At 41.4% G+C, this 51,833-nt stretch overlaps 2 protein-coding genes across 5 annotated transcripts; both read right to left on the minus strand.

Annotated features, from left to right (window-relative positions):
* Positions 1 to 2,163: 2,163 nt before the first annotated feature.
* LOC104592579 (PLATZ transcription factor family protein) lies at positions 2,164 to 3,526 on the minus strand. The gene is made up of 4 exons (XM_010252028.3): positions 3,395 to 3,526; positions 3,039 to 3,284; positions 2,772 to 2,912; positions 2,164 to 2,673 (listed from the first exon to the last, which is right to left on the minus strand). Exons 1-4 carry the CDS (start codon positions 3,395 to 3,397, stop codon positions 2,329 to 2,331), a joined length of 735 nt encoding a protein of 244 aa, XP_010250330.1. The 5' UTR covers positions 3,398 to 3,526; the 3' UTR covers positions 2,164 to 2,328.
* A 22,861-nt stretch (positions 3,527 to 26,387) lies between these two features.
* Positions 26,388 to 49,500, minus strand: LOC148789667 (S-adenosyl-L-methionine-dependent methyltransferases superfamily protein). Of its 4 annotated transcripts, XR_016079594.1 has the most exons (10): positions 49,256 to 49,499; positions 38,524 to 38,624; positions 38,289 to 38,429; positions 34,863 to 34,944; positions 34,369 to 34,562; positions 30,387 to 30,498; positions 28,728 to 28,841; positions 27,499 to 27,633; positions 27,014 to 27,102; positions 26,388 to 26,830 (listed from the first exon to the last, which is right to left on the minus strand). XR_016079594.1 is itself a non-coding variant. In XM_088893478.1 (9 exons), the coding sequence occupies exons 1-8, from the start codon at positions 49,406 to 49,408 to the stop codon at positions 27,505 to 27,507; spliced, it is 1,026 nt and encodes a 341-aa protein (XP_088749604.1). In that variant the 5' UTR covers positions 49,409 to 49,500; the 3' UTR covers positions 26,790 to 26,830; positions 27,499 to 27,504. The 4 variants fall into 4 exon arrangements, 3 of the variants coding, with proteins under 3 accessions (XP_088749604.1, XP_088749602.1, XP_088749603.1); XM_088893478.1 differs by lacking the exon at positions 27,014 to 27,102 and having other exon boundaries at positions 26,790 to 26,830; positions 49,256 to 49,500; XM_088893476.1 differs by lacking the exon at positions 26,388 to 26,830 and having other exon boundaries at positions 26,864 to 27,102.
* Positions 49,501 to 51,833: the final 2,333 nt, after the last annotated feature.

The following is a 51,833-nucleotide window of genomic DNA, read 5'->3' on the forward strand; positions in this document are numbered from 1 at the left end:
CTATTACCATCCCAAACAAGGGCAATGTGTGTTTGTGTTTTGGTTGGACCCTTGCAGCCTGGGCTATAGTCTTGAGGAGTGAACAATGGTGTGTTTGAAATGGACTTCAATAGAAGATTAAGATTGATTTTTTCTCTGATTTTTGCAATGAACTCTATAAGTGCTTCAGCATGGTCTGAGGTACCCTATGGCCACTAATAAGTCCTATATAAATACAGAAAAAAAAAGAAAAAAAAAACTCAGTAGGTTTGTGTATCCTTCCCTTTTATTAGTATCAATTTGAATAATTTATAGATTATTTGTTTCCTTACATGTATAGCCACTAAAAGATTAAAAATAAACAAACATAAAATCCTGAAATCTATATATTCTTCTTTGAATCATTTTTCTATAGCTTTTACAGCATCTTTCTTTTGCTAACAAGAAAGGAATTATATTGACAAAAGTTAAAAAAGAAGCTTTATATAGCTAAAGAAAAGGAAAGAGTCTCAAGAAAACACCCATACAGCGATGATAGTAACCAAGGCTATTAGTTCCTAAATTAATCCACCAGTGATGATAGCAACCTGCTGAAACCTACCATTTAGTTTTCACTGAGTAGGGTTGTATAACTTAAATTTGATTTAGATATCCTGTCCAAACCAACAACTCAGTCCCCTTTTCCTTCACAAAAGGGCCTTGCAAACCGGCCAGATATTTTCAGGAAAAAACCAATATGATTCTCATAATCAACCAGTTCAATCCGGGTCAAACATCAGAGTGTATATTAATTTTTTTTTATAAAACCAAAATGGGTCTAAACCCCTTCTAAAAATCATTTTAATTGCATAGTTCATATTAAATCTTTTAAAAATGGATAAATTTTGGATAGTGAACCACTTAGAAGAACTAGCTAAGCTCACTACAAACACATTGGTTGTAGAGGTAAAGAACAAGATCTCAACCCTTTAAAAAGAATTAAAGCACAAAAGCTCGACCCTTTGACAGAAAACAATAGATAAAGGAAACAAAAAAGAATCTTATAGTAATTGTATATCTCTAGGACTGATAAGCGTAGGAAGAGTTTTGACTGGTCAAATATGCAAATTCGACACCTCTCTGTCTGTCTCTAGCCTCTTGGAGGAGAGCGACGAAATTGTCTGTTGCAGTCAAAGTCAAAGGAGTCCCTACCCTTTCAGAAAATTACTTTTTAGGACTTGATCATGAGGTGGGTGACAAAGATTTTGGATTTTTTAATAATTAATTAAGAACATTAGCTCCTTAATTTAATTCAAAACAGTCATAAACTAATATCATAATATAGGAACACGAGTGCACCTTTCGAGCATCCAGCTGACTGTAACAGACCATGAAAAAATTCACCAATTTCTCAGGAGTTTTTGTAATGAGAAATCGAGTAATTTATAATCCAATTTTTAGCAGGAATAGAGAACAATTTCTCTGGTATGTGCTAAATATATCAAATCCATTTTGGTTAAGATGGATTCATTTTTTTTTCATGCATATACAGACAGAATGAAAGGCCAAAACTTCAAAAAAAAAAAAGAAGTAATTCTCATCGAATAATAAACTGATTAACTCATGTAAATGGAAGTTAGCTACTTGAAAGTCTAGGTGGGTTATCACTTATCAGGTCTTATGTATACTTCTCTATTTTTCTCTCTACCCAACCGAAAAGTAGTAAGATATGAATAATCAAGTCCCAAGCAAATCTATTAAAACCATCCCTTCATCTGAAGGGTACCCTCATTAAATCAAAGATGTCCATCTTGTTTTTTTTTTTTTTTTTTTTTGATGAAAAATAGAAACTTGGATGATTAAGCAGTTCATGCATACAGGAGATGGGGCCATGCTTATATATATTCATGCATGGCCATTACGTCCATAACCCCCCATACGTATCCAAAACCTTATATATTCTACATATTTTCACTGTATATATTTATATTTGTAATCTTTCCAAACTGAGCCTGAGAAAGTAAGATGGCCATTAACGTGAGAAATTGAGGTATCTAGGGTTTTACAGAGAACATGAAGTGCCTCCAACTTGAACGAATATTAATTAAATATTCAGAAAGCCTTCGGAAAATGTACAAACGTTAAAACTCGGAATTGGGAATCACGTGATGCCATTAAGACAAACCCCCCCCCCCCCGACCGATATTTAATTACTTTATAACTTAATTAATTACATTAAATAAAAACTTAGAGAGAGAAAGAAAAGAGAGAGAGAGAGAGGCAATAGAAGTCGGTTAAAGAAATAAAGAAAAAGAACTAGAGAGAAGTAGTCTGTTCTGTCTAAGTTAAGTTTTCTTTGGTAAATTGGTGCTAACACAGTGGGGACCTATGAGGGATGCCTTTTCTTCTACTAATGCTTGTGGCCATGTCTTCGTCTGAAACCTTGCTAGCTGACCTTGCGCACACGTACAACCCACTTCTCTTCTTGCGAATAAAGTCGGTGCACGCGACGCTCATATTCTCAGACCCAGATGACCCCGACGATGATGTGCTCATTGGCTCGTCGCTGTCTACGATTGTGGAACGCGGTGTCTCGTTGGTTGCCTCCTCGTCTCCTGCGTCCTGAGGAACCAGGAAATCCGAACTCAGTTGTAACGAGTTGCATGTCCTCAAGTATGGAGAGAGATTCTTCTTATGCTTCAGTACGAAATCCACCTGATGATATATATCAATGAATCAAGTATATATATGAATATATTGATTGGGATTAATTCTTCTGAAAAAATCAAAAGCTTCGACATGATGAGTCTTACCTTGCAACCCAGAGAACAATGGATATAAGGTTCTTGCAGGCTCCGATCGCAGGAGGTGCAGTAATTGCCAGAGCCCTTGAACTGCCTGCTCTGGGGTCTCTTCTTGATGAACACCACTTTGGCGCTGTTTATGGTATAGGCCTGAGAGAGAAGAATTAACAGAGAATTATATTCAAACCAAGAAGTAGTATTGTATTAGTAATTGATAAGAACGCGGTAACTGAGGGGAAGAAAAAGAAGAAGATGCAATTTCCTTCAACTGATCACCTGAACATTAGAGCAGTCAATGAGCTTCTCAAGGTCCTCCAGCCGAACTACGTCGTGATATACGTATCGACGAACCTGAACGAGTCTGTGGTATCTGTGGGAGGGCAAACAATGGGGGCAAATACTGGTGCAACAATCCAAACACAATATGTTCTTCTCGTTCTTCTTCGCAGTCTCGTGCGTCGAACACCCCACGAAGAATTTCTGTGTGTAGAGGGCTTCCAACCATGCGGGTTTCTGAATTCCCTGCAAAAAGCATCAAAACGAATCAAATCGGTAGAAAGAATCAAAGAAACAAGGTGGGTTGAATTCATTATAAGAAGCAGTTGAGCAGGAGTAGTACTGAGGAAACCCACCATGATCACATCAACCACAACGACCCACCGACGACTGACGATGTCAATGATGATGATGATGGCTCTTCCCCCTTAGTTATGAACTAAGGTCATCACCAAAGTAAGAGAGGGATTAAGGTATGGAGATAAGAGAGTATTTATGGAGGACGGTCACAAGAGAAGAAAGGGTATTTATATATATTTATTCCTTGGTGAGAGAGATGCACAGCATTTTGTCAAGAGGACTGGAGTGAACAATAAAGAAAGAGAGTAAGATATGAGGAGAACGTGGGCGCGCTGTTTCTGTGTCCCCCATTCCTTACTCTTTAAACTATTTATCTCTTCTTGGCTCAAGAGCTCTAACCCTAAACTAATCTACTATTGACTCAGCTACCCAAGAAAAAAAGCTTCTTGATTCTTCTTTCATGGTTACTATGTGGTGGAGCAAAGTGACCCAATGCAAGGAAGATCAGGACCTTCTGATCCCTATCAATGGGCCAGCCTATGCTGCTTGTCCCATTGCATATAGGATTCATGGCTGGCTGTGGGATGATCTAAACCATCCAAGATAGTTGATGTATTATCAAGTTGATGATTGATATCTTATACAATTATCTCAACCATCTGATTCATACATTTGAGTTCTATAAGAAAATGGGGAAAGGGTTCAAGGAAAAAAGTCCACAGACTTGCCTGCTCTGATACTTCTGATTGCATTACTGTATAGTACCCTCTTTTCTTGTTTTATTTAAAGGAAAATATCTGGGGTGGAACCGGCTCATAGTATGCAGTTATGCACAGTGGGCCCAGACCACCGGATGCATGCCATTAATCAATCAGCAATTGCAAAGGAAAAACAAATTAAATCAAAACATGTACGAGGAAGCCAGGTTTTGGGGTGTCAACCATGGCTAACATTCAACCACTCCTCTGTCTGCATGCAACTGCAACCATGCTTCATGATTCAGTTTTGTTGCTTAACAATCTGGTTTTGTTTTTCCTTCATTTTCCTTGTAAAAAGGATAACAGTAATGATTCAGTTTTGTTGAAAAACATCACAAACAATCAAAAACTCCTCGGAATTAATGCTACAGTTAATTAATTAAGCTCGTAATACTAGTTTTGTGTAGACTGAGGAACCTCTGGGTTCTCACCAGAGTTTATTTAATGATAAAGATTATTTTTTTGGACAAATTTCTTAAATTAGCAAATCGATTAATTCTACCCTTAGTGTTTATATATTGTCTTAAAATATCCTTAAAATTTCTGATAATTATCTAATCCTTTTCTGTTATTAACGACTGTTAACGGAAATATGAAAAAGACTATCTACCCTCTACTCTTCTTTAAATTTTCAAAAGTATGCCTATCTTTGTCTACTGCATCTCGACATCCCTAGTACCCAATTATCCATCTTCTTCATCGTAGTTGATGGAAATTCTAGTGCCTAATTACCCACTAAAACTTCACAGAAAAAAACCTCCAACTTGATAGGATTTTAGACCAGACAAGACCAGAGTAAGCAAAACCTCCAACTCTGTCTTCCTTTGTTTTGCTAAGAGTCGTCGATATCTTTTTCATTGACCATCCATGACTTCAAACAACTCTTTTGCTCCGTCGTCTAGGGTTAGTTTGAAGACTGTTGGAAAAGCTGTAAATGATCTGCTGAAATGGATCAATGCAAAGAAACAATAAAGCTGTAGATGCTCCGTCATCTAGTGTGCCATGCCCCCATCTCCTCTCTTTCTCAGACACCTATGTTTGTGTTTCGTTAGTCATCGTCGACGCTTGGCTTGACCTGATTCGAATTTTCAATTATAAGAAAATTTTCTGAAGGAGTTCTCTCTCTTTCTCTCCAATTAAAAGCTTGCGCTCTCTCTGCTCCCCTGTCACACCATTTTCAGTACTTCCAGCGCCCCTATGGCCATTACTACCATTGCCACCACTGTACGATGAAACTGCGATGACGGAAACATAGTCACCGGTGGCAGCTGCAGCGACCAAGGATACATCAGAATCCTCTCCCACAAAGACAGAGAGCAACCTTGGGGGAGAAGGGATTTTCCGAGAGGAGATGGAGTGGACTTATACAATTTATCAGAAAGGATATTTTAAGAATTTCTAGAAAATATATTAATGACGGAGTGTGATGAAAAATTAATAATAAGGAAAGTTTTAGATAATTGTCACAAAAATTAAGAGTATTTTAAGATAATATACAAACAATAAAGATAGAATTAGTCAATTCCTAAACGATAGGTATACTTTAAGAAATATGTCAAAAATACCTTTTTGATTAAGAAAAGTGATTCAAGCACACTTCACTGCTGAGAATTTGAAAAGACAAAAGGTACCCATAAATTTTTGACAGACAATTAATTTACTATCAATTAGATGTGCCCAAATCACCACTCCTCTAGAATCAAAATCCAGGTTTTCTACTTTTTATTTCTTTATCATCTCACTTTCCACAGCTTTTACATTCTTGGATACTTAAGCTGGAAGCAAGTTCATGATTCTTGTGGGAATTAATTTCTTTGTAAAATTCAGAATGCAGAAATTCTGCCAAGAATCAAATGAGAATCTCTGTAAGGCATTTGGGTTGAATTCTGAGTGGGGATTTCATAGTCAATTCGACATGCAATATTCCTTCCCGAATCGCATCCTGTAATTCGATTAATCCTGTGACTATAGGTGGTAATTAAAATTTGGTAGACTGGTCAGAACCTAAACAATTGAAAATTATAAAGGATTTTATAAGGCTGGATATAGACTATAGGGTCAATTTTTTAAATCCAACCAGGTTTTGGAGTTTTATCCAAACGGCCCCTTATGCTTGAAAGAAAAAGTTCAGGATTTTTTTGTGGAATGTTTTAAAACAAAATTAGAAAATGCCATGTAATTAGGCAACTACTAATGCCACTCTTTTATTTAATTATTTTCTGTTGTAAACACTCCTCTCATAAATTTATTATTTTTTAGGGTCATTTACTAAATTGCACATATATAGTTTCATGAATTTACAAAAATATGCCTATAGTATTTATTTTACTATAACACCCCTATAGTTTGCAATCAATTTACTTAATCCACCTTCTGTTTTGTTAAATGGAAGTAAAAAATTATGGTTTTGACCCAAACATCCACTAGAACAAATTTAATTAAAAAAAAATAAAATAGAAATATCATTCTAACCCATGGTAAAATGTGAGCACTTACCTGAGAGTCTGAATCACCTACCAACAAAACACGTTCCAACCCTCTACCAACCTGATCTCGCACCATACATCCCATACATAACAGGTTCCACTTTAATGATGGGTCCCAGTCTCATGGTAAGATGTAGGATGCTAGATCAAGCCAGTAAAGGGTTGGAACATGTTCTTTTGGTAGAAGATCCCAACTCCTTAACTTGAATTATGAAGGTGTATGCACTCAAGATCTTTAACTATTTTTTGTTGTAGAGGGAGGGTCTTCATTTTAATATATATATATATATATAGATGTTTTAGTAAATGACCCTGTTTTTTTAATTAGAATCTAAATGCCAGGTATACGCGCAGGATGTGCATGCACCAAATACGATATAAAGAGAGAGAGGTTGTTTAATATTACCACCATCACTCCCCACATTTCTATAATTGTATTCACCAAACAAGGGAGTGTCCTCGTGATGCACAAACACCAGCCTCGGTGTTTATGGCTTTATGCTATATGCTGCCTGCGTGTTTCTAGCATTCCTTTCCGTTTTTCAGAGTTTTCTTATATACAGAATCCCTAAACCATGTATTAATTTCTCTCCTAATTAATGTTATACTTGAATACATTTTTTAACATTTAAATATAATTAAATATCAAATAAAAAATAAAATGGTCTAGAAAAAAGGGCATTTCTAATCTATATTTTGAGAATAAGTATAAAAAATCATGAAGCAAATATAAAATAATAAATTGTAATTTAGAAAAGTAAACTTCCTTTTTCTTCTTGAAATGACCCAAAATATAGAAATAAGATTTATTAACTGTAGTGAAGTTAATCATCCAATTGCAATTTACAATTGTTTCTCTCTGTTGAAAGTTGAAACAACCAGGGGGACCGGCTTGGCTGTTCTCTGGTTTTTATTGTCATTGGTTCAATAAACATCCTGTATAACAATGTCCTTGAAACTGATCCCACTAATTTTCTGCTTCAGTTTTAAGACATTGATCCAAGGCTTGTGTGAAATTGGGTAGAGACCATCCTACATGATCTACCTACGGCTGGTACCCACTACGTACCCAGATTGAGTTTGAGACAACAAAAACAACAAGAACCCAGCCTCTCTCTCTCTCTTTCTCTCTCTCTCACACACACATACAAACAGATGGGGCTTAGCCTACGTATTCAGGCCTAGTTGAAATTGGTCTCATGAACTGTTAAATAGTTAGAAGACAACCATATCGTTCACCTAATAATCAGGTAAATGGTTAAGTCTTCCATTATATAAGACCATGTGGAGCCTAGATGTAGCAATTTATTTCAAAACTCAGACCATCAAGATCTTTCCGTATACCCTAAATATTAAAGAATCATCACCGCTTAAAGCCTTCATCACCTCCAGCACTGGTCTGGTCTGGTCTGAGTCATATATGTATCAGAATCCGATGAATGAAGTCCTGATCTCATATTTGTTTGGATGTCGAGCTCTCTTGGCAATAAAAGGGTTCACTTGGGCTGGTGTAGATGGGGTGGGGGGTGGGGGGTGGGGTGGGGGGGGGTGTTGGGGACCATGGTGTTCATTATGTGATAGGTGGGTCCCAATCTACTCCAACCAGCTCGAATTCCTCTGTAAGTCAAGTCAATCCAATTTCACAACTCCAGCCAAAATGAAAAGATCCAAATGAAAAAGGTTCTAGGCTTGCTACATGGATATGGGTTTTGACCCATCAAATACAGCATCTTCCTTTTATCCTAGTCTAGCCCAATGAAATCTTGGGGTTCTGGTTTAAGTGTTTAACCAACCACCACCAACCGAACTCCTTTCACAACTCCAACCAGCTCCAAATCTTGGGGTTCTGGTTTAAGTGGGTCCCAATCTACTCCAACCAGCTCGAATTCCTCTGTAAGTCAAGTCAATCCAATTTCACAACTCCAGCCAAAATGAAAAGATCCAAATGAAAAAGGTTTCTAGGCTTGCTATATATATGGGTTTTGACCCATCAAATACAGCATCTTCCTTTTATCCTAGTCTAGCCCAATGAAATCTTGGGGTTCTGGTTTAAGTGTTTAACCAACCACCACCAACCGAACTCCTTTCGGTGACCGTTGGATCATTCCCTGGAGCCCAACATCACGGATCACACATATGTCAACATGTACTACAAAAATAAGTACAAACCATCTGTGGCCTGGAGGGAGATGAGAGGGAGGTGGACAGGTCACGTGACATGTGCTGGGGTTGTACTTGGAGATGCAATATAATTATAGTGAACCTCACGTGCAAGGATAGAAGGGTCTGGGATTCCAATTAATGTCCAAAGTTGGGTCATCTTGGACTGATCAAAAATATTCTTTTTGGCCAACCCCAACTGTCCCAAGCCCAAAATGTTCTTCTTTTTGCCTTTGTTTATGTTCCACTTTTCTCTTCTTTTTATTTATTTATTTTCTGTAATGGTCAAAGGTCAAAGGGTCAGTAGTGCACGAGGGGGGCCCAGAAAAGGCAAAGCAGAGAGGATCAGAGTGCACGAGGGGATCCACAGAGATGCACTTTTGCCCTCTGTCAAAGTTTTGGGCTAAGCCTCACATGGCCCATTCTATTTATTGCCCTTTTTAAGGGCTGAGATCACATGGCAATGGCATCCTTTTATGTTTGGCTTGGCTTTGTTACCCATTTGGAGCACCCAAAGGAATGAAGATGAAGGTACTTCCACTGCTTTTTGATTCCATTAAGTCACTCATTTCTTTCTATAATGTTTGGGACTACAGCTCTACAGTGTTGTCAAATTTGTGTGGATTTGGATTTGTTCTGTAAGTGTGAGATTTTAGTTATATGGATCCAAATTCGGATCCTATTAGATCACATTCAACTTGCCTTTTTCTTGAACTTACAGCTCTAAACACAGTTTGAATTTCACTTTTGGATCAAATGCAGTTACATCTTCTGTGGGTTGAGTATAGATGTGTTCTATGCTTGAGATCTGGTGGGAACTTGCATGGTGATTTGGATGGTAATGGGTCTATTTGTGATCCATATCCAGCTTAATCAGATGGGATCCAGATCCTCCCAGCTGACTGTGGAAGCTGCTTCTGCACTTCCGAAAGGGGAGAGATGTGCAGTTGCACTGTGAGTCTGTGAGGCTCAAGCCTTGACCTTGCAAGGCAAGGCATACACCTTGAAGCGAATGCCATGCCAAGGCATTTGTAAGCCTCATTTTCATGCAGCCTACTAAGACTATGGCTTGATATATGTGTAAAAACAGGGTTTCCTTTTGTACTAAAACATTACATAAGATATGAAAGATTTTTAGGGTCCGTTTGATTCATTGTCAAAATCAAAATGGTTTTTTCCATAATCTGTTTACTTCAAAGAGGAATTGAACTGGAAATTGGAATCAATTGGAATGGGATTTCATTCGCGAGAGGGAGGGAATGACCATTCCCTCAAATGGGAAAATACCTTTCCAATAGAAATGGGAATAGAATTTCGATTCCGCCCAACCAAACAGTTCGAACCAAAATGGTCCTTTCTAATTCCAATTCTGGACCCTAAAGACCCTAAATGGGCCGTTAATCTCTTAATCAAGACAAATAAATAAATATATAGATGTGTGTGTATGAGAGAGAGACAGAGGTTCTCACATTTCTTCTCTTTGTGCAATTGAAGATTTTGTACAACTCCTAATTGACTTCTCCATTTTTCTCCCTAATGTTTCAATAAAATATAATGGGGTTTCTCACGCAAGGACTTGGTTTTTTCATTTATGCTTTCTAGTTAATCTATAACTTTTTCCTTAAAAGTACCTTATCTCAATCCTATTTTATTTTCTTCACTCATCTACCTATTATTCCTGAATATTGATTTGAAATCATCTTGCAATTGCAAGCCCCTCAACTGGCCTAGTTTCTAAGGCCGTGTTTGGTTTAAAGAAAAACGTAAGGATGAGGACATAATTTTTCTTTCAAACCAAACACAGCCTAAATTTCTAGTATCTATATTTGCCAGACAATTCTTCCTGTTTCTGTTTTAACCCGTTACATGATGTTAATTTTTAATTCAATTGAAAATCAAAAGGTATTCAAGAAATGATTTCATCCAGTAACCGGGAAATTATATGATGTGGAAAAGATATGGTATGGAAAGAGTTTGATCAATTAAAACCCAGATAAATAACACCCAGTAATCATATACATTAAAAGGTTTAAATGATAACTGATGATGCGCAATCCGGTCGATCCTAGCTGCCGGTTACCTTGCCTTTGATGAAATTGGAGGTGTCAGAAACAGGGAAGAAAATGGAGACTTCCGGGGAGGAACCCAGTTGGAACACTCCAAAGCTCAAGTTAGTGCTCTTGAGAAGGCAAGGGAAATGAGGGACTTCAAGACCAGAAAGCACAAGAATCACATACCTCCTTCTTTGGGAGATGGGGGCCTTTTATAATCACCCTGTACACTCACTCCCATACCTCTGTCAGATCGGGCATCATCACCTCCGCCAGATCGGGTGTCTGCCAGACGCCAGTTCGGGTGTCATAACCTCTGTCAGTTGCCAATTCGGGTGTCATAACCTCTGCCAATTGCCAGTTCGGGTGTCATAACTGCCACTGTCGGATGCCAATTCGGGTGTCATAACCGCCACTATCCTTGTCAGGGCCGTCTCTGCCATGTCTGAGATGGCGGTGGCAGGTGGCCATTGGAGGGCGGTTGTCATGTGTTGGATCCCTAATCAGTCAGGCGCGCCGCCTCCGTGTACGAGCTTCCTGGGCGTCAGGTACGGTTGTTCAATCAGGCGACTTGGAGCTGAAGTGGTGTGCGAGGTGAAGTCTTGAGTTCGGATAGAAGTGTGGCCCGAACTGCCCCGGGGTGGATCAGCTCGGGTTTTTGCCCTTTGCACTCCTTGTAAGGCTCAGGACCTCTAAGGGAGAGCTCGGGTTCTTCCTTGGGGAGCTTGGGTCGTAGGTTCCTTTTTGGGGGAGCTCGGGACTCCTTTCCTCGGAGCCCGGGTTGTGGGCCCGTTGCCGTGCCGAGCTGGCGCTTCTGCCAAGTCACTCTCGGTTGCTTCCACGTGTCACATGGCCAAGGGGTCGGGCCAAATCTCCCTCCATCAATTGCCCCCCACTCCCCATGCTCGGGGTCCTGACCCGGCGTGGGGAGTTCACGGGATGATGGGTGGATTTGCCTCGTGACGCTTTGGCCTTGGTTTGGAGCTTCTCCGGTCTGACCTGCTTGTGTTTTTGGCCCGATCAGAGCCGGCTTGGTTCGACCAGGGGTCAATCCCGAGTTGCGCGCAGCTCACGCGCAGATGCCAAATGATTTTAAATTTTCAAACGTCGAAAATGCACGCTAAACTGACTTCTCCTCGGGGGGCGCGCAGCCGGTTTTGCGGGGAGCCGTTGGATGGTTTTGATCTTGGCCGTTGATGTGTGAGTACAGTGGCTATAAATAGTGGGGGGGCCCTGGTCACTTTCCTTCGCCATTCTTCAGCATCCGTTTCTTGAGCTCGCGTCATTCTTCATAGTCCGGTAGCTTTTCCCGGTGAGTCCTTAGCCTTCTTTTTGATTCAATGTCTAGATCGGATAGCTTAGATAGCCTTCTGGGGGGTCAGATGCTGGTTCTACAAACCGAGCTACTGCCCCTGATAGCCTTAGTGAGTCCGAGGCGGGCCCGAAGTAGAGCTCGAGGAAGAGCTCGAGTTCGAGCCCGTAGGTCGAGTTACCACGGGTAGCTTGGCATCCACCTCCCGTCGAGGTCGGGTGCCAGATAAGTTCGGGCCTTCCACTATGACGCCCAAGAGGCTTTGGTCCCTTGTCGCTCAGTGCAACCTGCCTGGGGAGTATACTTACATTTTACTCTCGGGCGACTTCCCTTGGGAGCACGGTCCGGACGAGATCGTGATATTCCGGGAGCAGCTTGTTGACGGGCTGCACCTTCCTTTCCACCCTCTCATTGTCGAGGTCATGAATCACTTCGGCATTACTGTTGGTCAGCTCCACCCGAACTCCATTCGTAACCTTGCTGGGACCATCTCCCTTTTTTGCGAACACTACCTTCCCCTGGACCTGGAAATCTTTTCCGCCATTCTTATTCTCAAGAAACAAGCGGGTCCCCTGCCCGGGCGTAGGCGGGCCTACTACTTGTCACATCGTCCGAGGTTCAAGCTCTTGCACGATCTTCCAAATAAGGTCCCGGCATGGAAGTGGGACTACTTCGTGGTTCGAAGTGCCATGGGATGGTCGTTTCCTACCGAGTGGGGATTGGCTGTTCCTGACCCCGGTGCCACGTTAGATGAAGAAATAGTGAAGGGCCTCCAGGACTGGGCCCGGCTTGGACTCAAATGCGAAGTCTACCTGACAGAGGCCAAGCTTATTCAGGCCGATTTGAGTTCGGATAGGTTTCTTGCTCAGAGGCTTGCTTTTGCTTTGTTTTTATTCCCGTCTTTTAACGCCGAGCTCCTTTTTCTAGGTGTTATGGAGGCAGAGAAGACTCGAGGTGCGAACTTGTTTGATGGTATGAGGAGGAGGAAGCAAGCTGCTAAGCGGGTCCGTGTCGATCCTTCCCGGGTTGCGAAGCCCGAGGCACCGAGAATGGAACCTCCTGGGGAGCCTGAGGTGGCCCCTCCATTTCAGGAAGCGGCAGGGGTCCCCTATGCGAAACAACTTATACCCGAGCTGTGACTTCAGGCTCGGGAAGTCAGGATGAGGTTGGGAGCGTGCTGACGCCGAGCTACGCTCTCCGAAAAAGTAAGAAGGCTACTTGCCCTAAGGAGGTTGCGACGTGGGCCGATCTTCCTACGAATCTCATAGGCGCTCGTGCTGCATCTCACGCCATGGTGGTAAGTCGGAGTAGTGTTTTTTTTTTTTTTTTTTTTTTACCAAGCTGATTTGTTCTCGTCTGGCAGGTGAACTCCTCCACACTTTGGCAATCCAGATGGAGAGGGGCTTGAAGCGAGCACAAGCTACCGAAGCGGCTTCCCGTGCTACGCGAGTCGAGCTAATGAGGTCTCGAAGGTGTTAGACAGTTTATGTATGCCCTTAGCTTCAATCCGATTTGATGTACTTTTGTTATTTAGTGGAAATAAATAAAGTGCATGTTTGATTCATGTTGTTTGGTTTAATTCTGTGTAAAACCCTAAAACTGGACATTTATAGAGATTCATGTTAGTTTTAAATGTTCACAGCCGTTGGATAAGTCTGGGGAGATTTATCCTGCCAAGGCTGATGCTGGTGTGCCACCAAGTGTTGGGATGGCCTGTCTCAGCCACCAGGGTAAGACCCGAGGCACATGCAGTATGGGATTACTTGAATCCTTGAACCGGACCAGATTTCCAGTCTTGCCCTAGACCTTGGAGATAGATGGGCAAAACTGGAAAGTTACACCTGACCCCTAGACTCGATTATGACACTTCACTAGGTGCTGGATCAGGCTGCCTTTGATATGCCAATCAGTGAGATCCTTAGCGGGGATCAAAACTTGGGTATGTTGGGGCAGTTTGAGAATTCATCTGAGTGGGTGATCATAGTGACAGAATCAGTCACTTGGTCGGACAAAGGGTAATGATCGGGAATGCACTCTCTCTGATGGAAACCAAACTGCCGGCAGTTGATTTCAATCATTGGAATTTTGTTTTGCAAAATTAACATACTTATATTTATATGTACGGTTTCAAAATGTTTGCAAATGGTTTTAATTCCCGGGATCCATGTGAGAGGGGAGTGCGGCACTGTTCCTTGCAGCCGAGGGAGAGGTCCTCTCTTGTCGGGCAGTGCTTGATCATTAAAGGCTGAGAGGTTAAGTGTAAGACCATTTAGGATAATACCTGATGGGCTAATCTTGCACCTGCCCACAGTCCCTGGGTTTTTATAAGATGGCTTGGCCCAGGGACCACTTAATGTAAGTGTTGGGCCCATAGGGTCCATGTGATAGACTCAAGAGGTTCATTGAGTTTTTCAGTGAATTCGGCTGGGTCTTGTATTAAAGGCTGGGCTGAACCCATGTGGCTGGTGTGTAGATCAATGCTTGGGTCCCACGCCATACAAAGAAGCCCAACTGGGCAGCATATTGGAAAGTAATTAGACACTGAACACTTAATGGGCCAAAAGCCCATTTCGAGGTGGGCTGATATGATCACCCATCCATGGGGCGAATTTGAGATTGAAGTTAGTAAAAGGATTGGGCCTTTAGCCTTATCCACTCTTAGAGACCAAATTCAAATTAGATTTGAATCTAGTAACCTCCTGATAAGATCAGGAGTAACCTAACTCTATCTGTAGATAGGATTAAGATAATCCCCTATCCAAATACTGATTTGGATTGGGATGACTCCTGATTTAGGAGGTTTCTTAATCAAGAAGAAAGGAGGAGAAAAACTACCCAATAGAGAGAGAAACACAACAGATTTCGAACCAAGAAAAATCGCAAGAAAGGTTCCTGCGAATTGAGATCAGATCTCATACTCTCCAGAAAAGAGAAAAGCAGTTCAGCCCTTTTCGTTTTTGGAGATCTCCTCCTGCCGCCGCCACCTGCCAATGCAAGATTAGATCTTTGCAGAAAATAAAGTCAAGAAATCTGTTCTTGACATCAGTCTTGCAAGAAAGACTGAAAAAGATTCAGTGTTTAGTACTTCCAGAGGATTCTTGTGAAGGATCCAGTGTGTAGGACGCACCCTGCTGGTTCTGTTCCATCGACAGCTGTGTCATCTTCAGCAGGAACGGATCTTGGAGCATTCTTTGGGCGTGAACACCAACTTTGGGAGATAGTGCTTCTCCGGATCAGGTATATTCCTCCCATTTGTCTTTTGGTACAGATCTGGTTTGATTATGGTTCAAGCAGGATCCTTGAATGTTATATTCTAAATTTAGGGAATATGATTCCCAGTTGGGATAAGGTAGGAAAATTTTTGAAATTCGCCCACCCATTCCGCAACCTTCATGGCGTCCATTGAATGGATCCTACCATTCTTTCAGAAAGGACAAAGAGGTCTTAGGAATGGTGGTGAGATACATGGCGGACCTGAAGTTGGACCTGGAGCATCAGGTCGAGTACCTTCAGGATGATATCAAGGAGAGGACTCGGATCTTCTCTCAGGCCGTCGAGGAGGCGAAGGTGAAAGCCGTCGAGGATTACATCGCTTTGTCACGCTTTGATGACATGATGGTGGGCTCGTACAAAAGGGGTTTCAAGTTGAGCTGATGGATGATAAGGAACACGTACCCCGAGCTCGACATTAGTGCCATAACCACTTCGCGCATTACTCCGGAAATGGCTGCTACAGCTGATGATGATGCGGATTCCGAAGACGAAGCGGGACCTTCAAGTATTGTCGAAGTCCCTTCTGAAGGCGAGGAAGATGTACCTTCGAGCTTGTGAGCTCATTTGTGTTTTTTTGTTTTTTGTTTTCTAGATGAAGTGTAAACAAGATTATTTTGCAATGAATAGTTCCCCTTTTTCGGCTAAGTGTTGGGCAGTTATTTTCTTTTTTCGCTGAACTGACTATGTTGTCGAACTACTAGACTTAGGCCCCGAGGTGAGTTAACATAGTAAGGCTATACGCCCGACCTGTCCTTCGCCCGGGTTAGTTAAGCTGAATTGGGCCCTGGGCTATGCACCTCGGGATCCATACTCATGCAGCTTGCTTCGTTGATGAGGTGTCGAGGTCATCTTTAGCTCGGCATTCTGGCTCTTGCGGTGCCAAGGTCCTTGTTAGCTCGGCATTCTGGCCCTTATGGTGCCGAGGTCCTTGTTAGCTCGGCACTCTGGCCCTTAGGGTGTCGAGGTCCTTGTTAGCTCGGCATTCTGGCCCTTAGACTCTGGTAGTGGCTCATGGCCTACTTAGTTTGATAATTTATAGGTAAAATCGTCTTAAGTTGACGATGTTCCATGCCTGGGGTATCTGTTTACCCTCCAGGGTCTCGAGCTCGTATGCTCCCTCGAGTACTCTCTTTATTCGATAGGGTCCTTCCCAGTTCGGCCTGAGTTTGCCAACGCCGGGCTTAGGTACCATGACCTTGCGGAGAACCAGGTCGCCGACGCGGAAGTTTCATTTCTTAACTCTGGCGTTGTAGTACCGAGCTACCCTTTGCTGGTACGTCGCAGTCCTGATGTACGCGAGGTCCCTCACCTTGTCAAGTAGGTCGAGGTTGGTACGTAGCTCGTCGTTATTAGTATTGTCGCTGTATGCTTCCAACCGAAGTGAGGGGATTTCGATTTCGGCTAGGATGACTGCCTCCATGCCATAGGTGAGGTTGAAGGGAGTTTCTCCGGTGGCGGTCTTTTCTATAGTTCGGTATGCCCATAGGACATTGGGCAGCTCGTCTACCCATAACCCCTTAGCTCGGTCTATCTTGGCTTTCAATCCGCGGAGGATAGCTCTGTTCGTGACTTCTGCCTGACCATTTGCTTGTGGGTGCGCAACCGACGTGAAGTTTTGCCGGATCCCCATGTCTTGGCACCACTCTTGGAATTTGATGTCCTCGAATTGCTTGCCATTGTCGGAGATCAGCACCCGAGGTAGCCCGAAGCGGCACACTATGTTCTTCCAAAAGAAGTTATGGATGTTTCGAGCTGTGATGGTTACGAGAGTTTCAGCTTCAACCCACTTGGTGAAGTAGTCTACTGCCACTACTAGGAACTTCCTTCCTCCTGTTGCTGGCAGGAATGGCCCGAGTAGGTCGATACCCCATTGTGCGAAAGGCCACGGGCTAGTGAGGTACTTGAGGTCGGTGGCGGGCTGGTGGTGAATATTGGCGTGCTTTTGGCACTTCTCGCACTTCCTGACTAGCTCGATGACGTATGCTTTCATTGTTGGCCAATAGTACCCCTATCGTAGTGCTTTCTGGGGGACGGCCCTGCCCCCCAGGTGTCCGCCACATAGGCCTCCATGAATGTCATGGAGTACGAGCTCGGCTTCGGGAGGTTGCAAGTAGCGCAGGTAGGGGAGCGTGTAGGATCTTCAGTACAGCCGTCCGTCTATCATGACGTACTTGGCTGCCTGGCACTCTGCCCTCCTGGCGGCATTGCGGTCTGCGGGGAGGGTTCCATGTAGAAGGAAGCTCGCGAGTGGATCAATCCAGCTCGGTTCTGCTTGGGCGACAGGAGCAACCTCCTCTGCCCCTCGGAGAATGCTAGGCCGAGGTAAATCCTCTATGTACACAGTTCTCATGGTGTTGTCACTGGTGCTGGCTAGCCGGGACAAGGCGTCGGCCTCAACGTTCTCTGACCTCGGGATTTGCTTGATGAAGTGTGACTGGAAGCTAAGCAGAGCCTCTTTTACCTTTGCTAAGTAAGCGATCATAGTTGGCTCGTAAGCCTCGTATTCCCATGTAACTTGGTTTACCACGAGCTGGGAATCGCTATAGATAACTATGTGTTTTGCCTTTACCTCTTGCGCCAGGGCTAGCCTGGCTATCAACGCCTCGTATTCTGCCTCATTGTTGGATACCGCAAACTCGAAGCGTAGCGCGTACTCCAGTTTCGTGCCACTCGGACCGTGGAAAACTACACCGGCTCCGCTGCCTTGCTGATTTGAGGAGTTATCTACATGAAGGATTCAGGGCTCTTCATTCCAGTTCGCGCTCGGCCTAACCAGGAGAGATACCGAACTGGGTGCGACCTCACGGGGCTCAGACTCAACCGGCCTGGGAGCACCGAGCTCACCCGAACTGGGAGCCTTGTGCTCAATCGGGCTGAGGACCTCGGAGCTGAATGTGCATTCTACAACAAAATCAGCCAAGGCTTGAGCTTTGATAGCGATTCGTGGCTTGTACTGGAGGTCGTACTCACTGAGTTCGATGGCCAACTTCGTCAATCGACTAGAGACCTCGGGCCTGAGTAATACTTGCCTCGAGGGTTTGTCGGTGAGGACGATGATGGTATGGGCTTGGAAATACGGACGGAGTTTGCGGGCCGCAATGACCAGTGCATAGGCTAGCTTTTCTATCTCTGGATATCTTGTTTCTGCTCCCTGCAATATTTTACTAACATAGTAGATGGGTTGTTAGACCCGATTTTCTTCCTTTATCAGTACCGAACTGACCACTTCGTCGCTTGCCGAGAGGTACAGTTCTAAAACATCGCCCTCTTCGGGTCGGGTCAACACTGGGATTCTGGCGAGGTATTTCTTGAGCTCGCCAAATGCGAGCTGGCAACGGTCTACTAACTTAGACATGAAACGACTCAGAGCGGCTATTCTGCCATTTAGCCTCTGAATCTCTTTCACTTTTCGGGGTGGTTTCATATCTAGGATGGCTTTTATCTTGTCCAGATTGGCCTCAATACCGCGTCGGTTGACGATATACCATAGGAACTTATTCGAGGTGACACCGGAGACACACTTATTTGGGTTTAGTTTCATGTTAAATTGACGCAAAATTTGAAAGATAGAATGCAGATCTTGTATCAATTCATGCGAAAACTGTGTCTTGACGACCATGTCGTCTACATAACATTCTATCTCTGTGCCAATTAAGGGTTGAAACAGCTTGTTCACAAGCCTTTGAAAGGTTGCCCCAGCATTTTTCAGTCCGAAGGGCATAACCTTGTAGTAGTATAGGCCGAACTCGGTTTTGAAGGCGGTTTTTTCCTCGTCGGATGGGTCCATCCTGATTTGGTTGTAGCCCGAGTAGGCATCCAGGAAGCTTAGCAACTCGTGTCTCGATGTCGCGTCCACTAGGCGGTCAATCCTGGGGAGGGGGAAGCAATCTTTTGGGCAAGCTCGGTTCGGGTCGGTGTAGTCGACGCACATGCGCCACTTGCCGTTTGCCTTTTTTACCAGAACTAGGTTGACCACCCAGCTCGAGTAATGAACTTTCCTTATGAAGTCTGCTGCGAGGAGCTTCTTGACCTCCTCATCGATCGCCCTCCAGCGCTCTGGGGCTATGTTGCGTTTCTTCTGTCTAATGGGCCTAACTACAGGGTCAGTATTCATCTTGTGAGTTATAAGGTTGGGGTTTATACCGGGCATCTCTGCCGCGGACCATGCAAAAACGTCTAAATTTTGAAGTAAGAAACTTACCAGTTTGGATCGTAGGGGTTTCTGGACGAAAGCACCGATCTGAAGCATCCGAGCTGGGTCTGCGGCTGAGGTCGGAGCAGCGACTGTTTCTTCCGTGGGTGCAGCTCGTTCTTCGCCTTGCTCTGTAGGCCGCTCCAGTTCGAGGTCGCCGGCCACCTTGGTCTTTCCCTTTAGGGTGGCAATATAGCACTTGCGGGACTCGAGTTAGTCGCCCCACGCTACCCCCACACCGAAGTCTGTAGGGAACTTCATTGCCAAATGATAAGTGGAGACCACCGCTCGTAGGATATGGGTGATCGGCCGACCTATTATGGCATTGTATGGGGAGGGGTTACGACCACCAGGAAGTCGTGATTGAGTTTGACTACATAGGGCCATGTGCTGACTTCCACAAGTACTGTCACTTTTCCCGAGGGGTCTGACTTCTTCTCCATTGAATCCCACCAAAGGAGTGTTTGCGGGTTTCAAGTCACTCCCCTACAACTGAAGCTGGTCGAACGTGGCTTTAAAGAGAATATCTGTCGAGCTGCCCAAGTCAACCAGTACGCGTCGGACCTCGAAGTCATTGATCTTTACCTTTATGACAAGTGCATCGTCGTGGGGGTAGTGGACCCCGTGCGCATCGTCTTCGGTGAAGAATATGGAGTCTTCCGTCCTAGGCCGCTTTGGAGGATTTTGTTCTTCTCTGGCGACCTCCCGGGTTGATGCCCGAGCTGCTGCCGAGGTGCATCCTACTACGATCGATCCTCCAACGATCACGTGGATTGTTCCCCGAATTGGTCTTTCCTCCGGGGGCTGCTTCTACGGTTCGGATGGCCGGCTGCTGGACTCGGGAGCATCTCTGTTGTGCTCTCCCTGCCGACCTGTCTTATTACTATTATTATTATTATTATGTTGTACAAAATTTCTTAGGCACCCGCAACGGATAAGTTCTTCTATCTCGTCGTGGAGATTATTACAATGTTCGGTGCTATGACCGTAGTCTCTATGGAAACTGCAGTACAAGTTTTTATTCCTCTCGTTCGAGTTTCCCTTCAGACGAGGTGGCCATTTCACGTACGGGGCGTCTTTGATCGTCATTCAGATCTCGGCCCGCTTCGCGTTTAAGGGCGTGTAGTCCGTCCGACCTACTAAGGGAGCTCGGAATGGCAGGCTTGGCTTCGCCCCCTGAGCTGGGTCTTTCTTCCTCCTGTCATCTGGGTTGGAGGGTTCGCCTTCCCTCTTCCTTTTTTCGATCCCACTTTCAGTCCTTCGGTTGATCTCCTCCTCTGTTCTTATGAATTTGTCCACGAGCTTGAGGAATTCAGCTACGGTCGCGGGCTAGTTGACTACCATGTGCCACCTGAACTCCTTGTGTGTCACACCCCTCTTGGCTGCCGCGAGCTGTACCGCGGGGTCTAGACACGATATCTGCAAGCATGCGTCATTGAACCGTTTGGCATAGCCCCGGATGGACTCTCCTTCCCTCTGGACTATTCCAGGGAGGCTCTCCTCAGTTCGGGGGCACCGCTTGCTAGTAATGAAGTGTGCGGTGAAGACTTGCACGAACTGAGTCTAGCTTCTTATCGACCCGGGGGCCAGGTTCCTGTACCAGGTGCGGGCCACTCCCCTGAAGGTGGTAGTGAAGGCCACACACATGCAGGACTCACTGGCCCTTGCCAGGTGCATTTGGGACTGGAAAGCATCGACATGGTCATTGGGGTCAAAGGACCCGTCATACTTGTCTAGGGGAGGGAGTTTGAAATCTTTGGGCATGGAAACCGCAAGGATTTCTGATGACAGGGGGGAAGGAACTGAAAGAATAGGGGCAACTTTTACCTCGTCCGAGCTTGTTTCTTCTTTACTTTGGAGCTCGGGCAGAATGCGGGTGGTAGTTCGGCGACTTCTCCGACGTCTTCGCTACTGATTAGAAGGTCTGGTATTGGCACTACTTGCCTCGGTGTTGCCGAGCTCGATCGGCCCGGACTGTTGGTAGTCCACGGCCAGGACGCCAAATTGGTTCTCTGTGAGCGGGAGCTCGAAATTAGAGTGCCAAGGTGCTGACTTCGGCAAGGAGGTTCTTGATCTGTCGGCGAGCTGCAAGGCGGGGGTAATTGGTATTTCCCTCCTGCCCGGGGATGAGGCATGGCTCCTGGAGGGGTTCTGAAGTTGGGAGGCTTCCCCTCGGTGAAGGCGCCCGCCCTGAGGGGAGGGCTTGACCGACTTTGGAGCAGGGTGCCGAGGTGGGAGCTGTGTTTGGTTTCGAGGCTGTTGGGGGAACTGCTATTGATAGTGATGCTGGGAAATGTGGTGTAGTACTTGCTGCTGATGGAGTTGATGTTGCTAGAACTGCTGCATTTGGGCTTGCATTGCCCGCATGCACTGCAGCAAGTCATCAAGCTAGTTCTGACTGGTCGCCAGAGGGACAGCGGTTGGTTCGGCGAAAGTTGTCTCGATAGGGGGGGAAGGGGAACATTCACAGGTGCCACCGCACTCGGTGCATTAAGGCTAGGGATTTTGTCCGTCGAGAGGGGGATGGTGAACTGTCCGATACATACAGTGGTGGGCTGAGGGTGTTCCCCTACAACATTCAAGTCGGCGTTGTGCCTGTTGCTGCTGGAGGAAGCCATGGAAGCTAAGGTTTCTTTGAGAGAGAGAGAGAGAGAGTTAAAGGTTAGGGGAGGCTTTTTGAAGTCTTCCCATAGATGGCGCCAAATGATGATGCACAATCCAGTCGATCCTAGCTGTCGGTTACCTTGCCTCTGACAAAATTGGAGGTGCCTGAAACAGGGAAGAAAATGGAGACTTCCGGGGAGGAACCCGATTGGAACACTCCAAAGCTCAAGTTAGTGCTCTTGAGAAGGCAAGGGAAATGAGGGACTTCAAGACCAGAAAGCACAAGAATCACATACATCCTTCTTTGGGAGATGGGGGCCTTTTATAATCACCCTGTACACTCACTCCCATACCTCTGCCAGATCGGGCATCATCACCTCCGCCAGATCGGGTGTCATCATCCCAGCCAGACGCCAGTTCGGGTGTCATAACCTTTGTCAGTTGCCATTTCGGGGGTCATAACCTCTGCTAGTTGCCAGTTCGGGTGTCATAACCGTCACTGTCGGATGCCAGTTCGGGTGTCATAACCGCCACTGTCCTTATCAGGGTTGTCTCTGCCACGTCTGAGATGGAGGTGGCAGGTGGCCGTTGGAGGGCGGCTGTCATGTGTCGGACCCCTAATCACTCAGGCGCGCCGCCTCCGTGTACGGGCTTCCTGAGTGTCAGGTACGGTTGTTCAGTCAAGCGACTTGGAGCCGAAGTGGTGTGCGAGGTAAAGTCTTGAGTTCGGATAGAAGTGTGGCCCGAACTGCCCCGGGGTGGGTCAGCTCGGGTTTTTGCCCTTTGCGCTCCTTGTAAGGCTCAGGACCTCTAAGGGAGAGCTCGGGTTCTTCCTTGGGGAGCTCGGGTCGTGGGTTCCTTTTTTGGGGTAGCTCGGGACTCCTTTCCTCAGAGCTCGGGTTGTGGGCCCGCTGCTATGCCGAGCTGGTGCTTCTGCCAGGTCACTCTCAGTTGCTTCCACGTGTCGCATGGCTAAGGGGTCGGGCCAAATCTCCCTCCATCAATAACCACATAGCAATTGCTGAAAATCAAACATTATTGAAGGTATGCACCTTAATTCATATACGAGTTTTTTTTTTCAGGAAAATTTATGATGCGGGAAAGATAGAACCTAGATTTCCCCTCACTTTTCCTATCCATTTTCTACCGGCCGTGAATTGCAGCCAGCCACACATCTCTTAATTCATAATAGAGATATGTGGCTACAATTTACGATGGTAGAGAGTGGGGAAAAGTGAATAGAAAATCCCATTTGAAAAAGATATGGTATGGGAAAAGTTTTGACCAATTTTAATACCTTATTCACTATCACGTTTATGATTCTAGTTTATATCATATCTTTTCCATATCATAATCGAAAATATGGTTCTCCAGTCTCCTAGGAATCATGCATGGAAATATAGATTGAAAGGTCTAGAAAAATTGAAAAGGTATGTAAGTTGTACAATAGTATGTTAATATCGTTTCTTTTATGTTATTTTTTTTATTTATAAAATGGTTTCACGATTTTTTTAATTTTTTTCAAGGCTAAAGCCTCGCTCTTTGGCTAAACCGCCTCACCTCCACCTATGCCTTTTACTAAAAAACCAATACAGATTAACCAGCACGTTCAGCACCTAATTCAAGAGACAGAAGCAATTAAATATGAATAAACTAAGGGTCCATTTGGTTTGCAACCGGAATCAGAATCAAAATCCTTCAGAATCAGAATCAGAATGGTCTATTCCCATAATCTGTTTGATTTAGAAAAGAATAGGAGTGGGAATTGAAATCAGTAAGAATAGGATTTCATTCTTGATGATGCACGATCTGGTCGTTCCATGCTAGAAGGCAGCTCGGACGTCGATTTAAGTTAGCGAAGAGTTTTTGCAGAAAGCTAGGTTGCTTGTAAGTATGAGAAAATGAGAGCTAAATCGTGCGTCCCTTGTGAGGTTGGAGGTGATGCCCTTATATAGGCGAGCTGCCATAGACCTCACGAAACGTGTCCGAGATCACTAGCCTATGTAACTCAAAGTCTATTCTGCACTCGAAGATGGACTCTGTGTGAGCTGATAAGCCTTATCCGAGTCCTTCCAATCCGAGCAGGATAAGGATAAGGTCCGTTGTCATGCAACGTGATCCCGAAGAGGTCGGAGACAGTTGGCTAGCTTCTAAAAGAGGGCTACATGATACCTCGGTAGGTCGGTGCATGCAAGCTCCTCGGGACCCCGGTCTTAGCCAACTGGCCCAAGGTGACTTGGCCTGCTAAGGTGTCCGAAAATACTGAGATGTCTCCTAATCAACAAGTCGCTCCACGTGTCAACATGTTAACGGGTTAGGCCAAATTACCCCTCATCAATTCCCAAGGGAGAAAAGGCGATGGTCATTCCCTCAAATGGGGTGATGTCATTTCAATAGGAATGAACTGATTCCGCCAAACCAAACATTTGGAATCGGAGTGGCCCATTCTGATTCCGATTCTAGAGCCTTATTCCCACGAACCAAACGGACCTAATATTTTCTTTTGATTTAAAATTTAGGGTAAATTACAAAGACCCCCTTGTACTATGGTGTCAGTGACAACTGACAAAGTTCCCCTTTTTACTTTTTTTGCGACAAAGACCTCCTAAACTTTAGTCATTAGACAAAGACCCCCTTCCGTTAGCGTTCTGTTAGTTAACTTCGAAAAAAATCTCATCCAACAGTTTTAAAGTTTTCTAATTGCCCAAACTACCCTCTTTGCACTATTCATTATCTTCTCCGTTGAAGTTAGCTGAAATGACTACAATAAAAGTAACAGCTTTGAGACACTAAGTGGAAACAACTGATCTACTTGCCGTATAAATACTTGGTAGATGATTTACTTCAGGCTTAGATGGTGTTTGGTATCGATGCCAATCCATTTCTGCTGAGGTGGCAGGCATTATACATCAGCAAATAAACGGAATCAGCTAAAAAATGCGTCTGGAAAGGCGTTTTTTGAAGAAATGGTCGAAAAATGATTGTCTCAATATTCGGAAATTTACTTTTTAGTTGAAACAACTTTTTGACGTTTCTTGAATCGCCCCACCAATTCAAGAACGTTTGTCCAATATGAATCCTACTAGCATATGAGTTGGAAATTAGCCAAGTCAAATTAAAGGTGTGACGGTGCATCGCTTCTCACCAAAAACACATCAACCCTCTTAAATAAATTTCATTATTTAATCCATTTTGATGGTGTACTAATATATTCTGATTTAATAAATATTATTTTTTAATATGTGTATTAATATTACTTAATCTATTTTGATGTTGTATTAAATCTTAGTTTTTACTTTAGCTGAACATTTAATGGATTTCAATATATTTTTGTTGTACTAAAAACTGTAACTGTTAGATTGGAACATGTTTGCACATCCCGTACACATGCGTAGCATGGGATAATATCAACAAAAAAAAAAACATTAAAGAGAAAAGGCTTGCACTCAGCTGATTCCAGTTGAAACGTTTTTTTGGTGCTGATGTGGTATGAAACAGAACCAAATAGATTGTAGGTTGAAACGGTACCAAAACGGTTTTTGACCTTTCAGCAATTCTTTAAGAAATGAATCGGCCCTAAAACGCATCAATACCAAACAACCACTTAAACATTTCCAGTTCGTCCCAGGCTTCCGGGTCTCGGTTGATCGCCCATCACCACCCGTGCTTGCTTCGAGATGAGGTAGCCAGTGACTCCACCGTCTCGTGGAGGAGTGAGATGGGCAGGTGGAGTCAGAGTTTCTCTTTTATTACACAGCTAAGGAAAGTTAGCTTCTCAAGATCCAAATCCTGAACTCTTCATTCCAGACCCACCACGTCCACTAGTTCCTGTTGCACTCTCTTCAAATCCTCCGGACTTCTCATCATCAATGGGATGTCCATATCCTCTCCAAGCTAACCAAATTCGAGACCTTGACTATGGAAAACAAAACTAATCCAGACCTGTCAGTGAACAGAAAATAGGGTTAGCTTGGAGAGGCAGCTTGATGATAGGCAAGGTCTCGAATGCTAAAGGAGAATGTAAACAAAACTAATTCATTGATGACTGCGGACAACTTTAGTGCTAAAGAGGCAGCTTGATGATAGGCCATCTCGAACAAAACTAATCCAGTATGAGCGCCGGTTCTCAAAATTGTATGTTCAGATCCAGGAAAAACTTCGTCAAACTGGTAAATACTATGCTACCTATAATGCTCTCTTGGAGAAAAATTAATTAATGCTAAAGGAAACATCTTTATTGAATTCAATAAGTTCACAGTTTCAAGATGCCACTAATAGCACAGCTCCTGGAAGTGTGAAACTTGTCAACTCAATGGAGGGAATTGTGAAGGGTACACAACAGAAACTGGAAAGGGTACAGCTTGGGCTTCAAGTAGATAAGAAAGTTTGTGATACCCTCCATTGATGCCTGTAACCTTCTGCCCTAAATCACCTCTTTACGTTCAGAAATTTGATGCCTGTAGCCTTCTGCCATAGTGTCGTGTATGTAATAGTTCGTTTTGTAAATCCCTTGAAATTCAGACTGAACAGGAATTACATTATGTTGGTAGCTACAGGATGATCGTGGATAATGGTGCTTTGCTGCACTTAACAAACTCCCCTGGTCAGTATCAACTTTGATCAAGAAGAGTAAACAGATTTTGGTTCTGGGGCCCTCTGCAAGAAAACCCATTTCTGTCACCCACTTAATTTTATTTAAAGAAAATGTATTCATTCCTTCGAGAAAAGTCTTACATAATGAAATATGGTGCATTTTAGGCTTCAAAGCCCAATACAGAATGGAATAGTAATATCATTTACTTCAACCATCAAGAAAAGGAAAATATGCACTATGCTCACATCTGCCTGTTAATCCAGTTGTGACTCAGCGGCACGCTTTGCAGAATCTTCTTGTCATTGTAGTCGTGTTTGGAATTGAAATGTTGCCTCTACAAGGAGAATGTAAACAATGAATTACATTTGTTTTTCAAAAACCAGGCCTGTCAGCGAACAGAAAATAGGGTGGTTAGGTCCAATCTCTTAGGATCAATAAGTGTGACCACATAAAACCAAATACAGTGTCCAAAAGAAAATTGAAAAAATAAAAGTCAAGTAGAAAAATCATTTCAAGGTGAACCATCATTGAATGAGAAATTTCAATGCAGTTTTTGCAGTTAAACCATACAACTCAACAATGCTGACCAGTTTTTCACTATGTTATTTCAGTTCAGAGAATGGACCTGGTAAAGGTTCCTGTTCAGTTCAACACAGCCAACTGTCTGTACTGGTTTCTAAAAAGTTAGACCATAAACAAGCATAAAAGAGAAGAATCTTGACAAACCAACCTAGTTTCAAGCCTTCTGTGCAGAGAACATGATGAAGGACTGTTGAACTTTGCTAGTATAGTTGATCAGACCACATGATATGCACAAGTCTTCTATCTCCTTCTCAGTGAGATAGCCATAGCCGTTGCTTGCTAGCTGCAAAACCATCCTCCATCAATCACAAAAATAGCCAATGGAAAATTCATCTTGATTATATAGAATATACAGGGAAATTAATAAGTTGCAATTTATTTGCTTCAAGGATAGTTTACCATCCATATTTTGCACAAAAGGGTCCATGTGCATGGTGGGACACTCAAGTCAATGGCTCTGAAATCACTATAGCATTCTTTTGGACAATCAAGGATACAAGGAATTGTCGGGAATTAATGCATATGGTCATCCTAATAAGGTATTTTTCCCTTCTTTGGTTTTTCATCATAAAGTGATCTACTGAGTTGCAGTCATTCAAAATGTGGCTCCTATCCTATTTCATATGCAATTGCCAATATAAGCTTGCAGAAGACTACAATATGCAGCAAAAGAATAGATGAAAATAGGTATTATTCCCTGAAAAACAGTTGCTCATCTTCAGGAAATTGCCGCATACATACTGCCAAACCATTGCATAGGACTCCTATCAAAGTGCAAAGGGATAAACGGATAAGGCCAAGAGGTACACCGTGTAGGCTATGATTTCAGGCTTTCTTACACATCACATTTAATTTTAACTTACTCCCACAAAATCCACATTTTGGATCTTGGTCAATGTAGTTAAAAATGGCAGGCTTATAAATTGGGAGTTATTTGAGCTGACATGCAGAATAGAACATTCAATCACCATATTGACAAATAGACTTGTGCACAGGCTGGGCCGGGCTTTACCTCTATATTAGCAGAACGCATTCAGGCCCAAGCCTGAGCCCGGCCCGAACACATTCACCATTTCTTGAGAAAAGAGAAGAGGAACCAAAAAAAATATTTTTTTATTATATAAAATATTATTGGGTCAGGCTTTGTTTTGAGAAAGCCCGAGCCCAGCCCGAAAAGTTGGGCCTAGTGCCCAAGCTCGTGGGCCTAAAATCATGTCTAAGCCTGACAAAGAATGGGCCAAGCCAGGCTACCTGGCCCATGAACAGGTCTATTGGTGAATACACAGTTCCTTGCGGGCAGTAAGATGTCACCAAGAAACTTGCCACTTCCTGAAAGAAAAAGTGCTAGACATTTTGGAAAAAGAAAGAGCATTTTACCTGTCTTAAGTTTCTATATATCTCAGATCGGAACGAGTCACCAAAGCGAGGTGCCAAAAATGTAGTTCCCACAAAGATACCACCACTTCGCAAGATACGAGTGATTTCAGCAACCTGGCCAATACAAACGAATGCAACCATAAATGCATATTTGTGTTTACATGTGTGCTTGCATAAAGGATAATTCTACAATCCAGAGAAAGCCAAACTAGACACAATTGGAAAACAGAAAGAAGGATTTGATGATATATTTATTCTTACTAAATTTCAGGCCCAACAATCAAGAAATCTCTTGGGCTCAGCCAGGCTAATGGGATAAAATTTCTTCATTAGACTTCTTCATGGGTATATTATTAGTGTATCAGTATTAATTTTTTTTATATCTTTTGAAGGGCTACACAACGAGGGGTAGCCCATCCCCCAACCCAGGTGCAGGTGGGATTCGATCCCAAGTCTCCGCTACGACCAACAGGAGACCTTACCAACCAGCTGGTTGGAACCTTGCATTAGTGTATCAGTATTAATAAACTATATGTATCAGTATTAATAATAGGGGTAAAATACAAAAACCTTCCCTAAAGTTTCTGACAATCATAAAAACCTCCCCTATAGTTTCATTTTAACAAATACCTCCCCTGAACTTTTGAGAAACTCAACAAAAACCTCCCTTCCGTCATTGTCCCAGACGGAAAACGTTAGATTGATGCACCATTTTTTTCCAAATACCCATTCTACCCTTTTATAAATTATTTTACATACAAAATTACTGAAATAACCCCATTTTAACTCAACAAAAACCTCTTTTAACGATTATTTCAGTAATTTTACATACAAAATTATTGAAATATGTTTTTTTGTTGAGTTAAAATGGGATTATTTCAGTAATTTTGTATGTAAAATAATTTATAAAACGGTAGAATGGATATTTGGAAAAAACTGGTGCATCAATCTAACGTTTTCTGTCTGGGACAGTGACGGAAGGGAGGTTTTTGTTGAGTTTCTCAAAAGTTCAGGAGAGGTATTTGTTAAAATGAAACTATAGGGGATGTTTTTATGATTGTCAGAAACTTCAGGGGAGGTTTTTGTATTTTACCCTAATAATGCTAAAGATTGACAGGTGCCTTATAACTAGGGGTGCAAATCAGCCAGGTACCCAGTTTGAAGGATTTCACTGCATTGAGCTTAGGCCTCAAGATGGAGCCCTTATAATGCTAAAGATTGACAGGTGCCTTATAACTAGGGGTGCAAATCAGCCAGGTACCCAGTTTGAAGGATTTCACTGCATTGAGCTTAGGCCTCAAGATGGAGCCCTTTCAAAATCAAATGCTAAGCCCAAGTCAGCCCAAATTGCATCCCTACTCCACAAGAAGATAGTTTAGTAGTGTTCACTTGAATCTTGGTATTATCTAAAATTATAACACGTCACAGATTTGCTAATGCTTCAATCTCTAATATGCAGTAATAACTAATGTACAAAAACTTAACGGTGTAATTTCATAACTTTGTTGAGAGAAACTCCTCTGAAGGTCCAATCAAAGTAAAAGAAGAGGAAATAAAGACATCAAAAGAACCAAAAGAAACTATAACAGAAGAGAACTGTATGAACACTGCAAGTTATCAAGAAAAAAGTCATATATAACTTGGAGAAGATACACTTACTGCATTTGAAGGAGATGGCCAACAATGCAAAGCTGCACCTGCGTGAACAGCATCAACTGTACCCGATGAAAAGGGAAGCCTTGAAACATCTGCCCTAACAAGAGCAATATTTCTGCACATTCACAAATAAAACATAAATACAGAAATGCTAGAACCAATGAAAACAGAAAGGCCACAATCTTTTCCTTCCATCAGGATTTTTTTTTTTTTTTGAGAAAAAGTAAGGTAATTGTATTAATGCGTATAACTGTAACATATTACAGCCTTTGGTCCACAAAACTCCATGTACAGCCAGCAACTATACAAAAAGTTACCAAAAAAACAGTCTCTCCCAAATACATACAAGAGACCCCCAACTAAATCAAGTAAACAAAAAACCCAAATCAAAGTATTGATGGTGGGGGATATGCTTAAACGAGTCCTTGGCTGACAGCCAGGAATGTAAAGTAGCCAATGCCCGAACCACCAACTCATCCAAGGAGCACCTTTGACCTTCAAAAATCCTACTATTTCTTTCTTTCCACAGGACCCAACACACTACATGAGGGATCATACACCATAACACCTTACCCCTGTTACTTAAGCCTGTCAACTTCCAAGAGAAAAGCAGTTCAGCTAAAGACTTGGGGCAGCACCACATCACATTTAGCAGGGAGCAGAAATGACAAAGCGGCAGATGGGCAACCTCACAATGAATAGATGGGTGATCCACCGATTCTTCTCTATTGCACATCACACAACTTGTGGAGGGCAGCACCAGACCCCTCCTGATTAACTGCTCCTTGGAGAGACATTTACCATGCACTGCAGTCCAGACCAAGAAGGAGACTTTAGTAGGAATGTGAGGAAGCCAAATCTCTTTCCAAGGAAAAGCCTGAGCCGAACCAGCACTCAGATTTGAATAAAATGACTTCACTGAGAAAATCCCATCCTTAGTCCATTTCCAAATTCTGGTATCTTGCTGGTTTGGGTTCAGTTGATATTCCTGAATCGCTTGTAGCAGCTCTAACAGATCAGAGAATTCCCAATCGTTGAGATGACTCCTAAATTTTGGACACCAGTATCCTGTATTTCCCCACCACTCAAACTGATCTGCCACCACCACATTCCTGTCTTCTGCTATAAGGAATAGCGACGGGATGGTCTCCATTAGGGGAACACCATTGCACCAGGTGTCTCGCCAGAAACTAATCCTCTTGCCATCCCCTAAATTTATCCTAATCCCTTGGATAAAAAGAGGATAAACCTTCTCAATTCCTTTCCAAACTGAGCAACCAGAAGGCGAGGGTGCAAGTCCGGGATCCCATCCATAGTTTCTAGTTCCAAACTTTTCCGCAATCATCCGCCTCCAGAGAGCTTGGAGGCTAGAATTAAAGAGCCACCACCATCTACCTAGGAGAGCAGTATTTACCTGCCTAAAATTTCTTACTCCTAAACCCCCTGCCGAGACAGGTTTGCATATGGAATCCCACTTAACCTGATGGATCTTTTGTTCACCATCCTTCCCGCACCATAAGAACTTCCTTTCTAGCTTTTCCATCCTTTCAGCCACCTGTGTTGGGATTGGAAACAGAGATAAAAAGTGGATAGGTAGATTTGCTAGGACACTTTTCAGCAGAGTAATCTTAGCTCCCTTGGATAAATACCTGGACTTCCAACCCCCTAGCTTATTCTCTATCCTTTCAATCACCGGGTCCCAAATGGATTTGGAGTGACATTTTGCTCCAACTGGAAGACCCAGGAACCTGAAAGGGAGCTTTCCCACTTTACACCCAAGCTCCGCAGCCAGATCCTGGATGTTATTGACCTCCCCAACTGGGATAATTTCACTTTTCTGAAAATTCACCCGTAAACCAGAGATCACCTCAAACCAAACCAGAATCATCCAAAGATTACTTAACTGCTCCTTTTCTGCCTGAACAAAGAATAAAGTATCATCTGCATACTATAGAAAAGGGACCACGGTTCCTTCCTCTGCCACTCTAAAACCTTCCACACAGCCTTCAGCCGCAGCTCTTTTAGCTAATCTAGCTAAAGCCTCCACCACACAGATAAACAGCAAGGGAGAGAGGGGGTCTCCCTGTCGAAGACCCCTCGAACTTCTAAAGAAACCAGAAGATGACCCATTCACAAGTACAGAAAACTTAGCAGTGGATATGCACACTCTGATGCAATTCCTCCATTTCTGGCCAAAGTTCATTTTCTGCAACATCAAGTCAAGAAACCTCCAGTTCACATGATCGTAAGCCTTCTCTAAGTTAATTTTGCATACCACCCCAGTGCTGCCACTCCTTAACTTCGAGTCTACCAGCTCATTAGCAATAAGAACACCCTCTAGTAATAGTCGACTGAGCAAGAAATCCCCCTGCACCTCTGAAATGATCTCAAGAAGTACCTTCCTCATTCTATTAGCAAGGGATTTCACCAGAACTTTGTAGAAACCTCCTACCAAACTTATAGGTCTGTAATCAGAGATACGCATCGGATTCTAAACCTTTGGAATCAAAGTTATAAACGTAGCATTTAAGCTACGCTCTAAGGATGCTCTTTCGTGGAAATCCGACATAGCCTTCATCACCTCTGGCTTAATGAAACTCCAACATTTCTTGAAGAACAGCATTGTGAACCCATCATGTCCAGGAGTCTTCTCACCCTCTAGAATTTTAATAACCCCCCATACTTCCTCTTCTGAGAAAGGTTTCTCTAAGCCTTCTCTTTGATTGTTGGAGAGGGCTTCAAACAGGTTCCCATTCAGACCTGGACAAACCGGCCACACCTCCTTATACAGGTTCTTGAAGAATTTCACCACCTCCCTTTTAATAGAAGATTCCTCCTCAATAATCCTGTCTCCCACCTGCAGCTTCTTCAAATTATTCTCCCTTCTTCGACAATTAGCCACTGCATGGAAATACTTTGTATTTCTGTCTCCCGCCTTCAGCCAAGAGATTTTAGCCCGTTGTCTCCATTTAATCTCTTCCTGATATGCTACTTTGTCAAAACACAATTTTGCCTCAGTCCTAGCTGCCTTCTCTTCTTCAGATAGGTTCACCAACTCTTCTTTCCTATCCAGCTCTTCAATGGTGCTTAACAACTCTCCTTTTTTGAGTTCTACTGCCTTGAGATTGTTTTTCTTCCAGTCTTGGATTTTCTCTTTCAACATTTGTAACTTCTTTGCAAGAATATGAGATCCTGAGCCTTCTACCTCAAAAGATAACCACCACTCCTTCAACTTCTCTTCAAACCCAGCCTCCTGAAACCACAAGTGTTCAAACTGAAAAGGAACTGGCTTCCTCCTCAGGCCCTCCCCCCAAAGAAGAATAGGCCTATGAGTCTTGGTAAAGCTTCCTGAAACAAGTTAGGAAAACTTTCCTTCCACTCTGTTGACACCAAGAATCTATCAAGCTGAACTAAAGTAGGATCGCCTTGGTTATTAGTCCAAGTGAACTTAGCACCAGACAACAGCAAGTCCACCAGACCATGTCTGTAAACAAACTCACCAAAAGACCACATCCCCGTAGTCCTTCTCACACCTCTATTTTTCTCCTGTGGGAATCTTATAATGTTAAAATCTCCGCCTAAACACCAGGGAATATTACCCCTACTCCTTATTCTGTCCAGCTCCTCCCAGAAGTTCTGCCTTTCAGCATCACCATTTGGGCCATACACCCCGGTAATTATCCCTTTGAAATCTCCCGTCCCTACAACTTCAATGGAGACCGAGTAATTTCCAACCATGGAGTCACTGATCGTGACAGTATTGGAATTCCATACTACTAGAATTCCCCCTGCTGTTCCTGAAGCATTTAAACATCTCCACCTGCATTGTTCATCCCCCCACACGCTTCTAACCACTGCTGCATTTTTACTTCTTTGAATGAAACCCCTTTCCTTCCATCAGGATTTAACCATAAGGGAGAAGATAAATATTAGGCAAAATAAAATATGTGTTTTAAACAGAGAAAGAAAGGAAGAAAAAGCTTACGAATTTAGGATGTTGTCATCTTTCTTGATGAAATCATAACACTGGCGTAGCATATTCTCAGAAAAATCCAATGCAATAACTCCAGAGTAGGTCCCAGATTCAGCGAACTTTCTTGAAAACAAACCGCTCCCACAGCTGACATCTACAAGAAGACCACCTTCTGCAGGTTTGAAGTACTCTAGTGCCATTTTGAACTGCACGAAGTGAAAGAGGTCACATGATCAGTGCCAGCAACATGATTCGAATCTCTGAGAAAGATAATGAAACACAGATGATAATAGTCCTTCGGGCCACTTCATTCCATCAGTTGTTTCTCTATGTAATGGAATGGCATCATGACAATTCACAATGGTACAGGGAAAGCAAATTTACAAATAAATGTGGGATAATCATTTTCACCAACTGATTCATTCCATTAAAATGAAAACAACAAAGTTATTGGATTTATTTACAGCATCTAAATCTTGAAGAGAACACAAAGTACATAACACTACCTCTTCATCGGGACCAGGAAAGCCACTGCGATTAAAATTCTGGCGCCACCCCCTCTCATACAAGAAAGAAACCAGTGGGCTCCTAAGACAAATGAAAACAAGACAAGGATTTAACTCATAATCTAAATGCCGATTAAATTTTCAATTGAAAGGAAAATAGAAATGCATTTTATTTGATTAATTCAAACTGCCATTACAAAAGATTTTAAGATGATAATCTCACCATGATTAGAAGCACATAATGCACCAAAATTGTAAATGTTGATTTATTTTCTTTTTTTTTTTTTTGAGAAAAGGTAATTTTTCATTCAACTAGAATATGTACAAAAAATAGGACTTTATCAACAAAAAAAAAAAACTCAAATATCTGGATAGCTATTTGCACTGTCCAAAAATCCATCTCTAAACCTGATTTAGCTAAATGTTGATGTATTTCATTAATGTCAAATTAAATTGTATATAAAATGGATACAACTTTTTCTGGTATATTTAGGATTGGAGGCCATCAGATAACTCAATGTGTCATTTTCCACTACCTTGGTTCAACAATTCATAACAAAGGAGAGATTGAGGATGTCTCCCATAGGATTAGAGGAAGATGGGCAAAATGGAGGGTCACATCCGGAGTCTTATAGGTGAATACCACTTAAATTAGAAGGAAAATCCGATATAACAGTTGTAAGGCCAGCTATGGTGTATGGAGCAGAGTGTTGGGCAATAAAACAAAATAAACTAAATAAATAGGATGAGAGCTTTATCTTTTATAGAATTTTAGAACAAGGATAATATGGCTAATATTACTGAATCAGTGACTTTAACAATGAACTAGGTGTCCCATGAACGCATGAGAAAGACAATCTTTTTTCACTTTCAAACCATAGATAAACTCCTCTTAGTATGTCCATTTTGTGTAACCTTATTACATCCTTGATTTTAATAGATTGATATTTAACCATCAAATATTCATAACCTAAAAATAGTATAATAAAAACCACAACTATTTGAATTAGTAAAAAAAGTGCTACGAAACTATCTTTTCATAATTCTTAGTTACCAAGTGAGAAAAAAGACAACCAAATGCTCCACGCCAGAGAAACTAGTAGGACATTATATAACAACATATATGCAGAACATTAACCAAGTGCACGTGGAGAGCCACAATTTATTGATTTGTAAAGAAGAAAACAAATAAATGATTTGGTTTCTTGGATGCTATAACTTGAACCCTAGGCAGAGTTGATTGAGAACAAAATGGCTGGACAATTTGGTGGCATCCTATTTTTGATGAACTGCATACACCAATAATTAACAGCCAAGTAATACCACTACAAAAGGACAATATTTGTGTATGACTTGTATTGTTAAAAAATAAGTGCACCTTTTGTCTTCTTATAGCAACATGCCAGCTTTACCAAAAAATAAAATGTGCATCAACACCCACAACAGAATGCACACAGAAAATTTGATAATAATTTTATGGGAAAACTACAAATTGTCAACTGGTTCTAAGAGAAAAAAGGGTTGGATGATTGGGTCCTCTCTTCAAGATGATGATAAATTTCCCATTTTTGTTCACATCCAAAATGTAAATGAAAGAAGGAACCTCGAACTATAACAATGTCATCATGTAAAGTTGCAGTGTCAAAGTTTACAAACACTAAAAGTAAGAATACAAATATAAAGCCTTGGATGAAGTATCACCATAGGAATATACAGCAATAGTGGTAATAAAGACAAAGTTTCTGTATATGATACTGGTTTTATCACTAGATAGTATCTATGCTTATCATAGTAATTCCGTAGTTGATCAAAACCAATATTTGTTTCAGATTCAACAACTAACAGGGAGTTCACGTTCATAATCAATTAAGAAATCTAACCTTTAGTATATTTATTATTCGAGAAGAGAAAGGAGGAAAAGGACCACCTATTCTAATTGCATAAGTAGAAAAAGAAAACCATTCTATTTAGCATTCTAGCTGTCTTTCTTTGACCCATGACCTTGCTTCAAATCAATTACCAAAAGACCTTTACATGGACATGTGTCACACAAAGGTAAACAAATCCTTTTATTTTCTCAAGAAACTGAATTGCCCCAAGGGAGAGAAAAATAGATAAAATTATTTTTCACTTCAATAAATTGATAAATAATTAATAATCAAAGTTCTATCCAGTGTTGAAATCAAACCATAAAACCTAATGAAGAAAATAATTACCCAACCATAGCACCTATCATTTAGATTGTTTACTCTTTTCTTTTACATGGTATTCCTTTTCAATTTGGAGGATAAGGTGGGTGAAACAGGACAACAGAAAGTGGAATTGGTGGAGATTTACAAAGTGATTTCACCAAAAGGAAAATAGAAAAAAGAATATGGGAAAATAGAGAAAAAAAAAAGAAAAAGGCATAAACCTGCAACCTTTTAGCAAAGAGAATGCTGCCAAGACTATGAGGATGAAGAGTAATTCTCTTTCACCAAAACGAGAAGAATAATGTATGCATCCATACAAATTATTTGTGATAGACAGATACACATAACCATACTTTTTTACACTCCTATTGTACAGGTCCTTGGTGTAAAAGGGTGCCGATGTAACACCATGTTCTCATATCAATACAATACTTCAAAGATTATCTTGTAATCTTTCACCGCTTTGGACTACAACTTTCCAGGAAAAAAAATGTAAAGTATAACACTCCACAATTTCAAATTTTGCCATGCAGATATTTTTGGCATATGAACATGTCAACACATGAAAAATTTTCTACTCATAGGAAAATTGACCATACATCACCTATTCATATCCATTATATATCATTCATAAAATTTTCATTTAGTTATCTAACTCAAATTATTTTTGTGATGCACAGCTGCTGAGCTGCATGAACTAGGACATATCCAGATAGATCTGAAATAAACACTGGTTACAAAGACCTTGTAACAATTGTAACATAGTTCCCATGTCAAGAACCCTGTTTCATTGTTGAACACCTAGTAGTAGTAGTGTGTGTGTGTGTGTAATTTATATATCAAATAAATTATATATATATATATATATATCAAATAAATTATTGTCCTTTTTACGTTAGTTACCTAGGCCTACATTACTTCCAAAATAGAAACTTTGGTTTAAATGCCAGCATCATAAATTAAAATTGCTGTCAATTAAATAAAAGTATTCAAAATTTTCAATGATTATTAAACTGGAGATCACTAAATTCTGTACACTCTAAATAAATGAGGCAATGAGCATGAACACCACTTTCTTGGAGCAAGGATTAGCTGAACGCAATGGCTGTTCAGTGGGCTGTGGAACCAATGATAAGGTTCCATGAATTTATTATTGGCGTGGAACCTTATCATTGGTTCCACAGCTCACTGAACAGCCATCACGTTCAGCTAATCCGAATTCACTATCTCGTACCTAAACAGCTCAGTTCTAGCTGGCTTGAACTCAGTGTACTCCTTCGTTCCAGCAATAACAGTGAGATCCAAATATATGTCTCTGCTGGAGTATTTCTTGTTGCATCTCTGGCATTGGAAACCAGATCTATAGATGGCTGGCCTGCAGTTTACTTGATTTTTAGATTGAAAAACAAGTAAGAATGCCATGTAAAGAGAAACAGATATTGCATGTTACATCATGTAATCCAACTTACAGGTTTAATCCAGGAGGGCCCTTCCTTATTAGAGGCTCATAACAGACTGGGCAAGCAAATACTTCAAATTCGAATGCATTATTCTGCTGAGTGCTTGTAACCTGAAAATAGAAAATCTTGATTAACACAAAAATGATGTTTCCAAGAACAAGGAAGCCGTGTAAAATACAAAAGAAGAAGAATTTTGTTCCAGTATTTAATATTTCTCAGTATAGAAAGCATAAGGGACAATAAAGATTTAGCATTGTAAATATCTCATTGCTTCAATGAGAAGTTAAGGGGAGGTAACAAAATCCAAGTGTTCTCTTCAAGTGTACTTTGAAGCAAAATCTGAAACCAGGACTAGAACGAAAAGTTTAGCCATTCAGACCATAATTTGGCCTTGGGATGGGTTGGCCAAGGAGCTAAGCCAACCCAATAAAACAAGTCAATTGAATCTAATTGGACAAATCACTAAGCTGCTTGTCAGAAGTCAGACAGTTAAAGACAATGTATCTTTAGGAATTCTTCTCAGAACTACTATGCAGAAACTATTTAAAAGATAATTTGGTTTTTATTAAACCCATTCTTCACTTTAAGAGGGCAAGCTTCCATTCTTTGTTAAGAAGGTGGTAGGAATTTGAAACTGATCAAAAATAAAAAATATTAACAAACAACTAAAGTAAAAAATTTAAACTTGTTTTCCTATCAAATTTCGTGAGGAAAGAATTCATTTTCCCTTATTTTGTATCTTTTGGAAAGGTGAAATTATATTATAATAAGAAAAGCAAGAGAGATTTCCTCAAGCAAAGCATATAAACATACAAAAAGAGAACTACTCCATTATATCTGGTTACAAACTGAAATTACCATCCTTAATTAGCCTATCCCACTGAGAAACAAAATGAGAAAACTTGAACCCAGCAAACTCCTTGGTAATAGATGGCCATCTAACAATGCTCCTTTCCACCTTGGTGCACACTGCTTCAGCAAATAAACTAATATTCTCGAACGATCTGCAGTTCCTCTCCTTCCATATATACAAACAGATGGCTGCCAAGGTCAGTACTCCATAGAATTCTTCCATGACTACTGAAAGCTCTAGATCTCCATGCAGAGAATAAACAGTGCAAGTCGGATAGAAATACCTAGCAAAAAACCAAATAGACCCAAACAACAGACACAAATTTTCCGAGCATACTCACAATGAATCAAAAGATGCTGGGACTGTCTCCTCAGCTGAGATACATATACAACACCAATTGGTTATGAACTAATGATCATACCTTTAGCTCTGTGATTGTCAATTGTGAGGATCTCCCCTTTGATAGCTGTCCATATGAAGAAAGACACCTTAAAGGGGACTTTGCCTTTCCATATCCACCTCCATGGAACCAGATCCCCATTTGAATTTAACAGAAGTGGCAAAAGAGATTTAACATTTTAACTGAAAAAGTATCTAATCTGTCCCCTGTCCACCACATGGGAACTTCGGAAATGGGTTTGATCGTAATCTGGTCCAAAGCAACCAACATGGAAGCCGAATGGAGTATACCCCAATCATCCACATTCCTACTCAGTCTCAGGCTCCAAACAATATGCTTCCCAAGGAGATCATAACATTCACTAATCTTGGCCTATTTGTCTTCAACCAAAGCATACCAAACTAGGATAAGCAGAGAACAGAGAACTGTTGCCACATCAAGTATCCTTCCAAAAGAGGATATTTTCACCATTACCAAGTTTAAAAGATATATGTCTGAAGAAGCATTCCCTATTTTTTGTGATACCCTTCCAAATGCTTGATCTATATGATTATGGGGTTTGGTTGGTTCCCCAACCAAGGCCAGCTTGACCATACTTGCAACTTATCAACTTCCGCCATAACTCATCCTTTTTTTTAAAGGTAAAGTATTATAATTCATCCTTTTCACTACTATAGCACCACAACCACTTTGAAAGGAGGGCTTTATTCATTAGATGTAAAGGATGAATGCCTATACCCCCATTAGCCTTCTGCAGGCCCACCTCATCCCATCAAACAGGGTGAAATTTCTTGTATTCATCTTTGCCTTCACATAAGAAATTCCTCCTCATTTTCTCAAGCATCTGGATCACTGTCACCATGCCTCCTTTTGAGATGCATCCTTTCTTCCACCCAGCTAATTTCTGCCTCACTCTTTCAATAACAGGGTCCCAAATTGACTTGGAACTATGGTTAGCACCCAAAGAAAACCATTTTGATGAGAGTGGACCTATTCTACATCCTAAAGATGCCGCCAACTCAGTAATATTAGTCATAATGTCACATAGCCTACTGGTATCAATTCACTTTTTTTTGGAAATTAATTTTCAACCCTGGTACAACTTCAAAAACAAATAAAAAGACACCTAGGAACATGAGGTCACGAGCATAGGAGCAGAAAAAGATGAGGGATTCATCTGTGAACAGCAGCAGCAAAGGAATCTGGTGGCTATTTTCTGCCACACAAAATCCAGTAATGCCCCCTTCCCCTGCTTTTTTAATCAGCAGACTGATTAAATTGGGATAGCAACTCCCAGGTTCATGAATTACTGTCGTGCTTCCATTATTTGAACCCTTAGTTGTTATAAAAATTCAGCTGCATGTATAGCAAACTTGAACTTGCCTGAGTTGGGAAGGAACGGTACGGTTGAACACATATCTATGGTTGGAAAATCTTTACTGACAGTTGAACCCAAAAATTAAAAAGGGATATATGCCAGCCTGCTAGGTAGGTAAAATCAGTAATACTATATTATAATAACCTGAACTCTGAACCCATCTTCAACTTACCTGATAACCTGCTGACCACTCACTGAGTCAACTATAAAATGAAGGCATCGCAAGAGATATAAAAGCAGCGAAACTCCAGTTAACTATTATTCATAGTGTTCTCTGAAGCTATGTCAAAAGTATGATTTCTCACCTAAAAAACAGTTGGATTTGTTACATAAATTGAAAATAAAAACGAAAAAGGAATCACCAAATTGGCTACATATGCAAGACAATCAACAATCAGAAACCACAATCACACAACTCTACTACATCCCCGCTTAATAAACACAGTTCATCTTGCTTGCTTCTTACAACCGTAATGCTGTTAAAATTATTCTACAACACAAGAAGAATGACCACCAAGTATAGCGAAATGTCTACACTTCAGATTTTAAGCAACTACTACAGTGAATTTGCTTCCCTTCTTCATATCATAAACTCATAATAACAATTAAAAAAAAAAAAAAAAAAAAAAAAACATAGACAAGAATACAGGATACATCTGTTTGTTGGAGAGACAACACAAAATTTCATGACGGCCTAGCTATATAAAGTATAAACATGAAGTAGACATTTCTTAGCAACCTTTAATCAACTGGAGTGTCATGGGCATATTATGGAGAAGGAAGCTACAAACTACAGGCCAGTTGCGAGATGGAGAAGGGACCTGGCTTTCGAGGGCAAAGAAGTTTGTTTTTGAGGAGTGTAGAAACAACGGCTAGGTCTGCCTGAAGATCAGGGAGGAGAAAAAATCCACCATTTTTCTCTTCAGGGACGCAGTGGTCTGGGTGAAAGGCTTCATGGATGGAGCTTTGCATGGAAAAAAAAAAGAAAAAAAAGAACGGATGGAAGGACCACTTGAAGATTGAGAGGAAGAGGTTTATAGCTGAACTAAGAAAGAACAAAAAGGATTGGTTTATAATGGTGACAGAATGCTTAGGAGAAGATAGAGGAACACGCATTCCAGAAAGGATTAAAAAGTCAGGATGGAGGTCTTTTGTGGAGAAGTTGTAGGAGTATCTTGTCTTGACAGAGAAAGTTGAGAGCATTATTCAGAAGACATTACCGGAGAAAGAGAACGAGGAGGATTTAGAGGCTGCCAGGAAAAATAGTGGTGAACAGAGTAGCAAAGCAGCAGAGGAAGAACGGTGTTCGAAGCCTACAACCTTTTGTTCCTTAAAATCACAAAAGTTGAAGATGGAAATGGACAAAGGAATGTGGGAGTCTAGATATGTGCTTTCTGCTGGTAAGAAGATTGTGGATTGGCAGCCAGTTGTGGAAGCAGTGGTGGAAAAGTTTGGCCTTTCTTCGTCTGTTATGGCGGTGCCATTTAGCGACAGCAGAGCCATTCTTGATATTGGGGGTGAAAAGATTGAGTTCTCCTCACTCGAAACCCAGGATGGCTTGATTGTTATTGAAGATTGGCATGTCCTGCAATGAAGAGGAAATTTCAGTGGGAAGCTTCAACATCAAGCTAGTTGGGTTGCCATTTAACTTCTGGAAGAAGACGACAGTGGAAAGAATAATCTCTGCAGTGGAGGCTTTAATGGAGGACTGCAACTTCAACAACCTGAGAGCGACCGAAATGAAGGTGCGTGCAATAAAGCCGGAAGATGTTCCTCGTGTGGTGGACATTTTCTCTGATGCTATGTGGAGGAAGGTCTGGTTACTAACAGAAGTTGAAGCATCATTGTGGAGGATTTGCTCGAAGGGGGAAGACAATGATGACGTGGAGGGCAGGAGCTTATGTGGCAAGAGGAGAGAGGTTGTAAGGAATAAGAAAGGAGATATTCCATTCTGGGAAGGGGAACAGTTGGTGTGTAATGTACTCATAGGCAGTAGCCCAGAAAAAGCAAATCATTCAAAAATTTTCAATTCGAAGGGTCAGGGAGTGGGGCCCTCTTTTGCTGATGTAGTGAAGGGGGAGTGAAAGCTAAAGCAGTCTGATAATAATAGTGGAAATGGACCAAACAGGGTACAGGCGGGGCTGTCCAGGAGGTTGAACCGGGAGGAAGGCTCAAGTGACACTCTTAATAGTCACGAGAGCAACACACTAAGGGGGAAGACAATAGACTAAAACTATGGTCTATTTTCTTCTCCAAACAAGGCTAAGTCGACAAAGAACTTGAGGAAGTCGACTAAGGATAATCTACAGTGATTTCCAAGGCCCCCTCTCAAAGAACAGGAGACAGAAATGAAAAGTACAGATTACCCAAACCCAAGATATTCCAGGGAGCACACAGAGGATGTGGATGTAGAAGATGGTGGGTGGATAGATTGCGAGACATCTGATGATAAGGAATATCTCTCTTCAAATGCTTCAGTAGCAGACAATTTGGAGTGTACAGAAGTGATGGCCCTTGAGGACGAAGTGCTGGATACAAGCCTCCTATTCAGTGATGTTCAAAATACAGAAGTTATTACCCCTGTTCAGGTTCTGCCAAGTGAACTGAAAGGTTTAAACAATGCCAAGTGTGGCTTGGCTATGGGGGGAGCTGATCTGGAATCGAATAAGGGTACAACCGACCAAGTAATGAGCAAAACGTAGGTTTTCGGTGAGAAGGTAGGTGGTGATTGCCGGAAGCCAAGTACGGATGATCAAAATATGAACTCCTTGGCAGGTGTTCCTTGTACTTCAGTTGAACCGCTCCTGGAGCCCACCCAAGGTATGGTTGTGTTTTCCCATTTTGCTACTAACCTTTGTCCTCTGATTGGTGCCTCTATTCCAGATACCCAGTCACCCATTCTGCCGCAAGCCCAGGGTGGGAGTTGGAAGGTTAGCAGGGAGGAAAGGAGTTGCAAGGAAGGTGAGGAAGAAGGGGAGGGGAAAGGATCTGGGGGTTAGTTGAAAATTTTTTGGGAGATCTTAAAAGAAGAGAGGCAGAGAGAGAGATTGAGAATCTACAGATAGAGGAGTTAGGGAATAAGGAAAATGAGGACAATGGAGAGAGAGGTGGTACCAAGGAAAAAGAAAAGGAAGACTTGGTTGCTGTTTTTGTAGAACAATTAGGCTGTAAAATGAAGAACCCTAATGATTCGAAGGTTCTCCTAAGAAAGGGAAAGGAAGAGGGGAAGGTTAGAAAGAGGAAGCTAAGTGAAGCTGAAAGGCTAAGGCGAGATGTAGAGGAGGATAAGGAGTTTAGTGAGAGAAAGGAGAGGAGGGGGAATAATTAGGGGGTAGGAGAAAGGGGGTGCATAGAAGTGGAAATGAAAATCCTAAGTTGGAATGTTAGGGGCTTGGGGTGTAAGGAAAAGAGCTAGAATTAAGGAAGTGATAAGAAGAGCAGATCTGGACACAAGGGATAAATAGGGAAACATTGTTTTGGGCACAACTGTAACTCTTGTTTAACATCAACATTCATGTAATCTCTGTTGTAGTTTTTGTATTTGCTGTTCGGAGAGGCAGCACCTCGCACCTCTAAGGGGATTTTCATGTAACCAATCATTAAATTAATGGAAGATGATTTTATTTATCAAAAAAAAACGAAGAGCAGATCTGGACATTATGCTTATACAAGAATCAAAGTTGATGGAGTTTGATGGAAGATGGGCAAGAGCTGTTTGGAAGAAAAGGGATATAACTGGGCAATGAGCCCATCTTGGGGAAGCTCATGAGGAATAGTAACAATATGGATAGAAGAAGTCATGGAGGGAGTGGAAGAGTTGATTGGGAGGTCCACTGTTTTCATTAAGTTTAGACAAAAGAAAGATGGGTTTGAGTGGGTATTGACAAACACATATGGACCAACTGGGTACAGGGAGAGAAGTGGTTTGTGGGAAGAATTGGGGGATATTAGAGGACCTCGGGAGGGCCCGTTGTGTTTAGGATGAGACTTTAATGTCACTAAATTCATAGAGGAGTCCACTAGTGTGAGAAGAGGAAACAATACTAGTATGAGGAAATTCAACAATTTCATTAATAATTTTGAGTTGAAGGAGGTTCCTCTACTTAATGGAAACTTCACCTTGTCTAATTTACAAGCAAATCCAATCTGCTCAAAGTTGGACAGATTTTTATTCGCAACAGATTGGGAGGAAGACAAAGGGATGGTTATGACTTGGTGGAATAGAAGTGATCCAAGGGCCAATTGGGAGGGCATGGAATTCCATTGAAAGTTAAAGGAGTTAAAAGCAAAGATTAAAGAATGGAATACCCTTCAGTTTGGAAGAATTGAGGAAAGAAAGCAAGAAGTGATTGGTAAAATTGAGGAGTTGGATGCTAAGGAAAGGGGGGGTTCCTTTGAGGAGAGGGATAAGCAAGTGAGATGGGAACTTAGGAAACAACTTGAGGACATTTTGTATAAAGAAGAAGTTAGTTGGAGGTAGAAGTCTAGGCACAAGTGGGTGAAAGAGGGAGATAGAAGCACCAAATTCTTTCATGCAATGGCCAATGGCAAGAGAAGAAAGAATCTTATTTCCAAACTAGAGGTGGATGGGGTGACACTTACACGCCGGGTTAAGACTGTTAGAGCCTTTGTGGAGCATTTTAAGTCAATCTATAGAAGACCATTAAGTCAAAGGATTTGGTTGGATAGACTAGCAAAAACTATCTGAAAATGCTAAGATGTGGCTTGAAAGAAGCTTTGAGGCCGAGGAAATAAGGGAAGCAATCTTTGCAATGGACAGATCCAAAGCTCCAAGGCCAGATGGTTTCATTATGGCCCTTTACCAGGATTGTTGGGAGATACTAAAACCGGATATCCTAGAAGTTTTTCATGAATTGTTTGAAAGGGGGGTAACAAATTTGGGGTTGAACTCAACTTTTATTGCTTTAGTCCCAAAGAAAGTTGGAGCAAGTCATCCAAGAGACTTTAGACCTACCAATTTGGTAAATAGCTTATATAAAATCATTGCTAAGGTCTTGTCTCAAAGAATTAAAGAGGTGCTTCTAAGCATAATTTCACAGAACCAAGGGGCTTTTGTGGGAAATAGGCAGATTGTGGATCAAATTTTAATTACTAATGAATGTGTGGAAGATTTAAAGAGAACAAAGAAGAAAGGAATTGTGTGCAAGCTGGACCTAGAGAAAGCTTATGATATGGTGGATTAGTCTTTTCTAATGCAAGTGATGGATTACTTTGGGTTTGGGAAGAAACGGTGCAAATGGATCATGGGTTGTATAGAGACATGTCATTACTCAATTTTGGTAAATGGAGCTGTAGTAGATCACTTTCAGGCCATTAGAGGAATTAGACAAGGAGACCCCCTTTCTCCCTTCCTTTTTACCTTGATTGTAGATGTGTTGGGGAAGTTAATGGAGAGGGCAGATTCGAGGAACCTAGTGAAGGGGTGGAGGGTTGGGCAAGATGATAATACCTATCACTAACCTACAATTTGTTTATGACACAATTCTTTTCTATGAAGGGGACGATATTAGATGGGTGAGAAATTTGAAGTTGGTAGTTCAAACCTTTGAGAAAATGTCGAACATGAAGGTGAGTTTTGATAAGAGCTGTGTAGTGGGGATTAATATGGAGGAAGCGCAATGATGGAGAAGGCTGAATTATTGGGGTGTGTGGTATCACAATGGCCTTTGCAGTACTTGGGGATGCCCTTGGGGGATAATTCGAGAAAGAATAGCTTTTGGAGCCTAGTAATTGATATCACAAAAAGGTTGGCCTCTTGGAAGAAGAACTACCTATCTCTGGGTGGTAGAATCACTTTGATTAAGGCCACCTTGTCTAGCTTGCCAGTTTACTACCCTTTTGTTTTTAGGATTCCAAAGAAAGCAAGCAAAGTGTTGGAAAAATTGATGAGAGATTTCTTGTGGGAACCAGGGGAAGATAGGAAAGACCATAGGGTGAAGTGGGAAATAATGTCTAGGAGTAGGTCTGGTGGAGGCTTGGGATTAGGCAACATTCGGAAGAGAAATGAAGCTTTCTTGGGAAAATGGCTGTGGAGGCTAGCAAGAGAAAGAGACAAGTTCTGGAGTAAGGGAATATTGAGCATCCATGGGCATGCGTATGGTGGCTGGGACTCTGGGGCCTTGGCAAGAGCTACTAGTACCTCTCCTTAGTGATCCATACATGCCATTCTTCCCTCTTTTCTACAGCACATCAGGTATGACCTTTGTTCTAGAAACTAGGTGAAATTCTGAGAGCATCTTTGGGTGGGTGAAATGCCTTTAAAAGACAAATTCCCTTTTGTTTTCTCTTTCTCCCGATATAAAGGGAGAACTTTGTCTAACTTCTTGGTCCCTTCTAAGTCCAACTTTGGTTTCAATTGGGATTTTCGTCTTAAAAGAGGCATTAGGGATTCAGAACTTGAAAATGTTTTGGGGGTTAATTCAGGTTTTGAAGAGGGTGGTTTTAGATCTTTCAAAAAGGAACAACAGAATTTGGACCTTATCTCTTTCCGGTGTCTTTTCTTGTGCATCTTTCTTTAAGTCTTTGCCTCTTTGGTGCAACTTGCCAATTCCATTGCCCAAACTTTCCCAGTAAAAGAAGTATGGGGTAAACCAATCCCTCCAAGGGTTGGAGCTTTTTGTTGGGAAGCCTTCTTGGAATGATGTAATACTTGTGACTTACTCCAAAGGAAAAGGCCTAATCGGTGCTTGTCCCCACATTGGAAAATACTATGTAAGACTAATGGTGAAAGTCCCTACCACTTATTAATCGCTTGCCCGTTTGGTTCTGTTATTTGGGAGTGGTTTATGGCTTTATTTGGTTATAGGTGGATCCCTCCTCCAAGTATACAAAGGTTGTTTGCTGCTTCATTCTTTAGGTGGCCAAAAGAGGAAGGAAATCTTGTGGAAATGCTTAGGAGCTGCCATATGTTGGACTCTATGGGAGGAAAGGAATTTAAGGATATTTTCTGATAAGGAAAGGAAGAATGAAGATATCGTTGAAATTATAACAATTAGGGTGATACAATGGGTAAAACCATTGGTGTTGTTTGCTGATATCTCCACTGGGATGCTGCTTAATAGTTGGAAGGAGGTGGCAAATTCTGATCCAGCTCTTTCAGCTGTGAGCCCTCAGCCCTCAGTGGTCACTACCAGTTCCAGGTTTTATTAAATTAAACTTTGATTGTAGTAGTGAAGGGAATCCAGGACCGTCAGGAGTTGGAGGTGTATTCAGAAATGAAAATGGGAAGGTGGTTTCTATGTACTCAGGCCCCATTGGAGTTGGTGACTCCCTTAAAGCTGAGATGTTCGCTGTTTTGGAAGGGTTAAGAAAGGCAAAGGAGCTGAACGTTCAAAAGTTAGTGTTTGAAGGAGACTCAATGTTGATTGTAAACTGGTTAGGGAAAGATAGTGGTTTATAGAAATTTGCAAATGAAAGGAGGGAGGTTAAGTGGTTATCCAGTGGGCTGGAAGTTCAGTATCATTCAGTGAAGAGAACTGCAAATGCATTTGCAGATACATTGGCAAAGCAAGGGGTGGGAAGGGAGCAAATGTTTTGGGCTATTTTATAATTTCTTTCTTGTTCTCTTGGGGAGAGTTAAGTCATTTTACCACTTTCCGGAGTGCTGCATGTAATCCTTTCTTTTCTTAATATATGAGTTTCTGTGTGTGTGTGTATATATATTAATGAAGCATAAGATGATCGCACACATTTATGATACTCTCTAAGACTCACTCAATACAAAATTATACAAACTGGAGAAGAAACCATCTAAAGAGAAGCAGAAATTACCATAAAGAGCATCCGTATAATACAAATGAGGTGTGAAGAATGCTATAAATGCTTACATATTTGTTCATTTGTTCTATGTAGCAAATGTAAGTATAGACCATCCATGAATTCTCTGGATAAATCCACCGAAAAGGCACCAAATGCCAACTCTATTTTCTAAGATTAAAGAAAACTAAGCAAATAAAAACTGACATATTTTAGCCACAAATTAACATAAAATGCGATATAACATGATCTAGAACAAAAAAAAATCAGACCTAAACCAAGAGAAAGAAAATGGTAAAAGAGAAAACTTGGAGACTTGGAGAAGAGAGAATACCGGCTCGGTGGCGACTGCAGAACTGGCTCGGATTCTGAAAGGAGAACGGGAAGAGAAAGCAGACAAACAAGCTTGAAACTGTGGATTGAAGCATGGGAAGGAGTGTTTTGGAAGGATGGTGTGGTGGAGAGGGCAAAGAGATACAGAAGCCATGGCCGTCTTTGATCGACGGTGTCGGTCCTGTCGGATGTTTCTCTACTTTCTTGTATCTCATTTGTCTTTCTATTTTGTTCTCCTATTTGTTTCTGAATTTTTCGAGTATTTGTTGCCATTTTTTTTCTGTGGAAACGGTGTGCGAACGAAGTAAAACGTGCACCTCAAAAATGAAAAATAAAATACTAAAATATTAAAATTCGTCTGATTAATCGAGTCCGTATCTGTTCAAACCAGCCGCACATCGGGAACATCTCCATCATCTGGATCTGTCCCAAAGCCACTGGCCCACTGATGTGCGGCGTTGTTGGTCCTTAATAACAGACCCCCGTACTATGGGATTAGTGACGAAGGACCCTATACTTTCATTTACAACAAAGACCCCCGAATTTTAGTCATTAGAGAAAGATCCCCTTAGCCGTTAAGTCATAAATAAAAAACGTTAAATTACCAAAATACCCCTTTAAACTTTCTTTATTTTCTTTTTCTTGCCATTTTCTATTAAAACCTAACCGACCAAAAAAATATTTTGATTGTCACCGAAAAAGAAGCGGATCACATATGGGGATGTGTTCCCGGTCTTTGATGAACTTGCACATAAACCCATTTTACCCAAAGATGCTACCACAAATGCAGTCCTGCAAAAAACCTGGTGCTTGGAGAGACCCACAAAGGCAGTCCAATTGCTATGGTGCAATTAGCGACAACCCAAAACAAGAGAGCTAGTCTTGTTGGTAAAGACAGTTGTGACGTCGTGGGTATATGACATTATATGATATGGCCTTATGTGGAGGGATCAAAATATTTAAGATTGGCGTGAGTGAATATCAAAATTTAAGCAATAAAATTTCCACTATTAAAAAATGGGTATTTGTGGTTAATCGACCAAAATCTATGAAGCTTCCTCCATTCATTCTTCCTACTTCTAAAGAAATATAAAAAAGAATATGTTGACACCACTAACATCAATGGTGATTAGAGTTTGATTGTGGAAGACACTGATATTCCTGGGAACAATGTGATAACAAAGTCTGTTGCAGGACATGTTATGACCTCAGTTTTTTAGTTAAATACTAACATAGTCTATCACTTATTCACATTTCCTTATAAGAATTCAAATCCCTCAACCATCGACATCTGACCAAAAGAAAATTTTTTGATCACTTATACTTCTACATAGTTTATATAGGCATCTATAAAATTAAAGGAACAAAATTTTGAATGGCATGAATCCCTAAGTGAAAAAAACTCTAATTCTTGAGAACATCAAGACTATTAGGAAAGTGTTTGAAAAAAAGAACACAATTCCAACAGTGAATAATCAACCCCTGTTTAATCTTCAATCTTAAATAGATTGGTCGTAGTTCTGACTAGGGTAGTGGCTAGAAAAAGACAAAATCATCGAAAAATGGATCTTTGTGGGGAGGGATCAATACGCTTACCTAGTATTCCAAGCAGTGACTCAAGATAGGCTTAGGAAAGGGCATGGCATTCTTGCAAATGAATCAAGTGGTGGCTGGTGTTTAGCTGCAGTTCTAGGTTGTGTTGGCAATGGAGAAAGGTTGTGAGGCAATTTTTATTGACGTATTTAATTTTGAAAATGAAAGATGGGTTTTCAGTGAGGATAAAAGAAAGAGAAGGGGGTGGATCTCATAAGCGCTAAGCTGGTAGGTGTTAAAAAAATAAGATGAATTCATAAATTAGAAGAAAAGGTAAAATAAATTCATTTACAAAGCTTTAAATAGTCGGATGAAAATCTTTTTCAAATATAACTGACGGAACACTAATAGAGGAGGGCTTTGTCTAATGGCTAAAGTTCAGGGGGCTTTTGTTGCAAACTAAAGTATAGGGGGTCTTTATCACTGACCCCATAGTACAAGGGGGTCTTTGTAATTTACCCTTTTCTTGTGTAGAGAGAAATAGTATATACGGTTCCTGATTTTCTTGTCAACAATTTGGTAAATGGAGGGATGATACTCACCCTACTCCAAGCACCACTGATTAAAACTGCATCAGCCCACATCAGGAATAGGGATGGCAACTTTTCTCGCTTTTCATTGGGTATCATTATCAATTCCGATCCAATAATGGCAGGGATGTAGGATGGGATTGCATTAGCACGGCATTTGAAAATCTGATTTTGAAATTTGATATAATCGAATCGAATTCAGATCATTCGAATTTCTAATAGGTCAAATTCAGATATCCTATTTATACCAAATAGCTAATTAGATTTGAATTCAAATATGACCTTATTCAATTTGATAAATATTCGAATTTGATTGATTATTTAATTTTTTATATATAATATATGAAATATTTAAATGTTTTATATAATTTATATATTTAATAATTAAATTGTATAAATATTTTATATATTTATATACTTTATATAAATAAAATTTTTATTTATATATTTATTAAC

Source organism: Nelumbo nucifera, chromosome 8 (genome assembly GCF_055504915.1).
Source record: "Nelumbo nucifera cultivar China Antique chromosome 8, China Antique-T2T, whole genome shotgun sequence".
Classification (NCBI taxonomy): Eukaryota; Viridiplantae; Streptophyta; class Magnoliopsida; order Proteales; family Nelumbonaceae; genus Nelumbo; species Nelumbo nucifera.

What these genes read in the sequence shown, in the direction of transcription:
- LOC104592579 (XM_010252028.3), bottom strand. An exon ending in TTGACTGCTCTAATGTTCAG is followed by an intron (nt 2,913 to 3,038) that starts GTGATCAGTTGA and finishes CTTCTCTCTCAG; the next exon opens with GCCTATACCATAAACAGCGC. An exon ending in ATTGTTCTCTGGGTTGCAAG is followed by an intron (nt 2,674 to 2,771) that starts GTAAGACTCATC and finishes ATATATCATCAG; the next exon opens with GTGGATTTCGTACTGAAGCA.
- LOC148789667 (XM_088893478.1), bottom strand. Translation starts at nt 49,408, where the DNA reads ATGGCTTCTGTATCTCTTTGCCCTCTCCACCACACCATCCTTCCAAAA. An exon ending in GCTAGAACTGAGCTGTTTAG is followed by an intron (nt 34,945 to 38,288) that starts GTACGAGATAGT and finishes CATTTGTCTTAG; the next exon opens with GAGCCCACTGGTTTCTTTCT. An exon ending in TTCCTGGTCCCGATGAAGAG is followed by an intron (nt 34,563 to 34,862) that starts GTAGTGTTATGT and finishes CACTTCGTGCAG; the next exon opens with TTCAAAATGGCACTAGAGTA.